This window comes from Saccostrea cucullata, unplaced genomic scaffold, assembly GCF_032062105.1.
Source record: "Saccostrea cucullata isolate Sc308-1 unplaced genomic scaffold, CSIRO_AGI_Scuc_v1 ctg3108, whole genome shotgun sequence".
NCBI classification, from domain to species: domain Eukaryota; kingdom Metazoa; phylum Mollusca; class Bivalvia; order Ostreida; family Ostreidae; genus Saccostrea; species Saccostrea cuccullata.
Window position 1 is genome coordinate 1 of NW_026933544.1, and position 56,647 is coordinate 56,647.

The 56,647-nt window shown below is 33.5% G+C and overlaps 1 protein-coding gene and 2 pseudogenes across 1 annotated transcript; 1 reads left to right on the plus strand and 2 right to left on the minus strand.

The window, feature by feature from the left end:
- Positions 1 to 25,551: 25,551 nt before the first annotated feature.
- Positions 25,552 to 28,615, plus strand: LOC134238573 (ATP-dependent DNA helicase RecQ-like). The gene is made up of 3 exons (XM_062720683.1): positions 25,552 to 25,557; positions 26,098 to 26,600; positions 27,799 to 28,615. Exons 1-3 carry the CDS (start codon positions 25,552 to 25,554, stop codon positions 28,613 to 28,615), a joined length of 1,326 nt encoding a protein of 441 aa, XP_062576667.1.
- Positions 28,616 to 28,978: 363 nt separating this feature from the next.
- On the minus strand, positions 28,979 to 34,093 carry LOC134238572 (uncharacterized; annotated as a pseudogene).
- On the minus strand, positions 33,439 to 37,833 carry LOC134238571 (uncharacterized; annotated as a pseudogene).
- Positions 37,834 to 56,647: the final 18,814 nt, after the last annotated feature.

Below are 56,647 nucleotides of genomic sequence, written 5' to 3' on the forward strand. Positions count from 1 at the left end.
AGTTCCGGGAAGACGGAGCTTTTTGCTTAAAAAACATGATTTTTCGACCCCCATTTGACCCCCTGGGGCAAAATCAAAATTCTGAAAGCTTACTGCACATCTACATGACCCCACAAACCATCTCCCAAAAGCTGGTTAGGCTACTGAGTAAAATGTAAGAGGAGTTCAGGGAAGACGGAGCTTTTTGCTTAAAAAACATGATTTTTCGACCCCCATTTGACCCCCCGGGGCAAAATCAAAATTCCAAAACCTTACTGCACATCTACATGACCCCACCAACCATCTCCCAAAAGCTGGTTAGGCTACTGAGTAAAATGTAGAAGGAGTTCAGGGAAGACGGGGCTTTTTGGACAAAAAACGTCATTTTTCGACCCCCATTTGACCCCCCGGGGCAAAATCGAAATTCCAAAACCTTACTGCACATCTACATGACCCCACAAACCATCTCCCAAAAGATGATTAAGCTACTGTGTAAAATGTAGGAGGAGTTCAGGGAAGAAAAGTGTGACAGACGGACGGACGGACGGACGGACGGACATGAGTAACAACAATATACCCGAACTTTCTTTAGAAAGTGCGGGTATAATCAACTAAAATTAAAATCTTTCACAAATACATGTAGTTTATTTTAAAATTGTTTACATTTATAATCTTTTAATTTTTTTCTGTATTTTGATTTTAAAAAGGAGAAAAAAATTTTATATTTAAATTATTATTTCATGGATATCAAGGAGATATATCTATCACTGTAACATTGTTTCTTTTTCCCTGTTCTTGACAAATATTTATGACAGTGTTATGTCATTTTGCAGAATTTGCCTTTTCTCTGAAATCAGAAGTACTCTGTAAACTCATTAAAGTATGAATTGATGTCACTTAGAATTCATCTTTATTTTGTTCTGTCTGATATTTCAATTTAGATTCTCAGACTACCTAATCCAATGATTGAGCTAATGTCCATGAAGTGTAGAAATAGGCCATCTTTTAGATATGTTTGGTTGTCGGCCTCTCCAGACCGACTGACTAAAATGACCAGACTGAAATTTTTTTTCAATGCAGGGCCGTATTTTTTTCTTTTTATTCCTCTTATTCCCCGTAAAGAAATGTTGTTGAAGATTTTCTCACCTACCGACCCAATAATTTTACCCACAGTCAAGAGAGGGCAAACAAACATTACTTTCAAGATAGCATTTCTACTCTTCGAAGTAAAGAAATCATTTAATTATAAAAACAGCAGCTTCGTGGATGCAATGCTTACAACATTTCACTCAAAAGATGGCATACATGTATAATGATAGTCACGAGACATAACTGAATAAAGATATTTTGCTACGAAGATGTCTAGAAATTACTACATGTTGGAATAACTAAATCAGCATGAGGTCAGATTCAGAGGCTTTTAATTGGGTTAGTTGCAACATGTTCTGAAGTATGTTTATAAACATATACATGTACTTCTAAAGGTGTTGCAGTATAATTCATGGACAATTTCATCAGAATAATCAGATGTAAAGTTTGCCATAAATTCTAGATTTCTTCCATGGAATAAATTTTTAGACCATCTTGTAGCACAGGAGGAGTTTTATTTTAAATATTTTTGGCCAAGTTTTGCTTAAAAACAATATCAATAATACATTTAGTCTTTAACATTCACCATGACAAGGTGATATCAATGTTGTCTTTATAAGTGTAGAAAAAGCCTGATTTTTGTGTTCCGAACCCATAATATAGCCCCTGTTTCCATGGAAATAATATTGGGGACATACATATTTTTTTGGTTCAAATTATTTAAAATGATCAAATTAATAACTTCATGGAATTTGATGGAATCGGTAGATATGTAAAACGTTGATTTTTATATTTTTGTTGCCATGGCAACGGTTTCACTTTATCAAGGAAAATTGAAAAATCTTCTTTTTTACCCAATTTTTCACATTTTTGATAACGGAAAATTAATATTTTAAATAATAAAAGCATGAATTATACTAATTCAGGTCATTTTAATTATAAAAGTTTGATAATTAATAAAATAAATCAATTTTTTCAATGAAAATAATATTCGAGGTGAAATATGAAATACGTTAAATTTGGCGTCTTTTACTAAAAAAATGGGACGGGCAATATCTTTGAAAATCATATTAAATGATGAAGCTAATCTCCCTGAATAAATTGATATATGGCATGTGTGCATATTAAAAAAAATAAAAGTTGGAGGGAGATGCAAACCTTACCTTAAGCCTGTAGGAATGCACTAGGTGGAGCCTGTAGGAATGCACTAGGTGGATGATGTCCGTTCAGATTTCACATGCACAGTAATTATCGTAAATTTAATAAAATTTCGGTTAACAGCCTCGAAATAGCACTAAAGAGAGTAAAGTGGTGGCGGATCTAAGTAACTGGCATTTTAAAAAAAACTGACGACAAAGAAGCGCTTATTCATTTCACAAGACGTCATTAATGAATTATTCAATCAAAACTGAATTTAAATGATAATGTAACAGGAAAGGAGAAAATGTATGGCTGGACCGGGAATCGAACCCGGGACCCCTGTATCTCTAGTCAGGTGCTCTAACCACTGAGCTATCCAGGCCGATATCCACGGCCCGAACCATTACATTCCTCCCTCCTTAAATGGTCTTCGCCCTCGAAGACACAACCCAAGTTCTTATTGCCCCTGGCAGGACTTTCACCTGCAATTTCAGGGGTGGTCAACGGCACCAAATCTGTAACAGGAAGGGAGAAAATGTATGGCTGGACCGGGAATCGAACCCGGGACCCCTGTATCTCTAGTCAGGTGCTCTAACCACTGAGCTATCCAGGCCGATATCCACGGCCCGAACCATTACAGAAAGAAACTAGTAAACTAATTGTTCAGAGAACAATAAGACGTCTTTCCACCTTTTTAAGTGTTTCAATATCATTTGGGCTGAAAAAAGTAGAAAAAAAGCAAGAAAATAAATAAAACAGCAAAATTCTCATTTCTGTACTAGGATTTTAGATCGGGCTCGCAGTTGTTATAAATATACCGTAAACAGACGAGTCGACTCGGGGATAACCACGGATTCATTGACTACGAAAGAGAGCACGTTAAAAACACTGTAACACGCTCCTAGGTGTATATATGAGCTTGAATGAGATTGTTTTCGAGTTAAGATGTAAGGGGTAGGGTCTGATTAAAATTATGATATACCTATTAATATGAATAACATGTATTTGATCTGCGCATCAAGACGGAAGCGTAAGTGAACACGTCGTGAAATGTCCCATGTGTACCTGCATCATATGTGCATTATACATGTATTAAAGAAATGTTTGAAAATATCCGATTTGAGTTGTTTTATGTTTGAAATGGATGGCGATAAATTATTTAAGAGCATGTGAAAAACATAAGCGAGAGATGCAAGGCAGTTTGTATTTATGGAAAAGGAGAACAGAGAATCGGGTTCGGGTTTTAACATTCCTTACCGAAATAGGCAAGAAATTCAATGTAAGTAGCATAAATAAAATTCCAAACATGTAATTCTAGATGGGAAACACAGGGAAGAAACGTGTATTTCTTTTTACTAGGCTGAAAGTCGCTATTTCTTGTGATTATGTTATTCTAGAAAAAAAAAATCAAATTTCAAATGAAATCAAGATTCATTCAATTAATATTAAATCCAAATAAAATTGAAATAAATTCCATACACTAAAGAAAGCAAGAATACTTGGTATTAAAATGTCGTAATAGAGCAGGAGAATCGAATGATATTAACAAAAATTGCAGAAATAGCCAATACGGGCTTTAATTAATTTTTATGCTCAGCAATAACTAAATTTCAGACAGAAAAAAAATGCAGATTTTGCCGATTTTCACTAGTATTTCATTATATTTCAGAGACTCACCTTAAAATTCTCAGGACACTTTCTTTAAGGTCTCTTCTTGCTTTTACTCCGAATCTTATGTCGATATATCGTATCGTTAGACTTTTAGACATTTTTTCTATGCTGCTGTTGATTTTTTTTTTTTTAAGAAAGGAAGGGGGGGGGGTTATAAGCATTTGTAAGAGTAAGGGTTGCAAATACCTCAACGACCTTAAGCTTGATTGTGACCTTTGGGTCAATAGGGGGTCAAAGGTCAAGGTCATTTATCAAGGTCAAAGGTCAAGGTCATCCATAAAAAAAAGAAAGAGTGAAAGATAAACTTGAGATTAACACTTGAAGATGAATCTAGATAAAGGTAATGAATATTTCTTTATTACTTTTTGAGTTAGGGGTCAAGGTCAAAGGTCAAGGTCATTTGGATTTTTTTTAAAATAGCTTAATCGACAATTTCTCTAGTATTCCAATGACCCTGACCTTTGACCTTGACCTATTCTTCAAGGTCAAAGGTCAAAAGATCTCATGCAGTTGGGCCCATGTCTTTACGACTTGTCGTTAAGAAGTTTTTAGTTCTTCGTAAACATCATCAACTAGCAGGGGCAATAACTACTTAAAATGGTTTACGAATTCTTTTGCACTAATGGAATGAGAAGTGTTCTAAATAAGTAGCAGACATTGTTGAAGGTTTTGTACCTCTACGGTTTACGGTTTCGGAGGAGTAGCGATAACAAGGGTTTACACTGAAGGGGGCACTAACTTTTAGAGGGGTCAATCTTAGGGGACAAGAATGAAATCTCTGAAATGGTTTTAAGAGTACATATTGAAGATGCAAAGATGTTTAGAATTTGGTTAAGAACAAAAGAGCTATTAAAAATGCTTAATTTTACATATTTTGAATGACCTTGACCTTTGACCTTGACCTAGATTTTAAGGTCAAAGGTCAATGAATCTTTTGCAGTTGGTCCCATGTCTATACGCCTTGTCGTTTTAGAAAAGTTCTTGATATTCGTAAACATTGCAAACATTCAGGGGCAATAATTTGTTATAAGAGCTTACGAATCCTTTCGCAATGTTTGATTGGAGAGTCTACTAAATTAGTCGTAAACATTAATTTAGGTTTGGAATCTCTGCGGTTTACGGTTTTGGAGGAGTAGCGATAACAAGGGTTTACACTGAAGGGGGCACTAACTTTTAGAGGGGTCAGTCTTAGGGGACAAGAATGAAATCTCTGAAATGGTTTTAAGAGTACATATTGAAGATGCAAAGATGTTTAGAATTTGGTTAAGAACAAAAGAGCTATTAAAAATGCTTAATTTTACATATTTTGAATGACCTTGACCTTTGACCTTGACCTAGATTTTAAGGTCAAAGGTCAATGAATCTTTTGCAGTTGGTCCCATGTCTATACGCCTTGTCGTTTTAGAAAAGTTCTTGATATTCGTAAACATTGCAAACATTCAGGGGCAATAATTTGTTATAAGAGCTTACGAATCCTTTCGCAATGTTTGATTGGAGAGTCTACTAAATTAGTCGTAAACATTAATTTAGGTTTGGAATCTCTGCGGTTTACGGTTTTGGAGAAGTAGCGATAACAGACATTTCTTGCGAAAGGGGCAATAACTTCGAAAGGGGTCAAAGTTCTAACATAGGGGGTCGTTTTTCGGAATAACTTTTAATATCCAGTATCATGAACTATCAAGTTTTTCGATAAGTCTTACGGTGTCAAAACATAAGGTGAGAAATAAAATAAAAAACAGAAGCATTTCAAGAGGTCTTTCCACAGAAAGGTGGAAAGACCTAATTAGCTCTGATCATTCATTAAAAAACAAAATGTGCAAATCCTTTCCTTTTATGTCCGATCTCGCTATTTGTTGAAAGTTCTAGAAAGTCAGTTGACATCGATCCTGATTTAAAAAAGAAAATCGAGGCGATTGTTTATCATGAATGGACATGGAAATAAATGTAATAGAAATTGGTAACACAGTGAGTTTATGAATTTATCTTAGTAAGCTGTGCAAATGTTTTATTTAAAAAATGTCGATGAATGGCCATGTTTATTTGACTCAGGGTTTAAAATTAACGCTCGCCCACTCGCAAATTGCGAGTAAAATTTGGTGTGGGCTCATAAAATTCATAACTTGCTCGCCCACATGGCGAATGAAAATTCTGCAGGGGCCGAATTCATTCGACCAGTCCCCTTACTGAAAAACAGACATTTCCACAGGTTTTTCATTCAAAACTCCCAACCAATGAAATAAATCACAGCAGCATGGTCCTATTGTTCGTAAATATCCTTCATCTTTTCCATTTAACAGTACTACATGATTTGTGAAAGCCCTAAAACGATCGTTTTTTCCTAATCCGAATTTCCTCCATTCTTCTGTACATGGTTGATACGTGAAAGATATACAATTTTAATAACTCCAAACTACCTATTCATATAAATTATAAGTGTTTTTACTTATTACTGTTTCAGATATGTTACAGTTAAAATATTTAACATTGAAAATCTTATTTATGTACCATTGTCACTTCATCAGTTGAACTTGAAGGAGCAAATACATGTATACGTATTCCACCATGTAAAAAAGGATAGTAAAATTGATGCTTGAATTCAATTTTATTTCCTTTGATTAAATATTCATATGACATTTGATTTTTATAAAGTAAGAACTCCAATTTTAAACAAATGTAGTTATATACAACCATATTTTATTTGTATCTACTTTTGTCCCAGTATCCAAAAAAAGGAACATTTTTTTAAATCACAGAAACTGACTGTGGGCTAACAAATTGAGCTGTGGGCTCCTAAATTTGAAATGTTAGGAGCCCACATGGCTAGTGGAAATTTCAGTTAATTTTAAACCCTGTTTGTTTAGACATTTAAAATGGTACAATTTTGACTTTTAAATATTTTAATGTGTTCTTTGATGGGTATTCTACAGTTTTTTTTAAAATTATTTATACCTTTTATGCCCATATGTACATATGGGATGAAAACAAAGCTTTTTTCAATATTTTAAAATGCTGACAAACATATGAAAATTATAGTTTGTTGTGTACATTCATTCTCTTATCCTTGACGTAAATGGAAGCAAATCATCTGAAGTATAATAAGCAATAATATAGCTCAAACTATATTAAAATAAAGTTTCTAACTTATAAAGAGATTATGCCAATGAGCACCTGTAGCACATAATGTATAAGATAGTACAACAAAGCGCGGGTCCAGATTTTTTTTCCAAAAGGGGGGGGGGCATCCCAGTAAAAAAAATTCCATTCCAGAAATTTCTTGACAAGCAAATAAAAAGAACCTATTTCGTGTGGTAGGGTATAGGGTGTAGTGAATGACTTTCAATGATTCTAATGACTTTCATACCAATAGAGATTGTTCTATCTGACGTATTCGTATCCGTATCCGTATCGAGATATGAAAGGCAACTCGATCCCGATGTCTAAACAATCTGGTTACATTTCCATCTTTCATGTTTGATTTTTAACCTCATTCACTAAAAAATGATATGTAGTGTGATATTTTTAATTAAAAAACATATCAGTTGCTGTACACGCCTTATGCATCATGTTTTGGGGGAGAAGGGGGGGGGGGTAAAAGTTTAAAAATAAAATTAGAAAAACAAGCATGATTTGAATTATTTAAGTTGTTCAAAAATCTCTCTCTCTTTCTTTTTTTTCTCTCTCTCTCTGTTAGGGTATTCATTCTTCATTCTAAAATTAACATTAATATTTACAAGAATTTTACACGACATATCCCCCAAAATATATAATTATATATACAGTTAAACCTTTTTATCTCAAACTTGTAAATTAATTGTAAAAACATGTAATTGTACATTTACTGGGAAAGATTTCACCATATTGCAAAACAAATGTGTTTGGGGGATTTACTGAAAACGTCCATCCTCTTTTCCTTTTTTTTTTTTATAATTATAACGTATTTGATGGTCATAGTTCTCCAGAAAAAAATTGGATAGCTGGTAATTCTGGGGCGGTTTAAATACACTCCCTAAATTGTAGGTCGATAGCCGTATCATGGGCGGCGCAGGCAAATATTGTGGGGCGTTAATTGAAAAGGGGGGGGCTAAACCAACGAAAAAGCTAAACCCCACTTTTAAATGCCTATATTGGGTCTAATGTCTATCTTTGCAAGAAAGTGTTTCTGACACCTATGCGTATCCAGGGTTTCAAGGAGCTTGAGAATTGATTATGTACAATTTCCGACAGTGTTGCGATTAAACGCAGTATATGTAGTACTCGGTTGATTTAACACTTGTCGATTAAGGGGGAGAAAAGTAAATGTTAGGTTACTCAGGCGCGGATCCAGAAATTTTTCAAAGGGGGGGGTTGAAGTATTTTTCAAAAGGGGGGGTTGAAGGCGAAAAGAGTTAAAACGTACGTTGTACACATATATATAGTTAAATAACTCAATAAAATATCGATACAGGGATACATGGGTTTTGAAAGAGGGACGTTGATCAATCTGGGGAAAAGTACTTGTATACATTACCAGAAAGTTTTTGAAAAAGAAAGGAAAATAAATCTCCGAACCTGAAAATCCTCTTTTGTAAAGGGAGGGGGTTTTATTTTGTTTTTACAACCGAATTTCTTTATATATTACAACATTAGCCTTTCACTTAACATTTTCTATAGTAAAAACACAACAAAAAAATTGGAACTTTCTTATTTCTCTTTCTTTTTTGCAAATCCAAAGGGGGGGGGTTTGCAACCCCCGTACCCCCCCCCCCCTCTGGATCCGCCACTGCGGTTACGATGTATCTTCCTTTCTTAAACTATTCTGTTTGCATATTAACTTCTTTTTATGAAAGTTACATGATCGAGTTTATATTGAACAAAGCAAGCTCTGAAAAACTTTGATACATGTATTTCATCACTGTAATTTTTCTTTTAATGCGTGATTTTTTTCTTGGCTACATTGAAACAGTTCCTTCTCTTCACTGTGCACAATGATCTCGATCTCGGCCAAATTGTATGTATAAAAAAAGGAAGTCGGATAAAAAAGAGAAGAAAATTAGCACGATGGACAAGTAGACTTAGCAAAATAAGATGTATTATTTTGAAAATTTTGAGCCATATTTATTTTGATCTTAGCATAAAAAAAGATTTGAAATTATATTTTTTGAATACCATATTCTGAATTAGTTATTATATCAAACCACAAATGATGTTAATGAATGATAGAAAAAGTTCGACCCCCTCCCCCCCCCCCCCCGCCCACACACAAACACAAAATAGTGTTTACGTACTTTTTTTTTTGTATGTCAGGGTTTTTCAGGACTTATATTTTTCTCTTTCAATTACCCCCCCCCCTCGCTACTTTCAATTTGCTTCTGCCAATGTGAGGGGAGTGGAAAGGAGGGAGTTGAACAGGCTCTTCAATGTATATACTCAATACTTGTAACGGTCCTGAAGCGAATTATGAAATCAGTTTGAATAGTCTCTTTAAAAACGGCTACAGTGTTTTATCAATCGCGTTGATGATAACGTACTTTGTATTTCAGTGTGTGTGAGGGGGGGGGGGTATACAGTTATACCGTTATACCGTGTAAAGGTATATGACAAATTCAGAATATATCAATAAAATATCCTGATATTAAGGGAGAGGAAAAAGAAACAAATATTTTGAAACAAAATGAATTTAATTTTAAAACAAAATAATTAAAATGAAATATTTTATACTTGAATTTATTTATTCATTTTCTTTTTTTTGATCAATATTTTTCTACGAAATGATAGAGGTTTGCAGCAGTTTAGTATTTCTAATAGAAAAATTGCCATTTGCTATTTTCCAATGCATGACTGTGGCTTATTTAACCACAGACAGAAACGAAAATTGTATTAAATGGTTGAGACATCGGGATCGAGATGCCTTTCATATCGATACGGATACGGATACGTCAGATAGAACAATCTCTAATACCACATAGATCCGTGTTTTCGAGGAAGGGTTTTTTTTCTGGGAGGGGTGTCCAAGGTCACTTTTACTTGATTTAGTTTTTACATAAAATAATTCTGCAAATTTCAAAGGGGGGGGGGGGGTCCGGAGGACACCCTCTCTAGATCCGTGCATGTAAAACGTACAGAATAAAGTTGCTTTATAACATGTACGAAGAAAAGGCCTTTAATGATAATAATATTTGTAGAAGTAAAAAAAAAAAAAAAAAGAAAAAGGTGTGTATTTCTCATAATCATCATTTATTTCTGCTCCTATACTAATTGTAGAATTTTGAAGCATTTCGTCATGCTGTAGGACTATTCCCCATTTTCAAAAGGTGAGTTATTTCCCCTGAAGAGAACTCTTTTACTGTGTTTAATACGCATGCGCTATAAATAAAGTCACTTCCGCGGACGTTCTTGATGTAAACATGTTCATGGTGTATGCCTCTGTCATATGGAAAAATGTTATTGTGTTTGTGAATAAAAAGAAATCTTAACTGATTCGTATTTTTTTTTAAATTGCCCACTCATAGTCTCTTTCTGGATTTGTATTAATCTGTGTAGTACTATAATAAGGTGCTGTGTGACCCCCCCCCCCCCCCCCTTACAAAAAACTAGAGGTACTGTGAGCGCTGAGCTCACTAAATGATACCCCCCGCCTCCCATATGGTTACAACTGGTGAAAAACTCAATGTTTTCCTGTGGCCGGGAAACCCAAAATATGTGTCGGATCAAAAAGTAAAATAGGAGGTGCACAATGGCAATATGTAATAAAGATTCTGTGAAAGTTTCATCAAATTTCATTCAGTGGTATGAGAGGAGTTGCGGATAAGAGATGGGTACCCCAAAGCGTAACAGACGGACGGACGGACGGCTGGACGTACAGACGGACGGAATTAACGATTACTATATACCCTCCCGCTTTTCAAGCGGGGGGTATAAAAAAAGAAACAAATTGCTGATAAAATGCTGATACATATTCGAATAGGCCTATTTAAAAAAACAAAACAAAACCAAAAAAGCTAATTTTCGGTAGTTGATGTTCTGCAGACGGATCATCATTATTTACAAAATGTGCGGAACAAATTTTTAGTTATAAAGTTTTAATGAATAGTAATCTAGCCTGCTGCAGCCATATTTTCATTGTATCTCTAGGAATTTTTTGAAGACTGATGACATGTCCATCTACAGTTTTACCTTTGAAATTGCTGCATATATATACAGCAGTAGTTCGTGTCCCGCGACCGATACCAAGAAACTGCGTTTTTGCTCGATTGTATGTCATAACATAGAACTTTTACTTACAAGAACACATTTGGTGACAATTAAAGGCCTATTTCATTTGAATTAACCGTGTTTCTAGAATTTTTTATTTGTAAAATAATTGATTCACTATATAGTATTAAAACTTTGAATGGAATTCTAAATGAATAATTTAATCTCATGTGCTCATGTAACGAAGAAAGACTAATTAAAATAGCATCGTCCTGAATTCGTGTTACATTAGTCGTATAAAGTCTGCGCTGTAGGATCTAAGCATATGTACATGTATATTCCCGAGTAAAATACACATTTTGTTTTAGATCAGAGAATTGAGAGCAGAAACACGAAATTGATACAATAATTTCCTAGCGTATTTCTCGTTAATTAACTGAAAACAATCTTTTCTCAAGTGTTATTTATTTTTAAATCCTTTCAGTGTAAGTACATGTATTTATTTTTATAAGTTATTCTTTTTTTTTGCAACATGTGTAAAAAACAATCAGAGAGAGAGAGAGAGAGAGAGAGACTCCGTGTAACTGACATACATGTACATCTGTGAAAAAATATATGTACCGTAATTTTATTGAACGGAGGGGGGGGGGGCGGGGTCAAGGGGTTTACCCCCACCCCCACTTTTTAAAAATATTACTTTTTCTATTGAAAATGTTCATTGATAGACAGGTTGCCACCCCCCCCCCCCCCCCCCCCCCCACACACACACACACAGTTTATACTACGGTAAAGTTATATAAGGGAAATGTAGTATTGTATGCCAAGGAACTGGTACTGAAATAAGTAGCTTTTTCAACTTTGGGCAAGGTTTTTCTTTGCTTGCCAACTTTTCCAGGTAAGAAAAAAATATTTCTTTGGCTACCCCCCCCCCCCCCCCCCCCCGACTTTTAAAGACGATGCTACGTGCCTGGCTAATTCGTATAGCTTTCTAGAAAGGGGGGGGGGGCTAACAGACCCTTTATAAAATAATTTATTATCTAAAAAATATGCACACCGTTTCCTTCTTTTAAAATTTTTAAATGCAGCATGTAAGTTGATCACTATTTTGCTGGATTATCGTAACATGTAGTCCGCGGAAGTTATGCTAGTGTTGAAGAGTTCCGATTTTGAGGGGAGATAACTCACTTTTGAAAATGGGGAATTCCTGTGTAATAAAGCTCAGATAGCTGTTGGAAAATAGTTCTAGCTGTAATCTGTTAGCAGTGAAAAAAAATGAATTTTCCCCGCGCTTGCGCGGGATTTCAGCTAGTTTTTATAAAAGAAAATATTTTTACGATTTTTTTTTCTCAGAAAAGGTATATCTCTGATAATTTCATAAATTTCGTTAATGAGAAGTTAATTTAAATACTCAATTCTCATATTGAATATGATTTCCTCATATCTGACGCTATGGACATTCTGTCCGCCTTGTTCAACCAACCAGGCGCGTAGCCAGGCGTACGTTTGTACGCACAAACGTCCACATTATTTAAAAAAAAAAAAAAAAAAAAAACCAGAGGAGAGCGAAATAGGCGTAATTATTTCAAGCCTACTCATCATTTTTGCAAATTATTAGTAAATGATTTTAAAAATACTTTTAAAAAAATTAGAATAAAAAAATAAATGAAAACCAACAGAATCAGTTTTAAGGGAAATACGATAGTATACACCTTACTGAAATCAAAAGATTTTCCCGGATTTTGGTTTACTATCGAATAATGACAAGATTTTTCAAAGTGTAATTACGATTTCGTACAATAAAACGCCAGCCGGCTCCCTTACAACAAACGATAATTTTATTTAATGCCAAGAATTTCAATGTCTATAACTTGAAATTAACTCCCAACTGTAATGCTTAACTTTTGTAACGATATTCCCCCAAAACTTTTAACCTATATCGGCTTTATGCGATACTTCAAAAGTCATAATTCAGCTTTATACATATGAAGCCATAAAAATTCGAAAAAATGTTAAAATTCAGTTTAACCTTAAAAAATAATAGTGAGGCCTGTTCAAGTATTGACTTCCGTAACACTACCTTAAAATCAAAAGTATATTAAATATACGTACATGTTATTTTAATAGTTGCAAGAAGTTAAATATACCAGAGTTAAGCCTGACTATCTGTCAATTACGTGGTCTGTCTAAACCAGTCATCCATTCTGTAAGGGTTAATGTACGAGTAGCGCTCCATTCCTTAAAAGTAATGGAGCCGAGGCCCCGAAGGGGCCGAGGCCCATTACTCTTAAGGAATGGAGCGCTACGAGTATATTAACCTGCGTAAAATCCGCCTTTCTGAATGCTTGTTTTTATTGTTAGTTAATAAATAATAAAGAATATTTATATGATACATTGTAAATACTTTTTACATATAAGTAGCATTATTTATATATAATATAGAAAGAAAAACTAAAAATAGTGTACTGAAGTTAATCTAAACCCATGACTCTCAACAGGTTCGTTAGTTCAGTGAAATGAGCTGCGGACTGCCGTGGTGAGGGTACCGGGTTCGATTCTCATCATGGGTGATCTTATTTTCTTACTGTGAAACTAACCTTTACAATTTTCTTAACTCTTCTCTAAAATTTCTAAGTTCTTTCCTTGGTAGAGGCACGGAAAGGAGAAAAAGACCATAACAAATTCCGTTTTCAATGTAATTTGCAACTCTCCATTCCTTAAAAGTAATGGAGCGCTCAAACAAAAGAATGACGTCACAGGTGGATTTTACAACCAACTACCGTATGTTACCATACGTATTTTGTCGAGCTTCAAGTCTAAATTGTTTAAGTGGGTTTGTTAAACAACGCTATTGGATATATACCTTCTCATTTTTGATTGTTTATTTTGTACAAGGAAAGAACTGACCTCAAATGTGGCTGTATGCATGCGTAACAAACTGAAAAAAGTGTCAGAAAATGCTATCAGGAGGGTCAAATATGCACATCAAAATCGTTGAAAATTCCTCAGCTTCCGGGGGCTTCGCCCCCTGGACCCATTGGGAGTCTTAAGGCGGCCCCAAACTCCCCACCTATCCTGGCTTCCACATCGAAAGTGCCCTGGCTACGCCCCTGCCAACCAACCAACCCCCCCCCCCGATAATTTCAGTGCGTCTATTGCAAGAATGAGGTAATTTACTTTTTGTAGTATAACCATCATAAATGCTGCCTCCTGTTGTGGTTCTACTAAGTTCATTCAAAATCAGTCTGCAAGTATCTCTCGGCATAGTGCAGTCTTATTTAGGCATTGTATACTATTTATATCATTGACTATTTTTCATGTTCTCACATATTTAAAAACTTTTATGCAAAGTTCATTCAACATTTTATGTCAAATCTAAAATAAGCTGCGAGTTGCAAGTAATTTTTTCCACTATAAAGACTGCAAAATCTGATAAATTAAGGCACGTGCATAATATTTATTTATCAAGAGACAATTGATTGGTGTCATACTGGTAGCATATTCTGATAATATCAATTAAATCAAATTTAAAAAAATCCTTTCCTTGGTTTGAGAAAAAAAAACCATAAAATCAATAATACTTGATATCGCGATTACTGAACTTAGCGGAACTCTTCCGCGATGGAGGTAGGAAAGGTCTGTTGGCTGGGGGCAATTATGCTATTCAATACTATGCAAGATCGATCATTGTAGAATTTATAAGGACAGCTAAGTAAAAAATCCTGGTGGAATGCCTTGCTAAACAATCGCTGAACCAGCCTAATGGTTTTTTGAGAGGAGCCAATCCTAAATTATTACATTTTTGACGATATTTTAACTAAGTGGACTCTTCTAGTTAAATTTTCATTGAAAATCGTCAAATGTTTAAGCAGATAAAATATTCTAAACTTTCCTTTTTTTGACAATCTACTATCTGGAGTTCAACATCTGGCAAAATATTGTGCTTTCGGCATTAAATTGTTCGAATCATTCGTGTCACTACTGTAAACAATGTCATGTGCCCCAGAAATTTAGACCTTTCTCGACGCCACCGCAAAAGAGCGGTAGTAAGTTAGAAAACTGCGAGGTACTCATTGGTACTTGCGATATTACGTATTAGATACCTTTCAATGATTTTGTGGCATCATATAAATTAAATATTTCCTCATGTACATCCAATCCCTCAGTAGATTTAACTTCCTTAATCTCTTTTCACTACAACCGAGCAAACGTTAAAGTAGCGTGGTTTTCCCGGCCCCAGCACATCCTACAATCATCCCCCGGGCGTGGTGGACTGTCTGTGTTCCTCTCTTAGCGTACTCCACATACCGCTCTCTGGCCTCCTGGTCCCAACGTAGTAATTCTTTTGGGACTCCCACTGTACCATGTGAAAGAAGAATTTTTTTTACAACATGAAAAATTCATGTTTTAAACGTCAGTTTAAGAGCGAAAATAGTTGAAATAATGTAGGAGCCCCTCCCCACTTTTTAGGGGGAAAGTGGTGTCTTCAACATACAAGGGTCTCCGTAATAGTGCAAGTGCTGGAGCGATTCAATCCAGCACAAATTTCGGCTCAAATTGACAGTTAACGAGGCCAGATCTACTTGATCTGCGCATACGTTTTTACGCAGCGTCGACTCAGGCACGTCACAATACCATTGACTGCCGTCACAATTGAACACAATAACGTCACAGATAAAATGACGTCAAATTGCGCTAAAATGTTTCGTTGATCTTCCTTACCTGGTTTTATGCATTGAAAGCTGGCATTTCTATTATTTTTTGTAAAATATTTAAATTAATAAACAACTTTGGAACCTAATCAATTTTGAGGGATTAATTGTGTGGTACATATTCACTAATTTTATCCTGTTTTATTTCAATTTGTGAGTTTAAAAAAGCAAACAATGCAACTAAAAGTAAACGATTTTAGTCTTTCTCTATGAACATGTTAAAGTGTTTATACACACTCTTTTTATTGCGGACTTGAATATGCATGGATTATTTCCAGTTTAAAAAAAAAATAAAATAAGTCTCTATGTCATTTATATTGAACCCCCGATATAATTTATTTTTCTATATATTACATGATATTAGTAAAAATCGCAATTTTGACGCCTTTACCCCGTCCCCCTTTTTTCCGCGTAAAACAACGTCGCGTGTTAAGAGAAATATAAAGCATCATCCATGGCGAGAAAAATTAATTATCTTATAATGATAAATCTAAGAATTATTTTTTTTTAAAGAAACTAAAACAGTTTTACAATCGTCTGTTGGCTTCATGTAAACCCAATATTTTAAGGTAAATGCAATGATTCAGAATCTAAAAGAGTAAAAGATTTATCAAGCCTTAAGGGTTAGGTAAACATTGTTTTTTGATGGTGGAAATCGAACTGACAGAAAAAATCAGCAGTATTATATACCTTTATATCCTCCGCTTGAAAAGCGGGAGGGTATATAGTGATTGGGATGTCCGTCCGTCCGTCTGTTACGCTTTGAGGTACCCATCTCTTATCCACAAATCCTCATATATAAAAAGATGTGTTTGTGAAACAGGTATGCCCCTGTCTGGCAACATAGCGAAGATTAAACTTTTCTTAAATGCAATTTAAATATATTGTTACCCAAAGTAGTAGGGTCTTCTAACATGAAATACAACTGCAAAATAGGAAAGCTTTAGCACCACTTGTTCAAAAGTAATATATAAGGAAAAAATTTGAAAGGTAGGTCAAACTCAAAGGTCAAAGTTGATGATTTCTTAAGAAAATGTTTAATGTAACAAGGATTACATATGTGAAGTATGAATACCCTAGCCCTTACCGTTCAAAAGTTATGGTCAATATAAAAAAATCATAAGTACGGAAAACTCCAAGGTCAAGGTCATAAGGTCAAGGTTTTTAGTATCCAATGAAAGGTAATGCCAAAAACCCACATATTTGAAGTATAAGAGTACTAGTATTTACCGTTTAAAAGTTATGGCCAAAGTAAAAATTTGGCATTTTTGTATAAAATGGGATAAACTCCAAGGTAAAGGTCAAAAGGTCAAATTTGGTGGTACCCAAAGTAAGGAATATACATATTAAATATGAAAGTCATAGCTCAAATAAATGAAAAGTTATGGTAAAGGTTAAGGTTTTTGCGGACAAACAAACCGCCAGATAGACAGACGGACATACAGACGAACACGATAAAACTATATACCCCCGAATCTTCGACTACGGGGGCATAAAAAGAAATTGTCTTCAATTAACTTTTCATATTAATATACATTATAAAGAAGACGTTACCACAATGAAAATGTTTGCTCTGATTTTCATATTACAGTGAAAACTGTCTAATCCGACACCTGAATAATCCTGAATTCTCTGAATTCTGAATTCCGACGTTAAATTTCTTTAACATTTAAGTATTTTCCATGTTTTTAACACTCTGCAATCCGACACCCTGTCTATTCCGACACAAAATTTGTCTCCCAGTGCATGTCGGATTAGACAGGTTTCACTGTAAATTCTCTGAAAAATATACTCAGAACTGAGTGAAAGGGTGGAGTAAAACAAGAATTAAGGTAGAACCTATGTCGGAAAAGTCTTTGTCACAAGATTTTCAAACTTTTCAAAATGATAAATTAGTACTTGCTTATCAATCAGTTAAGATATCATGATATGTTTCCTTGTTTTTTAATCTAGAACTGGCTGTGAAACTTGGTAGGGTATTTACATACTGCGACTTCACATTTTCAAATATTTTTAGGGGTACTTGTCATAAAGGGAATATGAAAAATCACAAAAATACTTCTTCAAACATCGTCGTTTATAAAAAATTTTAACTGAATAATATTAAACAATATTTTATCAAGAATAATTTCTTTTTTATTCAATTAACATAAAAGATAAGTCCACTATTAAAAAAAATAGTCAAATGAACTCTATTATTTTTAGTCAATTATTCACCCTATATTTGTAAATATTTTTTAGACGTCTTTGTCACAATGTTTTCCATCTTCAATGTGATGAAGAACATAGCCAAATGATTACAAAAAATGATTAAAATATATACTTTCCCCCTCTAACTAATGAAAGATAGGCTTTTTACCTATACTCATATTCTTGACCTTTTTGCACTTATACGGGATTTAATAATTAAATGACTGTTTGGGGTTACTTTCAGATTAAATATTTATCAGAAATTGTACTTTTTCTTTAAAAAGATCATATTTAATAGAAAAAAATTGTAATCAAACACCAAAAATACGAATAGGTAACAAATAATTTTTAAAAGGAATGCACATCATTTCATTATAGATATCACAAAAATGTACACACGATCAAACGATCTACAACACGTACATCTTTGACTTAGACACATTTCATCAAGATATTACACTATATAGCTTGCAACTAAAGATTTCTTACGATTTATGCATTCTATGGAACGCCATCACTGCCTTATAGCATACAACTATGCATTTATTATGTCAATTTATCATTACGTGATGTGAACATATCTTTACGTTATGTCATTTTTTATGATATGATGTGAAAATATCATAACATCATGTCAATGCTGCATTACATGAAGTAAATACATTCTTTTATTATGTTAGCACTTCATAACTTGAAGTAAAAAATCCATTTTGTTAAGTGATTATGTGTTTACATTGTGTTAAAACTTTATTACTTGAAATGAATGTTTCTTTACATCATTTCATTTCTTTAATATGCAAGGTCAAAATCGCATTGCGTCAAGCAAATTGTGTTTTATAATTAAACTTATCATTACATGAAGTCAAAAATCTATTCCTTTTTGAGAGTGTATATTTCTATTATATCAAATCATTATTACGTGAAATGGATTTATCTTTATTATACGTCGGGAGCATCATGATGTGAGGTGAACACATCTTACCTTCATGTCAGTGCTTTATTACGTGGTGTAAAAAGTGTATAACATAATGTGAACATATCTTTATATTATAGCAACACTTTATTACATTATGTCAAAACTCCATTCCGTGATGTGGATATATAATTACGTTATGTCAACCTTTTCAAATTTGATTTAAAAACATCTTTCTGTTGTGTTAACTCTTCATCATGTTGTTCATTACCTGATGTAAAAATACATTTTCATTATCTCAAAGCTGTATAATGAATGTTGACGACCGTGTTTTAATGACTGGTAAGAGAAGGGGGGGGGCTCTTTATTGATTAGGATGAATTTCAGGCATATGATATCAGCCCCCCCCCCCCTCTTTTCCCATATATAACTTTACTATAGAAAATGTTATATTCATGGAAAGCACAGCCCCATCCCCACTTTTTCTTGAAGTATAGTCCACTACGGGTAATGTAGTATACTTAAAAAAAAAAATTAGGACTTTTTTTTGTTTCGAGTAGAATTATTTTTTCTGGCTGACCTCGGCTCCCCTTTCAAAGAAGATGCTACGTCACTGGAATTAGCATCTTTTTCAACAATTCCAGTGCCAGAATTCTATTACAAAAATCTATATATCAGTCTAAATCAGTTGAATATGCCTTAGCAAGCATGCATGTGCACATATCAGTGGCGGATATGGGAATCTTGAACAAGGAAGGGGGCGGTATATGGTTGGAGACCAAGGGGGGGGGGGGGAGAGAAGCTCTTAGGCTTTATAGTTTTATAGAAAAAAGTTTTCAACTTAATTCAGCTAATCTTAAGCAATGTCCTACAAAGTAAACCAATAAATTAATTAATCTTATGTATATTTTGGTCACTAAAGATGGAAGGACGGGATTCCTGCCCCCAACCCCCAACCCACCGTTGCACGTTTGTTATACTGTGTGTTAACACTTTTTAAAATAGAAAGGAGAGGTAGAGACTGATAAAAAAAAACATATGACAATGTTCTTTATAAGATAAGAAGTTTAAGACTTCTATAAATGAATTAAAAAAAAAAAATCAATATGAAAATTTAAAAAAAAATGCTGCTCGACTCATAATATTTGAATTATTTAATTATCAGATTAAAGTAAACGCCATTTAAATTAATTCATAGTCGCAGTGTGAAGGCCTTGCGCTGCACGTTTCAAGATTGTCAATCACTTGTCGCTTTACGTTTTCATTTAAATATGCCATTCCCAAATCGCCGAGAATTTCTTCTACGACTGTTTTCTTTCCCGCCATTTTTAGTGCCTGCGGAACGCGTAAAATACGTTATGCTCATATAAAGGCCGAGGATACCCGTGTTCGCATAACGTAATAGTGAATCGACATAATGTAGAAGAGTGCGCACAGTATAACATGAGCTTTCCACATCTGATCAATATGAAATAGCCTAAGATACACGTATGCTGACAAGAGGCTGAGAACTTTTGACACAATGTAAAGACACAATGACATAATGTAATACCGATTTGTTAAAAAGTAAGGGCAAATTCACATCATGAAATTGATTCACGTCGTCATGTAGCATATTGATGACATAATGTAGTAAAAGAATTGACCACATGTGACATTTTTTTTACATCATGTAATGAAATTCTGACATCGTATTATAGCGACTTGATATAAAATTAAGATAAATTCACATTAGGTAATAAACTACTTAGACCAAATAGAAGAGAGTGCACATAATGTAATACTGAGTTGAAATTATATAAATGTATCTTAACACCACGTAAAAATCTTTTGACATAATGTCACAAAGAGCTGATATAATGCTATGAAAGTTTGACGCAATATAATTGAAGTGTTAGTAAATGTCATAAAAAGTTAACATAATGTAAAAGAAAATTGTCGCAATGTAATAGTAGTGTGTGTAAATGTCATAAAGAGTTGACCTAATGTAAAGGAAAGTTGAGATAATGCAATAGTAGTGCTAATAAATGTCACAAAGAGATGACATAATGTAATGGAATGTTTAGACAATGCAATAGTAGCGTGGATTAATGTCATAAAGAGTTGACATAATGTAATGGAAGGTTGACACAATGCAATAGTTGTGTGGGTTAATGTCATAAAGAGTTGATATAATATAATGGAAGGTTGACACATTGCAATACTAGTGTGGGTTAATGTCATAAAGAGTTGACATAATGTAGAGGAAAGTTGACACAATGCAATACCAGTGTGAGTAAATGTCATGAAGAGTTGACATAATGTAATGGAAGGTTGACGCAATGCAATCGCAGTGTTCTGCTATAAGGCAGTGACGGCGTTCCATACATTCCTTCAAAATGGTTACATACCATTCAAATTATTACGAAAGTTGTATGTACATTGTAATTTCATTACACTAGATAGTCTTGGGTTTGTCAACTTCAGGTCTAGATCTAGTAAATAAAAGGTGCCTACATATTTTCTCTTATTCCAGAAATATATTGCCATTAAGCATTATAAACCAAAAATATATGAATTGAATCAAGATTATGTTGGCATGATTGAATTCTGTGAATTTCAAAATGCAGTATTTTCTACCATTTTTATTGAAGCTGTCAAGTACGGGAAAAAGTGGCATTGAATTAATTATGACGTCTTAATGGGTTAGCACAGGTTTAACACATTTACAATTTATGATGTTATACGAAGTAGGTTCTACGTTAAAAGAAATGTAATGAATACTGTGTGCTAAATCAAAAGTTTATGTCTGCATGTATAGTTTTTGCATTAGAATGACTGTGTATTTTACACTAGCCCATAGTTTACAGAGCATATTTTAGGTCTTATACTTACCCCACCCCCTTTCTTATTTAGGAGGAAGTCGATATTGAACAAAAGCAAAAAAAAAAAAAAACCACCCTACGTTTATTTTTCTATAAGAAAGGAATTAAAAATAAGCTAAATATAATCTACTATTCTACTAATTTTTAACTGTTACTTTGCCACAATACTTTCAAGTATACCTCCACCAACATTTAAACTATGCTTTAATCATGGCAAAGTAAATTATGATATGATAGTACTTGTGTGAAGGCTTAACTTCATTTCAATATTTTATCCAGAGCCTCTTTCAGAATTATTGAAAGGTATAGAGTTTTACTTATATTTCTGCTTTTCATTTATTATTATTTTTTTGTTTTGATTTAAGTAATGTTCTTTTTTTGGGGGGGGGGGGATAAAAATTTCTTCCTCTTTCATTGTCAAATAGGATTTGCCAAACTTAAACAAACTAAAAGTTGAAATGCCGGAAAAATTAATTTTTCCTATTAAAGAGTATTTAAACCTGATTTTTGCATGGTTTGATTTCTAAAAACAAGTGGAATATCATTCTTTAAGCAAACTTTATAAGGAGGAATATTAAAAAGAAATTTTATTTACTTGACAATGAAAGAATCTTTTTTCAAACACAATTTTAGCATTGAAAGACTACGTGAATCTCTTAATTATTTTATACGACTTTTTGTATTTTTCTGGTTACAGAAAATGTGAAAATTAGTTTCCCTGTAAAAAAGATATCAAAGAGTGTATGTTTTGTATCACTTTAAAGGGTGTCATTTTTCAATGGGGGTCATTATCTTATAGGACTAACATATAAAATAATGACCCCCTAGGACCCTTTTTCTACAAAAAAATTTTTTTTTTCTACGGGTGGGGGTCATTTTTTGTCGTTGAAAAATGACCCCCCGGTCATTATTCGATGGGGGTCATTATTCGTCTTACACCGGCTGGACTTACAAGGGCTCAGCGATGCATTGCTAATCATTAAACGATGTTCAAGGATAATCGGCCGATGTATATTACATCGCTAATATATTGGTGAACATCGTTCGTACATTGGTCGACTTCGGTCCAATGTTTGATCGAACATCGACCGATGATCGGCCGTTGTCTGTTGCCCTCCACTCAACCCCCCGATGACCTCAGATTCAACGGAAATTGGACGATGCTCGGCCAAACATCGGCCGTTCCTTGAAAGATTTGTTAATGATGGATTGCCGATGAGGAGCGATGTGAGGCATCGTTGGAGACATCGCAGAATTTTAACTACGAGTTATTTCCTACCGATGACCCGAACGATTCGCAAAATTGCCTCAGACACCGTCCGATCACTAGTGGCGTCCGGCCGGCAATCACGCCATTTTTATCAAAAAACGCATCGGTTTCCCATCGTATACCCCATCGCTGGATAATGTGACTTATACTTTACACAACTTTGTGTCTGCCCATTTAAGTCAAAAAATGCCTCGGCTTGCATCGGTACCGGTCGATTCCCTACTACACGTACAATTTATCTCATCTGAAGTGTTTTATTGTTCGATGATAATGAAGAATTATCTGAGGTTTGTCGAATGTTACATAAACTGGTGAAAAAGAGAAAATATAACTGTACGGTGACCTACAAGTTTTATAAATATGTGATCTTTTGCTCTTGTAATGTTCCTGCTTTTTTTGGGAAATGTGCAGTTTTTTTCTTATATTTTTCACATTAAATCCATGATCTGTTTGCGAACCACTATGTGCCATAAAGCTATCAAGTTTGAGGAAAGATTTTTAGCATAAAGGTCACAGTCAAGGTCACAAGGTCATTGACCTTGGTGTCATTTAATAGAAATTGATTAGTGAAGTATGCATACCAAATATGCAGACTCTCTCCTATGATTCAAAATTATGGCAAAGGTACCCCCAAAAAGCTATTTTTAGCATATGGGTCACAGTCAAGGTCACAAGATCATAGACTTTGGTGACATTTAAAAGAACTGAATGTGTGGGGTATGCATACCAATTATGAAGTCTCTATCTTTCATGGTTCAAAAGTTATGGCGAATGTTAAACTTTGCAGAAAAGAAATCTATTTTTATGCCCCGTAAACGAAGTTTCAGGGGGGGTATATAGTTTTTGTCTTGTCCTCCGTCTATCTGTCTGCCTGTCTGTCTGTTTGTCTGTTTGTCTGCAAAAACTTTAACCTTGCCCATAACTTTTGATTTGGTTGAGCTATGACTTTCATATTTCATATGTATATTCCTTGTGACAAGACCTTACTTTGGGTACCACCAACTCTGACCTTTTTACCTTAACTTTGGAGTTTGACCCACTTTTACATAAAAAAATTTAAACATTTACTTTTACTGGCCATATCTTTTGAACAGTAGATATCAGGACATTTATAATTCACATATGTAATGTTTGCTAAAAAAACTTACATCAGATACCAACAACCTTGACCCTTTGCCCTTGTAGATTTCCGTACTTGTGAAAAAAACTTTAACCTTGGCCATAACTTTTGAACAGTAAGAAATAGGGCTTTCATACTTCATATATGTAATCCTTGTAAAAAGACCCTTCATTGGTTACCAAGAACTTTGACCCTCTGACCTTGACCTTTGATATTGACCTACTTTAAAAAAGCAAACCTTGACCATAACTTTTAAAGAGTTAGGGCTAGTGCTTTCATACTTTACATATTTGATTCTTATGACAAGACCTTTCATATGATAACAAGGACTTTTTCAATTTGACCTTGACCTTGGAGTTTAACCTACTTTTAAAAAAAATTAATATTGGCCATAACTTCTGAATGGTTAGGGCTAGGGCTTTCATGCTCAACATAAGTATCCATTCTATGCGACAAGACCTTTCATTTGACACTAATTACATTGACCTTTTGACCTTGGCCTTGGAGATTTTTGTACTTATTAAAAAACTTTAACATTTGGCTGCTTTTAAATTTCACAATTGTTTTCCAGTGAGAATACCCTACTTTTGGTGCTATTTAATTAAATTTGTATTTAATAAAAGCTTAATCTTTGCTATGTTGCCATACGGGGGCATCAGTGTTTCACAAACACGTTTTGTTTTTTTATACAGTTCAAAGTCAATGTCAAAATGTCATTGACTTAAATGTTGTTTGAAAGAGCGGAATTAGTTGAGTATGCATTTGAAATATGGAGTCTATCTTTCATAGTTCAAAAGTAATGGCGAAAGTTAGTTTGCAGACAAACAGATAAACAGACAGACAGACAGGATAAAATCAATTTACGCCCGAGATCTTTCGATCCAGACGCACAAAAATGAACAAGATTAAAGGTGACCCAAAACATTTTTTTCTGACTTTAGAAAGTGTTTCTGATATATATTTTGTGAAAACAAAGCTTCATATTATAAAGTATGTTTAGATTCTGGAATTTTTGGCATTTTTTTTTTCTAACTTAAGGAATTGTTTTTTAAAAGTTTGGCTGTGAATTTTAAGTTAATTATCATCATAATTTACAAATACATATTCAATACAGATATATTTATATGCTTATTTCCGTAACACGATAAGTATTTTATAATCAAATTCCGGTTTACAGAAAGTCACTGATCCGTACCCCCCCCCCTCACTTTAGGAACCTAACTTTCAAGCTACCCGTCCAAATGAATTTTTATTCGGTAGGATAGATATTTGTGTAAAGGTGTACATATAAAGATAATAGCATTAGAATAACAAACATTAACTCGTCATTCTGTTTAAAAAAAACCGACCCGGGGTGTTGGTGTGAGGGGTCAACTGCTGGGGATCGATTCCATGTTTATAAATCTTACTTCAGATGGTAGATTGTGGGGATAGAGATGGGGGTAACCATAAAATAAAGCTGTTCATTCTCTATACACAATTTCATTCTGATAGAGACTGCGTGATCGATACAACTAGAGATGAAGACTACACTGACTTAAATTACTATGTCAAGGTTCCCTGTGCATGCAGCGTACGCTTTGTGTAGTTATTGAACAATAAAAGAAATACACATACTCAATACCGTTAAGAAATTGTTTTCAACACTGTGCAGAATACGGTTAAGTTTCATGTATTGTGTGCACTGTTTTATTAATAGAAAAAACGTAGCCTCTCTCTCTCTCTCTCTCTCTCTCTCGTGCATATTGTAAAAATTTACTGTAAAAATCCAACGTTATAAGCAGTTTCATGTATAAACCTGAATAAAACATTTCAAATATATTAATTTTTTACTTTGTTTTCTGTAAGCTTTGTTGTCGATGATGTAAATGTCGTTGTGTGGATGTAGACCTATACAGGATATCACGACGTCAGGTCTCCTGTATCTCCAGAGCCACGTCACGTGATCAACACTGCCCTGTGATCTTCCAATCTCTCACCAGAGGGTGTTGTATACGCTCCGCTCCAACGATGCCAACATCCGATTACGGGAGGAGCAAGAAAGTGCTTTGTTATATTTGATAGAAAAAAAGGGTGATTTATTAGTCAATTTACCTGTAGGTTTTGGAAAGAGTTTAATTTTTCATCTCTTGCCGCAGGCCTTAGGAGCCAATAAGTCTTCCCCTGTTGTGATTGTCATTTCCCCACTTAACATCATTCATAAAGATCAAATAGAACAACTTAAAAGTCATGGTATTTCAGCATGTAGGCTGAATATTTGCTCCAAAGTGGAGGAGACAACAGACGAAAGTCATGAAATGGGTCAATTTGACCTCGAAACAAACGTCGACTTAAAAAACGTAGCAAACGGTCAGTTCTCTGTGGTGTTGTGTCACCCAGAGGCCCTCCTAAATACTAGGAAAGGATATTCCTTATTGATTGATCCAGTTTTCAGGGATAATGTAGTTTCTGTTGTGATCGATGAGTGTCACATAATTGAAAAATGGTACGTATCTCATTCATCTTGACAAAACACTATCATGACTATGCATGAAAAAATTAAAACATCTGGCGAGATTGGGAATTTGCAGCTTACGTCATTTAATAATTCGACACGGACGTCTGAGAAAACATTGGATTGAAAATCTAGTTTGAGAATCATTTTCAATCCACCTGAGCTGTTTTAAAAGCAAAGTGTGATTGTATGATCCAAAAGACATATAATTTCAATATCCAATTAAATGCATGTTGTTTGAAATTCATATTTATAATATCAGTTGATCCCTTTTAGCCTATAATTTTAAGGACACATAAGAAAACATAGATTTTTTATCAGGGGATGGCCATTGATTCTAGAAAGGGGGCTGTCAAAAATTATTGAGTTAGAACATGCCTTCACATTTTCTAGGATGACAAGAGCCTTTCTTTAGTTTAAAATTTTGTCTTTGAACTGAAAAATGTTTGTCAACTTTCTAATTTTGGTTCCAGCATCATGCATTCAAACCCCCCCTCCCCCCCCCCCCCCAACACACACATACATGTACCAAACAGAAATCAGATATTTTTCCTTTTAGGCAGTTATAGGCATGAATTATGTGTGATTTCAAGAAAATTGTCCTTTCCTGAGAATGTAATTTGTTATGTATATACTAACAGAAATCAGATATTTTTCCTTTTATATCATGTATATTTCATTAAATCATTGGACAGAAACTTATTGTCTTATACAAATTTCAAACTACATGTATACCGAAATTGATATTATTTGTCTTTTGGGTCAATAAGTAACACAACCAATGGGAGTTAGCATTCTCCATCTCAAATATTGTATTAATGCAATGTGAAGAAGTACACTTGGATATAAAATTGGTTGGCTTATAGACTGAAAATTTTGACTTGAAGTCTCTTCCGAAGAGATGTCAGGTAAAAATTTTCAGTCTCGACGGATCTCAATGAGATTATAATAATCTGATCTCAATGAGATTATAATTATTAGATCAAAGCCTGTGAATCCCTAAATATTCAAGAGATTTGATCACGTACTTGCCAAGTTCACATCCCTATGAACTTTTTAACATTGTTATTAATTTCTTATACTTATAATAATACAGAAATTCACATTATTTTAAATTATGAATGTAGCTGTGTTTTATTTATGTACATTAAGTGCATTTTAAAGTAAAATTTTGTTTATTTCTCACAAGGGGAGATGAATTTAGAACTGCCTACAAAAAACTGGGAACCCTCAAGGTATTCTTCCCCGATGTTCCCTTTGTGGGGCTTAGTGGAACCCTGACTAAAGAACAAAAACAAGCTATTCCAAAACAACTCTGTTTAGAGAACTTTAAAGTCATTGAAACATCACCAGATAGACCTAACATTTTTCTTGAGAAAGAGCAAAAACAGTCTGGTACAGATGTTCTTTGTCAGTATGAACTAATTATTCATAAAGTGTGTGATGAGCTTTATGAGAAGCAAGAATCATATCCTGTCACGTTACTTTTTGTGCCCATATTTTATATGAGTGAAGCACTGAGATACCTAAACAGTATTTTTGGAGTGCAAAACATTTACAGTTCCATTTACAGTGCCTTATGTACTGGACAAGATAAGGAGGTCATTGATGCAACAATTGATGAATTAAAAAAAGAACATCCAAGAATCCGTCTAGTGTCGAGCACCTCCATATCGGGAATGGGTTTTGACCCAAGTAATGTCACTCAAGTGATCCACACCTGTCCCCCTAGAGATCTCTCTCAATACTTCCAGGAGGTGGGAAGAGCTGGCCGCCGAGGACAGCCAGCACGAGCAATCTTATACTACAGTAAACGTGACATTGCTCGCAATTTACCTGGAATTCATGAAAATATAATCGGTTACTGCAGAAATAACTCAAATTGTTTAAGAAATCAGCTTTTGTCTGCTTTTGGTTTTACAAAAGATGAAACAATCACTGGTTGTAAATGTTGTTCTCACTGCAAGTTACAATGCAAATGTACAATGTGTAACACTGATGTCTGATGGTGATATTTGTGCAAATTAAACAAGCAGTCCAATTCATTTGATTTTTATTTGCATTGTCATACCATACCAAGATCAAATTAAATCTATTCATCTTTGGATGCACATTCAATGAATTAAAAATTAATTATTTAAAAACGTGAATAGGCCTTCTCTAGATAGCATTTACACATGATACTGTAACAAGTACATACTACAATCCACAAGAATAAATCGTATCATTTACATGCTCTGGTCCGAAAAAGTCCATAATATTTGAAATGTAAATATAGTTCTTTGACAACATGTGAATTTAGTGCGGTTTTAACATCATTAATAAATGTATTAGTACTTCATAATAATTTAACCAGGATTTTTTTGTAAACACATTCTCTATTAACAATAAATCTGAGGAGGTAAATGGTGCATCATATGGTGTGTTTACCATAATTTCTAAAGATGGTCATCTTCACAGTCATCCTGATCGACTTCATCCTCTGCTTCCTCAACAGCTACTGCCTGTCCCCGTGTCAGTCTCCTGATAATGTGATCCATCCACTCCTTCATGTCTGGAATCTTCTCAGTGGCAACAGGTGTTGGATGGAGAGACGAGAAACCTTGACACTTGCGTCCAGGTGTGAATCAGAATGGTCGTATTCTTCGAAGTTCCCTACACATAATAGTCTGATCATTAATTGAGACTGTCTGAGAATGAAGACCACTTTTGGGCTTGATTTGCAAGCAACTGTCAAGCTGGGAACAAATCTCTGCAATGGCATCTGCTGATGTTGTGGCTCTTGATATTGATTTTTCAGTTTTGTTAGCACCAAGACTTTTGATTAGGCTTTTTTGGTTGCATACAGAATGTTCCTGAACTAAATCACTTTCAACACATCTTCCCTTTCCTCCAATGGTGTTCACAAATGATCCCTCCAATACTCGCAAACTTTGCAAAGGAGATAGCAGGTATTCTGTTTGGAGGACATAGTTCATATTTTCCACCAAGTACTTGCTTAGTTTCGAATGTGAATAAAAAAATGGAATGGCATACTTGCAGTTAAGTACTGCCCTATGAATATCCCCCACTTTAGCAGTGTCGTGCATTTCCAAAACATGCAGATACCAGTGACACAGAAGTATGCAGTAATTGTATACCTCATCCTCTTCTCTGTAGCATGTTTTTTCTTCAAAATGTTGAATGATAATCTGTTGTCCATTCAAATTAATGATACTATTTTTCTCCACTCTTTCTTGATATTCGTTTTTCTTGGGAATCAAATGAGGTGTTCCCACCATTCCATAGCCATAAGATTTCATGAATCTCTGAATCATATCAAAAAGATAATATTTCTGCTGATCTGTATCTTGATGACTCAGTTTAACAAAGTCTGGATGTTGTGGCTTACTGTCTGTTTCCTCCATGTCAAAATATTCCATAAATTGTTCCGTGATCATTCCCTCGCCAACTGTCATCATAAGGTCAAAATGAGGCTGAAACCGTCCTTTAACCTTCCCATTGACATTCGAGCGCTGCAGCAAGGTCTTGAAATACGCTAGAGTTGGTGGAGTGTTGCCATCTTTGTACAGTGCTTTGTAGGATTTCTAAAATATGTGACACATAATACTTATTATGCCCCCCTTCAAAGAAGGGAGGGCATATTACTTTGCTGCTGTCTGTCGGTACGTCGGTCTGTCGGTCAACTTAGTTTTCATTTATTTTCTTCGCAACTGTTGTACATACTGAAATGAAATTTGGTATACAGATATATCACATGAAAATCTAGGACAAATTCTGTTTCGGGTACCATCGCACGATTTTTGACAGAGTTATGCCCCTTGGACTTAGAAAAATTCCAATTATTTGCAGTTTCCTTTCATCTTCTTCACAAACGTTGTACATACTGAAATGAAATTTAGTATACAGATTTATAATATAAATATCTAGGTCAAGTTCTGCTTTGGGTATGATCTTACCATTTTTAACAGAGTTATGCCTCTTGGACTTGGAAAAAATTCCAATTATTTGCAGTTTCCTTTCATTTTCTTTGCAGGGGTTGCACATACTGTCATGAAATTTGTTATACTTATTTATCAGATAAATATTTTGGTCAAATTCTGTTTTGGGTACAATCGCACCATTTTACTTTGGTAATTTAATTGAAATTTAATTACTCTAATTACCTCAAGAAAATCTTGTTTGTTGTGCCACATTTCACATACAATAGGTTGCAAGTCATCTAGTCTCTTCTCAGGAGTTACAGACAAGCATCTGATAGGCTTCCTGTAGCCTAACTCTGGTCAGCTGGTCCCCACCGACTGGAACGCCAAATTTCCTCAAGACATCTGTGTTACCTGATGACATAATCAAATCCTTATTAAATAGATATATGTACATACATCTGCAACTCCACATGTATATTAATATCTGCATTTACAGATTGGTTGAACAAGAGTTGACATTTCTTCCTGACATTTGTTCCTTACCAAAAGCTTCTGTGAAAGTCTTTATTAGATGTTCTTCGTATGTGTCCATTATACACAGACAGTCCTCATGTTTGGCCTCGTTCCTAAACTGAATAGGTAGTGGATAAACTAGCGACTTTGTTTCCATTTTCTTGGAATATTCATGGGGCATATGGTCTGGAATAAGTTTCTTGTAGCACTGAAAGGCAGGCAGCTTACACAAGATCCTTGCTAGTAAAATGCTATATGCATACATGAGTCTCTCTTGTTGCAGACTTCCTGGTGTCAACAACACATCATCAGCTGTTAGCTTGTTTACATCAACATTTGGCTTTGTGATGGACATGTCCACTGTAGCAATCCGACTGAATATAATATTTGATGTAAAAAGGTGCAGATCTTGGTTTCTTTTTTCTGATGTAAGATGTGATGTTTTCACATATATATCAAGGTTATCACCTACAGAGAGCATTTTTTTAAATTTTAAAACATTGATGAATTTTATATCAATTAGGGATGTCAACGAATAGTCGACTATTCAACTGTCAGTCGAATGGGCCGACGATAGAATAATGAAACAACATTCGAATATTAAATAAATGCAAGAAAAGGGGATGAAAATGAAATTTTCATCTCAAAATTTAAAAATGGTCCTTCCTCAAACTTTACAATTGTATATTGTACGTCCTCAGACGAATAAGAGCTCTAACACAGTCACATTATATGAATTCCACATTGTACATATGGAAAATACAGAAATTACATACCGCGATAATTATTTTTCAATCACTGACTTTCTTTGTTATTGTACGTAGTAAATAATGCAACGCTACACTGGACTATGAAATTTAATTGACTTGTACCAATTATATTTATAAACTCTAGTAATTTGAAATGCTTAGGAATAAACAGTATTTGCATAGCTGTGAAGTTTTAAATTCTATAATTATTAAAACAATAATCTTACATAAAAGACATTTTAATTGATACTCAGTATATAGCTTGGGCAATCATTAATTGAACAAACAATATCTAACATTTTTATCGGAGGTGTGGATAGTCTGTGTTTACAATTCACCATTTCCAATTTATTTCAATTTTCCATTTTTATTTTAATTAATAAGCTCTCAAAAACACTGTGCTATAAACAAAAATAAATGCTCCGAATAGTCAACTATCGTTCGAATAATGCAATCGAATGTTCGACTAAGGAAAATTAATATTTTGACATCCCTAATATTAATGTAATTTTTTTTTGTTTCTACACTCTTATATTTTAATTAGACTGTATTTGATGAATACAGTATTATTACTTATTCTGTACTATACAATAATTTATAATTATGAGTGAAGCAAAAAATATCATCACAATCTACAAAACAGGTTGAAGTAGACAAAATATTTTTAAATATGAATTTTATAATTCCCCCCCCCCCCAAAAGTATCAGATTTCTAGTTCAGCTATTTATAATACATAAGAATAACAAGAGGCCCAGGGGCCACAGCACTCACCTGAGCACATCAGCTAGGAAAATGCACATATCAGATCAGAATTGAAAGTTTACTGGGTGGGGGGGCTTGAATTTTAACCCCCCCCCCCCAGGGGGTCATGATTTGAACAAACTAGAATCTACACTACCTGAGGATGATTCCATTTAAATAGAAAAATATCACTAATCATGGCTTTGAAGTAACTGAAAAGAAGATTTTAAAAGGTTTCCCTATATATCCATATGTAAAATTTTGGTCGGCCATTTTGGCCCCATCCTAGCCCCAGGGGTCAAGATTTGAACAAACTTGAATCTACACTACCTGAGGATGATTCCACATGAGTTTCATCTTTTCTGGCCCAGTGGTTCTTGAGAAGAAGATTTTTAAAGATTTTTCCTATATATTCCTATGTAAAACTTTGGTCGGCCATTTTGGCCCCACCCTAGCCCCAGGGGTCATGATTTGAACAAACTTGAATCTACACTACCTGAGGATAATTCCACATGAGCTTCATCTTTTCTTGCCCAGTGGTTCTTGAGAAGAAGATTTTTTTTAAAAATGCCATTAATTTTTCTCTAATTCATAATTATCTCCCCTTGGAAAAGGGTGAAGACCCTTGATTTGAACAAACTTAAATCCCCTTCAACCAAGGATACTTTGTAGCAAGTTTAGTTGAAATTGGCCCAGTGGTTCTAGATGAAAATGTGAAAAGTTTACGACAACGACTACGACTACGACGACAACGACGACTACGACGACAGACAACGGACAAATTTTGATCAGAAAAGCTCACTTGAGCCTTCGGCTCAGGTGAGCTAATTACTAAGTATTGTATTGTTTAAAACTATTCCCCTCTTTAAAATTGTTTCCTTTGTTATATCTGTAAAATTTCATTTTTCTTGTTTGGCGGTCTTTGCTAGTATTAATCATGATAATTACTAATACAAACAGTGCATTTCATTAAAACATTTTAAATCAGAAAGAAAACTCAATCTATTGTGTCAGATATAGGACTGAGACAAATTATAGTCCCAGGCACAAATTCCAACTTACAGTTTGCAGAATGGGTCATAAAAATTTAAATTGTTGACCAAAAAATCAATACCTGTTATTTTGATCAATGGATTTGATTTCAGACTCTCTGTTATCAGCTTCAAGGAACATTCATGTACACTCTCCTGAAACCTTATTCTGTTTGAAGTTGACAATGTCAGTCCAAGATGGTTCAGCCTTGTCTGTGCCTAAAAGGTACATGTAAGTAGATATACACAATCAGATATTGCATGGTGTAAGTGAAAGTTTTAAAAATTTTAAAAGATTTTTAAATTTGACATATCATTTAATAAATCAATTAAGATCAGAAACACTAATGAATGTATTTAAGTTTGCATATTTAAGTTTACGTAATAAATTTTAAGTTAAGTTCTTACAATAAATTTAGTAACTTTTCAGTTCTTACCGGGTCTAGACAATGCAAAACTCAACCATGTCAACTCAAACAAACTTCAAATGGAACTTTCTCAAGGAACTATTCTAAAATATAACTACAAAATAAAACGAATTGCATACAAACTAAATGTAAGAATGAACATGAAAGCAATGAGTTTGTTTTATTCCATTCAACGCAATAAACAGTTTAATATTCATGGTAAATTAATACCATAAATAAGGAAGTTAAAGTATATACTGGATGAAGCTGAATCCTTAGTATATACATTTGGAGATCCACCTTTCTTTTCTTTTTATATGTGTTGAATGAAACTGAACATACTCATAAGACAAATAAGGAACAGCTATATAAAATGCATATGAAAAGCATAATTTGGAGAAGTCTCCAAAGATATAGATGGTACAAATTTTTGTACATTCCCTCAATTATCAACTAATAGAATAAAGTGCCACCCAGAACATGATACGCCCGTCAAAAAATTACTATTATCTTAAACAGTTTAATGTGCAAGAAAATCATGTCAACCTTGATTTGAAGATTTCCATGATTTTTCCACTCCTTAAATTATTTGTTTATCCATCTCCTGTGGTGTGGGCATAAATTATTACAAATATTGCAACATTCATAGATTTCTATACTGGTTGTGTTATACCTTGCCAAATGTCCATCATATTAAACAATATCAAATTAGTCTTAAAAACTTAATCTATACCTAATTAAATTTGAAAATAAAAGACTGGCCATCAAATATAAACTGACCAACAGTTCTTCTGTCTAATTCTCAAAGGATACAGATAAGACGATGCTCTGAAGAAATGATTGAGACAGCTGACCTTCCTACATTGAACACATTAATACATCTTGAACTGGATGCTTGTCTACTCATTACTCCCCTTAAGAGATTATTGGATCTGCACTATCTACATGTACCATAAACATTTTTAAAACATAAATTAACATCAATGATTTTTTTTAGATTTAATGTCTAACAGGTTTTAATATGCAATTCATAAGGACATGCTGATTCCACCCCCACCCCCATAAAATTAGTTTTTAAGTTCATAATATATATAATATCAAAATAGTTTAATATGCAGTATCAAATTAGTTTTAATTACTTTTCATCAAAATCATTTTAAAACTTAGGCTAGCAAACGAGAGCTATTTTAATCCAAAACAGACTTCATTCGGATACAGATAGCACAGATGCTCTACCAGATACTCCTCACACTAAAGTCATTAATTTCTATCTCTAATTTGACATGCAAATTTATTTTCTGTTATCAAAATTCTTCTTGACCAGTGCTTGATAATTACAAGTATGGGAGTGGTGGAATTTCTTTAAACATACATTATATTTGTTATAGATTGCTGTCAAGTTGTGCTAAAAAAATAAGTATTTTCTTGATTTAACATTTTTTAAAATAAGGATAGTGCAATACTCTTACATTTTTTTTTGGAGTGTGTAAATGAATAGAAAAAAAGACACTTTATTTAAATAAAAAATTTACTTAAATTAAAGGTCACAGTGACCTTGAAATAGGTTGTGACTCATCTTCTACGTAAGATGCATACACTGGCCAAGTTTGATGATTCTAAGTCTAATAGTTTTCAAGTTATGGACCGGAAAGGATTTTTCCATATTTGGCTATAACTTTTTAATTATAAGTCAGAGCGACCTACTTTTTGTGTGCGACACACCTTCTACCCAAGATGTATCAGCTGACACAAAGTTTGATAACTCTAGGCCTTATAGTATTAAAGTTATGAGCCGGACACAAGAAAAGCTAACAGATGGACAGACACGAAGCCTATAACATAATACAGGACGGGACGTCTTAAGACAGGTGTATAAAAATCAAATGACATCAATAACAATGTAAGTTATTGAAACTGAACTTTGACATGATGTAATTGAGAGATGCACGAGGCAGTAAAATCTGCATGTAACAAAAACTTCAATAAAATGTTAGTTTTTTAACAGAATCATTATTAACATGATTAACTTGACTATTATGTATACCCTATCATCCAATCCTCCTTTTTTAGCAATGGCAGTGGTAAGCCTCTGAAAAACTGACAAGTTATGAAACCTGTGTTTCATTAATATTTCATAGCAACCTGCTAGGATAGGGATTAATGAAGGTGTCACTTTTCCATTGGCAGGAACTGCAGCACAACAAAGGACCTCGAGCAACAAAGGAACTCTATAATAAAATATAGTCATGTTAAAGGATGTGTAATAAAAAAATTTCAATTTGTTCATGAGCACTAGAAGATAATGTAGATATTGAGTATTTTCATGTATAAAAAGGGATTTGTTTAGAACATGCACATACTCAATATTTACAATAACCAGTGCCCTTGAATAACTTGTTCAATATGTTTGAAATCATTATTTGAGTATTTTAAAAAAAATTATAGAATCAATTCTATAGTTATATTGTTTGTAAGCGATGTAAATTTGTGAAGAATGGTTACCAATCAACAATGAGCCATGACATACAATGATGATTCTAGCTGCAGAACTTTAACTCTCCAAAAAATATATTGACAGACAATGGAGAGCTACAGTGCCACCCATTGAAAAAAGTATATTAATAAATTGTGCACAATAAAAAGTCGCCGTTTCTCGATTCATTTCTCTGTGTTTTTCGAACTGCCAAACGAACTTATAACTAACCGTATGTTCCTAACATATCCTTTTTCTATTTCCACAACAAAACACTTTTTATAACCGTTCTGAATAGCCCTACTGAGCCTGAAATTTAGACCATTGAGATTTCTGCTTATTAATTATACTGCCATTTTGGGTGGCAAGAAAATACAATCCATTATGCACTTCATGCAGATGTCAGCTATGAGAGTAATTGATAGAGGTCAAAGGATTTTTTTGAAATCGAGATTTTGTGCAGTTAGTGAAAGAATTTGAAAAATTAATTCAGAACCGAGTGCAACATTTTGTGCTCAATAAATATACAGATTTTTCTCTGTGTGGCACTGTAGCTCTCTGGTAGTCCATCCAAACATTTTTCCAGACCAGCAAGCTACAGATCTGCAGCTTTGAAGATTCATGGTTTCGATGACCATGCAAAGTTCATGAAGTACTGAATTACTAACCATTTTAATTTATTAATTATTTATATTAACATTGACTTCCATACCTTTTTCTCATTTCTAAAATGAAGTCTTGTAGCAAATTTTAAGTGTTTTCAATCAAATCTGTCATTCCTCTATATTTGAGTAAAACAGAGGAAAACATTGCAGCTCTTGAGGTCAAACTCTGGCACTGACTCCTCAAATCACACACTGCCTCTCCACCTTTCTGTTTCAGTCCACTGTATACATCACAGAGGACCTCAAGAACTTCATTGTTTTTTGTGTCCGTCTGGGCAGATATGCACTTAGAAACATAATCATGTTCGTCAATAGTTGACTTTTTCTCAGAAATGGTTGCATTGTTTTCAGGTTTCAACATTTTTCTGGATTTACAAACCGGGAGTACAGGGAGCTGAACTCTTGAAGACGAACGAGGTGTCAATGGAGAAAGTGCACCTCGTTTGCATATAGTAGTGTTCAAATATGATTGAGTAGAATGTTCACATTTTTGTATGAAATCGCAAACATTAATCAAACGTGAATAGCAATTCCTGCACACCATGGCGTCTCTTTTGAACAATTCTTGACACAAATGATTACCAATAATGCGATTTAAATTGTCCATAAACTTTTCTTTCATACATTTCCGACCAGAGAGCTTAAAACTTGTCACATCTTTTGCAAAACATATAAAACAGTCAATGGTTACATTTTTTGTTGGCGTCGAGACCGCCATTTTGTCCGATGTAAAATCATGTGACAAGCCGAACTACTTTTAGACGACAACAGAGGTGTAAGCGGAGTGCGCCCTCTGGTGAGAGATTGGAGTGCGCCCTCTGGTGAGAGATTGTGTGATCTTCCTCTGTAATGTACAGACTCCCCTTCTCTCCGATCCGATAGAAATTCTTTTCTTTTATTTTCTCTCTCCTTTAATATTTGGTTTGGAACATTCACTGTAAAAGAAGATGATCAAATATTGTGACATTGTTAAACATATAATTTCAACCAAAATATTTTTTATGGAAGTAAAGTTATACAAAAGTTTATTGATAATCCAATTTAAAAAAGTATATAGATAATCCAACAGAGTCAGTTATCGGAATGAAAAAAAAATTATAAAGCTTCCAGAGATTAAATGAAAGCTTCAGCAACAATGTACAGGCCTCATGAAATAGTAAACATCTCAGGAATCATACATTGTAACATGAAATTTTTAAAGGAACGTTTATAAATATATCAAATGAATCTTTGGTATTCATTTAACTTTTTTTTTTGAAAATTTACATTATTTTACACCGACATACATGCCCGGTGTATCTCATCATATATACTCGTGTCCTCCATGGTGACGTGAGTCGGTATGTTCATTTGTATACAGAGTATCAGCAGTAAGAGATCAATTCGTGTTCTAGTAACAAAACACTTCTGACCAGGTTTTCTGTTGTATTCCATTGATCTCAGGTACACACTGGCTGTGTTATAACTTATACTGTAAAAGAATTGCATATCACCGTCTGTTGACACTATCTTATATATTGTCTCATGCTTTGTGTCCTCCGATATCTTGTCTTGATCTACCTAAAGGTACTCACATGACTTCAGTCTGTCAAGAATCTGTCCCGCTTCCCCATGTGTTACAGGATTCTCCTTACTGAACGCAAAACTGTCGTATCTCATTAAGCATATCCAGCCACTCTGTGTCAGTGAAGTCAGGAGGATGTAAACCTATAGGGTTTAGCACAGACATATTGTTTGAACATTTTAAACTTAGACAATATTAATATCATAATCATTTTTAGTTATTAGCAGTGAAGGTAAAATGATATAAAAGTTTATTAAATCAGAATGTATATTATTAGTGACGCAAGTTCGGTGACTTTATAATTGGAAAGAGGACTTCTATTTTGTAAACAATTATTATCTTGTCAAAACAAACTGGATTTTGTTGTTGTTCAAATGCACTATAATTTGGTAGATCATTTTGTAATGAAATTGATCCGAATAGACTAATCAAGCCCATCGATAGTAAGTAATAAAATTTGAACGGAAATACAATGGTATTATTAAGAGTTTTGACTAAGAGCAATAAAATTGGGAACTTTGAAGTAAGTAAGTAAAAGAGCTTAAGGCTAGAACTCCTGTGGTGCAGAGATGGGGACTGAGCCCATAAATATTAGTAACAGGTATTTACCTGCATTTGAGGGTGGTGCCATGTTGGGGTTCATAGGTCAACGGACAGACCTACGGACAAAGCATAGGTGGTTTTTGATGGTAAATTATCCAATGAAATGCATTTTCATATCCGGGACCATGGATACCCACTGAGCACAAAATACCCTGTTTTGGTCAGAAAAGAGTATTCCCGCTTTTATTCCTATTCCCGGTCTTATTCTGAAATTACCAACTCTCTCTTATTCTATTTTTGGGAATCATTCTTTTGGACTTTTGTTTATCTATTTAGTTGGAGTTCGGTCTTAAACTCTTTATATTTTGGACGGACCCTTTGAACAGTTGTATAAAAAGTGTATTGGTCTTTTCTGATCATATTTCAGGAACAAATATTTCTAAAACTATACGATCACGGAAAATTGTAAATTGGATTAATTTAATAAACTTTTGAAAACGAAGACAAGTTTTCGTCATTGGCTTACATCGTACAAGTCAATTTGGTGCTCGTTGACCAGGATTTGCGAAGTACTGTGAATTGAATTAAAGCTCGGAACCAGGAATGGAAAAAGATTGCAAAGTCAATTCGCTACTTACTACCAAGGCGATGCGAAGTATTATTATTAAAATGTCGAACGCGGAGGGAAAATGTGGCAAGGTAGGACGTAACTTTCTGATCCAGAAGTATCTGTAGCCTGACCATTTTTTGTTTTCTTTTTTAAATTGATATTTCGGAAATATATTTTTGGCTTATTGTTTTGGTTTGTTTTAAAGAATGTTTATGACTTATTCGGCAACAGTTTTAAAAATGAAGTAAAAATCTAAAAATTTAAATGAAGAAAAACGTTTATCATGTAGTGTTGATTCCTTGTTGTCATTATAAAAAGTAAATGATATTGAAATTGTTTTTTGAAAATAATCATTCCGAAATTGAATTTCTAAACACAAGTAATGCGTTAAATCATATTGTGCATATGTAGTTATGGTAGTTCGCTTGTAATCAATGTTATTTAAAAAAGTAAACTAAGATTTTTGGTAATGGACAGGCAAGAGAAAATGGTAATGAAGTTCACGTCAGATTTGTTGTCACATTTTTAAATAATTGACTAGATTTGATTTGAAGTTTTGAAATCTCGAGAAAAGTGCAACACTGAATCAAACAATACGTTGGAATTTATCATGGACTAAATTTGAGGCATTTATTTTTAAATATGGCGTTGGTCTGATACCAAGGACGGTGATTACGTCTGACCCAGTGTTAATGGGCCGTCATAAGTGTTTGTACTAATCCTGAGTTAAATTCGCTGTGAGGATGCGATTGTGAAAAGGATAGTACCGTGTTTATGTTTTTGAGTATACCGACTGTGGATATCACAAGAAGTCGTGAAAGTGGGGAATACGACAGGTGATAGCAGTCATTTGGAGATGCTGACAGAAGAAGGAAACGTTGGAGACTAATTATATTAACTGATTTTTGTTGTACTTTTGAACGGATGCACGAACAATTAATAAGTCAATAACAAATTCTGACGTTGGAGAACAAGAACTTCTTTTTATTCGGACTTAACTTTTGGACTCAAATTTAAATTTAAAGGTACGGGATACACTGATGGCTTCTAATTTGAAGGACGATGCTACCGTCTGGAGTGGTGATAATTGCACTCCGTCATCTACTAAATCACCAGGACTGTATCCGCTGCGTGAACTTCAAAAGTAACACGGTGACCTATGTTACTTATATTAGTGTGGAATATAACTAAATTTCGATCTATACCTAAGTGTGGAATGAGAACATTGATTCCAAAGCGAACAAGTTTAGTGAAGCGTAGTGAAGGCGCCAGTAGTGAACAGTAGTAAAACCGTATATTCACGTAGAGTTGTTAAGTAAACGTATATTGGACACATATAATGGACCCATATAATCAATGTAACCGTATATATTGGACTTTATTTCGGGAACAAGAAGATGACGTCCGCGAACTTCCTATGCTGTGCGACTACTGTACGCAATATGAACAATAAAAAAAATCGTGACTAAATTATCTTCGAGGACTGTGGATTTTGTTTTATAAAAAGTGAACGGTGTCGCGGGATAACTTCTTACCTTGTGAACGAAATAAACTGTGACTAAGTTTAAAATTATGTTCCGGATTTAATGGAGAAATTTCCAGTGTACAGGGAAATTTCTTTGTGTGTGGGGACGAATGTAAACCTATAGGGTTTAGCACAGACATATTGTTTGAACATTTTAAACTTAGACAATATTAATATCATAATCATTTTTAGTTATTAGCAGTGAAGGTAAAATGATATAAAAGTTTATTAAACATGTTAAATCAGAATGTATATTATTAGTGACGCAAATTCGGTGACTTTATAATTGGAAAGAGGACTTCTATTTTGTAAACAATTATTATCTTGTCAAAACAAACTGGATTTTGTTGTTGTTCAAATGCACTATAATTTGGTAGATCATTTTGTAATGAAATTGATCCGAATAGACTAATCAAGCCCATCGATAGTAAGTAATAAAATTTGAACGGAAATACAATGGTATTATTAAGAGTTTTGACTAAGAGCAATAAAATTGGGAACTTTGAAGTAAGTAAGTAAAAGAGCTTAAGGCTAGAACTCCTGTGGTGCAGAGATGGGGACTGAGCCCATAAATATTAGTAACAGGTATTTACCTGCATTTGAGGGTGGTGCCATGTTGGGGTTCATAGGTCAACGGACAGACCTACGGACAAAGCATAGGTGGTTTTTGATGGTAAATTATCCAATGAAATGCATTTTCATATCCGGGACCATGGATACCCACTGAGCACAAAATACCCTGTTTTGGTCAGAAAAGAGTATTCCCGCTTTTATTCCTATTCCCGGTCTTATTCTGAAATTACCAACTCTCTCTTATTCTATTTTTGGGAATCATTCTTTTGGACTTTTGTTTATCTATTTAGTTGGAGTTCGGTCTTAAACTCTTTATATTTTGGACGGACCCTTTGAACAGTTGTATAAAAAGTGTATTGGTCTTTTCTGATCATATTTCAGGAACAAATATTTCTAAAACTATACGATCACGGAAAATTGTAAATTGGATTAATTTAATAAACTTTTGAAAACGAAGACAAGTTTTCGTCATTGGCTTACAAGGACCGGAATCAGAACACAGAAAACAAAATAACACATACACATTGTAATTAGTCAGTATGGAGAACTGATCTAGAAATTGAATTTATTATGATCAACTCAATGAATTGAGACATGTACATAACATATTGTCTACAGGCCCTTCACTATTCTATTGAAATAGCTGTTTGAGATTTTTTTGTCGGAGAGGGTTGTATAATTCACTCTATACATGTTTACATAGTATAATAGCAGCAAAAATTGACTTATTTTTTTTAATCTTGTGATCAAAAGGTTGTCATACTATTGTAAAGGCCATAATAAGGTCAAAAGTATGTGAAGGCCAGCACATCTCGTTGATTAGGCTGTTTAGAACTCTCTCAATAAGTTGAATTGTTCAGAATTTGCGATCCCGAGCCTGTACTCGTACAAAGATTTTAAACGTATCTTTGATCAGGGGTGCATGTTAAAATAATTTTCATGCTGAATGGATTTTTCTCGTAGACCCGTACGAAGCAATTTCGGGGGGGGGGGGCAAAAAAAAATCTTTGACAATCAAAAAAGTTATTAGAGTTTTATTACCGTGGGGATACAAGCAAACAATGATTCAATAATTCAGATGTTATTATTTCAATTGAAATATTATTCTGTATTAGACATGACAGCTGTACAATTCTGGCACGTAAACATTGATCGTAAACTTTTTTCACTGGAGTGTTTGAGAATATAAATACTCTCTCTCTCTCTCTCTCTCTCTCTCTCTCTCTTGATCCATGGAGTGGTAGATAATTTTGTATGTATTTGGTTGTAATAACATGATGCTGCAATAAAAAAATAAAAATATCAAATAAACTTTGATTTCCTTTATAAGTGTACTTTTGCAAATTCTCTTAAAAGTTCTCTTTTAATCTATGTTTCTAGGAAGGGGGGGGGGGGGCAAAGATAAATCTTGAGAATTTTTTTATACAGTACGACTGATCTTATCCATGTATCTTAAACAAGCTTATTAAGAGAATATGTGTCTCCCGCTTTCAGAGAAAGGGGGGGGGGGTCTCAGAAGGGCGAGGGAGGTTGGATACTTTAAGAATGGTTTGCGGGCCACAGGGAGCTATGGTATAAATGGTAACTGCAAGAGTTCACAAGCTTCTTGAGATTTAGCCGGGAAAATTTTTAACACAGAAAGAAAATATAAATTAAAGCCGCTTATCCCGAAACAGGCACATATTATATTATACAATAAAAGTACGTCATTACATAGATAATATATAAAAATAAATTATAAGATTGATTTAATAGTTTATTACAACAATCCTTACATAGAAAATGCAGATCAAAATCCTTATTGACAAACAGTAGTAGTTCCTGGGGGAAGTTAAGATCTGTTGTGAAGTCAATTTTGAAAACAATAAGTTTATCGGATTTATCTAATAATGAAGATAATTCAAACCCAAGTATTTTTTTTCTCTATTAATAGAAGCCTTAGTCATAATACATCTTTTCAAAATTAAGAAATTAATTGAATATAATCCATAGTAATTTTTATATTAATATATGCATATTTAAAGAATAAAGGAAAATCATATATTTTAAATGATTTCTTTTAAGGAGCTAAATATATTGTCCGTGTACAGGTAATATATGTACTATGTTGTGAAAAAATAGCCGAGTCTGTTCTTCATGAGATAAACATGTAAGCGATAAATTTAATTTTTCGAAGGTGATTTCACGCAATATCAACAATGATCAACATAGGATTATTTTTTGTGTGACCTAACAAAAATTATTTTTTTAACTTTTGAATTTTGATATCTTTTAAAGGAAAAAGACTTTGGGGATATAATTTGACGAAAGTTGAAACAATTTATGGACAATTATTTTTCAACAAGAAAAACGAATATATATTTTTAGCGATTAGAATCGGACCAAACGGCTTTAACAATCTTGCCTTTGACCTATTGACTTCCTAGTCAATTGCAATATAGGGGTATTTCTTGGGTCATTGTGAGTTCTGCTGTAAAATTTCATTGCAAAAATTCAAAGGCTTCTCGAGATACAGTGTGGCTTTTTAGGTCACCTGAGTAAATTCAGGTGACCTATTGCTATCTGTTTTCGTCCCTCGTCGTGCGTCGTTCGTCGTGCGTCGTGTTATAATTTGAACATTTTCAGCTTCTACTCTGAAACCATTGAACCAATTTCAACCAAATTTTGTATATAGCATCTATGGGTGCATGAGGGGGAACAAAAATTGTGAATTTCATGGTCCCTGCCCCCCTTGGGCCTGGGGGTGGGGCAAAAACCACTAAAATTAGTGCAATCTTTAAAAATCTTCTTCTTTACTCCTGGACATCAAGCAGTCAAACTATTGGTATGATTGTATTCAGCGTTGAGTCCTCTACCAAAATTGTGAAATTCACGGCCCCAGGGTCAGGGGTTCTAGTGCTAGGACGGGGCTTAAGAGCGTGTCTCAGAGAAAAACATGCAAAATCTGAAAAATCGTCCGGGAGGGTCTACAAAACTTTTCATCATATATTTTTAAGGTCTAGGTTGTCTGGGGATCTTAAATTTAAATTTAGAAAGTGTGCCACGTGTTTCTATTTTTAGTAACTGCAATGTGATTTCAGCAATTTTTTGAAACATTTCAAACAGTGATGGCCCCATCAATTCATTTATAAGAATATACTAAGGATCTGTCAAACCATTTGCATTTACTCCAATCTCTGAACATACCCAAGCTGGGTTGTATAGAAAATTTCTGACGTACCAGAGGCAATCGTTTGCTGCATGTCGAAAGCCCTATTTCATCTCATTCAAAAGTTATGACCAAGGTTTTAAGTTTTTGTGACAGATGAACAGACCAACAGATGTCAGATGATAAGATTCAATTAATGAAATCTTGCATTCACTAAAGTGGAGGACAAAAATCGAAAGAACTATACACTAAAAGGGATTGACTGACCTTGACATGTTGATGCATATACCCGGTGGATGCTTTCTATAAAAATTAGGTCTTCTTTTAAATAATGAACAATAATTCATATTTAGGAAGTTTAAGTATCTGACATAAGAAAAAAGATATCAAGTTTGACATACATTTTATAGATCTATTTCAATGAAAAAAGCGATATTGATCAATATCGCCTGACTGCACCATGCAGGATGAAAATTCAGTTTTCTTAAGGTCATACGCAACATAGTTTGATCTTTATTACCGGGGGTAGGTTTTTTTTCCTGGAGTTTAAGAGTTTCACTATAAATGAAGGACCTGTGTACAATACTTTTATTGTCTATAAATATATATATGGATTTGTACACCTCTTCTAAAACAATGTTTGATGAAAAAAAATATCTGAAAATTATGTTTTTTAATTTTTGTATATTTCTTTGAATAATGCAAACATTTTCACAATTTGAAATCTTTTCAAAACCCCTGGTAACAATAAATTAGAAACATAAAGAATTTTTGTTCACTTCCAATATATAAATTCTAATATTAATTATAATGAACATAATGTATGTAAAAACTTTATTGATTTGTTATCCAATGTACATGTAGTTTTAATAGTCGAGCTGGTGGATGTTATCATGGTGATAAGGATAAATTTCAAAAACTTACTAGTAGTAAATAAAGTACCGTAGTATAGCTATGAATGCATTTATAAAGATGTTGTCTTATTTCATCATGTTCATTGTACCGGTGGTTTTTTTTTTTTTGCTGGTAGGTGGTTATTTCAGTTAGGTTTATTAAGAGAAACATATGGGATGCAATTAAAATTCATTGTTATATATTCATTCATAAAACACGATGAAGATACCCAACCTAATGATTAAAAGATAAAGAGAATAAATCAGATCGGTGATCAATATCCAAAGACAGGATGGTGGATCTAAAGGGAATGGGTTCCAATATTTTCCTTTGTTTATTGCATGGTTTTCACATTTACCTCAGACAAATCAAAATGAGTTATTTGTAGGTGGATCTAATTAAAAGGCTTTATCTTTTTGATTATGGCTAATTGATTTCAAACAGTTAGCTTATTACTCTTGTGTTATCATGGTCTAAAGTTATGAGTGGTGGATCCAAGGGGGAGTTGATATTGAATTTTTAATTACTTATCATGCGTATTGTGGATCATCATAGGATAAATAATTATTGCAAACATTTAGGTAATCTTTCTTTGTGTGATAAGTGATGGATCAGAGGCATGTATATTTTACCAGTAATTGTTTTGATAGTTGTGGTGGATCCAAGGGGGTGGATATATATATTTTTAAATATTTGTAATGATTTCAAAGGAATCAATAATGATCATGTGATGTTTATGGTTAATTGATTTTAAACATTTAACTTATATATCATGTGTGATCAAAATCTAAACTTATTAGTGGTGGATCCAAGGGGGTGGATATTAATCTCTTTTAAATATTTGTGGTGGGTGCAGGATCAAAGAATATTAATGATCAATGATTATGGTTAATTTATTTCAGACATTTAACTTATATGTCATGTTTGATCATCATCTTAATTTCAAAGTGGTGGGTCCAAGGGGCAGTGGATATATAGTAGTTGTGGTTGATCCAAGGGGTTGGATATTGATTTTAAATATTTGTGGTGGGTAAAAGGATATTAATGATAATAGCTAATTGATGTCAAACATGAAGCTTATATGTCACGTGTGATCGAGATCTAAACTCATAAGTGGTGGATCCATGGGGAGTGGATATTAATTTTATTTTGATTAAATATTTGTTGTGGATCAAAGGATATAAATGATTAGGGCTAATTGATTTCAACATTAAGCTTATATGTCCATGTGTGATCAAGATCTAAACTTATTAGTGGTGGATCCATGGGGAGTGGATATTAATTTTATTTTGTTAAAATATTTGTTGTGGATCAAAGGATATTAATGAGTATGGTGGATCCATGGGGAGTGGATATTAATTTTATTTTGTTAAAATATTTGTTGTGGATCAAAGGATATTAATGAGTATGGCTAATTGATTTCAAAGATTTAGCTTATATGCCATGTGTGATCATGGTCTAAACTTACAAGTGGTGGAGCCTAGAGAAGTAAATTTTTTATTTTAAAATATTTGTGGTTGATCAAAGGATTTTTATAGTTTTCCTTTGTGATATATGACTGAATGATTTCACCTACATGTAATTAAATACTTTGCTTTATTGTGCCTGAATTAATTAAATCCAATCTTATAAATGGTAAATGATAGGGGGAATGGAGATTAAAAAATCCACAAACTAGACACGATAATCCTAAAAAATACATATTTTCCCATCAGTTAATGGAAGAGAACCTCTTTGGACACTGTGAATTAATTTCTATTGTATATATTGTGTTTGTATGAAATTTTTAATGTTTTATTTCCCTTTTTAAAGACTATCCTATATACATACATGTATATTCAGATTAATTGTCATTGATCAAATAATCTGTGAAAAGTTTTATGATAAATGTTTCATTATAGGAGGCAGCTGCCTTAGAAACCTATTTTCATATAAATCTTCTTTTACATAAGCATAAATTTGAAGAATGAATACTTGAACATTTGAAAAATGATAGATATTTGTAATAACTATCCACTTTTATAGAACGACAAACAGAGAAGATACTAATGATCAATTAGTTTAAGAAAAAACCCAAGTTTTTAAGAATTATCTTCAGTAAAAATGTCAATATGTGGGATTTTAAACCCCATGATAAAGAAACGTGGGAGAAAAAACCCCACATGACAATATAAGCAACAAATGGGTTTTAAAACCCCACATTGATTTTTATGGGTATAAAAACCCCATTGGGTTTTTGTGGGGTTTTTCATGGGGTAATTTTAAGTACATGTTTCCCCATGGGGTTTTTATTTTTGACACTAAATATCTCAAAAACTAGCAGAAAATGTTGCATTTTTTATTTCAAAAATTTAGGTAGAAAAATCCCACCATTTAAAAAAAATTTCAGGAGGCTAGCTTTAAAGGAAAAGGGTGCGCAAGTTCGGAAAAATGTCCATTCCGAAGTTGTCCGTCCCACTGTTCTAGAATAATGATCCTTGATAAAGCCTCTTTTGTGGCAAGCTTGCAATAAAACCACAACTGTAGGAGCAGCTTTTAATTTTCAATTTTAGTTACTTTGACAAAATCATTCATCTATATATAAAAAAAACAAAATTAACAATTATGTTTCTCTGTGTAGTCTATTTACATGCCACGTTATATTATAATCAGACTAAAATTGTATTTGGAATAGTCTTTTGAAAGTATTTCATAGAAATTTCTATTTTTATTAAACACTGAACACCGTTCATCAAAATAAAAAAACCATACATTTATCTGATAATTTGCAATTTAACCGTTTATAAAAGTCACATGTCATGATATATTGGGATTGTGGTGGGTAAACATGGTTAAGTCAAAGTAAAAGTTCTTTCAAAAGAGGTCAGTTATCAAATTTATTCTAAAAGCACTGGGGCACTTTTTTCACGATTCAGTACGAGATCAATGAAGTACTGAAAGTGGTTTGTTGTCAAACACCATATTTATTCATCCTTTCTCTTCTGGTCTTTGAATATATCACCACCTTCATCTACGGTAAATTGTTTACGGTGCATTTTAATTCATATTACATTTAATACAGGATTTTCTAAGAGAAGAGGATCACAGGAGTGGAACTGTTTTATTTACCCAACACCTTGAGCTGACTGATCAAGGGAAAGATGGAGCAGGTTACAAATGAAAGTTCGGCTGGAAGCATAGAGATTAATACTGGACAATACATGTATTACCTCTGTCCGGTCTCATCAATAACAGAAAGAATTTGCAAAATTTTGCAATCTCGAAAATCTTCTGGCAGTTGGAAATCACTCTTACTGTTACAGAAATTCAAGATCAAGTATGAACACTGCAGCAAATATGTATGCTACAAAATGTGAAAGCATTAGAGAGTCTCAAAAATTATTGATACAAAGAGTCAAATCAGGTAGAGTTGATGATGGAGTCCAGAGAGAGCCAACAGGAGAAAGCAGGGGCTTGGCATTAGAGTGCAGAAGATATAGAAATACAATTCTCCCAAAAAGAAAAGGACTGCTTGCGCATGATATGTGAAGAATGTGAAAGAGCAGGAAAATGCCCAGATAGTATCTCATTGGCAGATGAACTGAAGAAAGTAACTGATAAAAATGGTGATAGACTTTTTAAGAAAGACAAATGGCTAAATATTTCACAAGTAAGAGGATACATTGCCTCATATTTGTCAATAAAATCTAAGAGTGTCTCTGTAGCTCCCTCTATCAAAAATCAATTGTTGTCAAAAAAATGTTTTGAAGATGTTTGTATTGATGAAGATGAAAACCTTGCAGAGATTGTTTCTGCTTTTGGCTCAAATGAATATGTTGTTCAAATGATTGGGTTGGTAATTGATGTGTTTACTTCTGTAAATATTCAATAAGTTTATATATGTATAAATGTTTTGAAATGAAAGGTCCCAATATACTGAACCATAGAATTAATTTTGACATTCTGACATTATGATCAAAATGTACATGTACATTAAAATGTTATAATTTAATTCTGGTTGTAACAGATTTGCAATTTGATGGAACAGAGAATTTTTTTAATATATACAAACATTGTTACTTAACTTGTCTACGTCACAATATGATGTGTATCAAAGAAAGTATCAATCATATTAAAAGAATTAGTTCTTAATACATGTGTAGTTCCTAATATGTTTTGGAATTAACAGGGAATGAAATTACTACAAGAAGCATGAATTCATTATAAGTGTGTTCACTGTAAAACCCCCGTCACATTTCCAAAAACGACCAACGGCCGACGGGTTTTGAAGCAAAAACGGGATTCTTCGGGTGACAGTCGTCAGTTCATCGGCCGTTGTCTTGGCCGATTTTGACCTCTTTTTTTGTCGGCCGACTAATTTTGTGGCCATCGGTCCAAGTTATAATTTTTCCTACGTCGGTGGCCGATTTCCTCAATTGAAGTTATCCGTCGACTGACCTTCGATCATCGTCCGACCTTCGGCGGTCAGTTTAATAAGTCGGTCGTCCGTCGTTAGGCAATAAGGGTGTTGAAAATTTCGGCCGACTGTTAAAATCAAACTGTAGCTCAGAGCTAGATGATCCGGCGACGATTGGCCGACTTATGAATATCTAACCTATTAGGGATACATAACACAAACAAAATTTGGTTCATGGATTGATATATATTTTATGAACGGAAATAACAAAAATAATTAATCCGTAAGATATGAAGAAATCTTAAGTATTCTTCGCTGCTTAGATATGCACCATTTGTCGTTTTTATGCCATTCCATACAAAATTTTGCACACATTTTCAACATTGAGTCACAATTTTATAAGATTCTGCCACTTTGCCTTGCAAACATTACTCACATCACCTATCTGAATATAGATATATGAAAAAATATTGCTGATTTCTAGAGAAAAAGATTTTTTGTGTTATCTATACAAGTCATCGGTGTCCCTAGGAAATAATGTGACTGCTCCGTGTTGCCCGATACTGAGTCGGCCGATCATGTTCTTTCAGCCGACAAGACCAAAAAAATTTTGTCGTCCGACCATCGGCTTAAATGTGACCTAGGCATAACTAACATTATGTACATGATATACCGGTACATGTAGTATTTACCGTACCTTGTGGAATTAGAGATCACAATTCTGATTTTGACCTTTTTGCACTTGCTTATTGAATTCAATGGAGAGCTATCATATAATATTTAAGAGAATGTTGAAAAAAAATTTAACATATTGATTTTTTCTCGAGTTTCGGTTTTGATAACTGAAAACATTTACGATTAGGTTTTCTCCTATGTTTTAAGTTTAATAAGAGGGGACTTATAATATTGCGTGTAACCCCCCCCCCCCCTTTTTGATGGATTATTATGAATTAAAGAGGTTTTATCTATTAAACTGTGATTATTATGTTTGATTTCTAAAATACAGATATGAATAATACCATAGAAACATTTTAAAAATATTTTTGGAAAACTTTTAAAGTATTTCATACACAACACTTATTGGTTTTTTTTTTTTTTTGATATCTTGGATGTGAAAATATAACTTAGTTTGTCATTCAATATAAACTAAAGTTTAAATTTGAGGTCAGCAGTTTTTTAATATTTTGTTCAGATTAACATCCTTAACAATAAGCAGTACAATTTTCTAGATTAAAATCACCATTTTGGTTGTTATTCTGATATCAATTATGCAGAAAATTGACATTTTTTCAAAAAATTGGAACAGTGCCAATTTTATGACCCTTTTGCACTAAAACATGATCGATGTCGATCATTTTTACTATGCATTTAAAAAGTACCAACCATTGTTCTTTAACTTCAAAATAAAATATCTTAATAATTTTGGAAGTTGCAGTTTTATTTCTTATCCTAATATGACTAAAAACAATTTGTAGTTTCTTTTCCATACTGATCTAATATTTTGTATAGTCCGTAGCCCCATATTTCATGATAGCTTATGTTCAACATGAGAATGTATAATTAATATTTCTCTTGTTAAATATTTTCACTGTTACTATTAAAGTATAAAAACAGAAATGAATTTGTTTTATGACAACACCAAAAGAAGTTATAGAAGAATGATTGTTGTCCGTAGCCCTGTATAGTACGTAGCCCCTGTATTACAACTATCAGAAAAAGCCAGATACATTATTGATACAATAACTACAATTTAATTATATGTTAATTATATGTTTATTTGAACAAATACAATGTTTTAAATACATAATCGACCTTAATTAAAAACATAGTGTGTGAATATTAACATTTTTCAACTAAAGTCTGTCCTGTTCTGTTTGTGGTCACAACACTTTTCTAAAGGTATACTGATAAAGTTTTCCTTCTTAGGCTTCACACTATCAATCCATTTAGAATAATTAGCATTGGAACTTTTTTTACAGAATATTTAACCGCACAAATCCTACCTACAGAAGAGCTACAGACTCTTCAAATAAATTTAGCAAATTTACAGGACATATAACGATATACTTCTTTATCAGCAAGAGATTTTTTTTCCTGGCTGCATCACTGCAAAATGTGTTTCAATGATTTATTAGTTTTCACCAACCAGTTATCACATCACATCCCAAACATTATTATTTATTAATCATTATTATTATTATTAAGGATTTGATCCCAAAACATAAGGATCAACTCCTTACTTTGCGATTTAGAAAAAAGTGAGACCTTCACTCTAAGTACATGTAATAGCACCACCCAATCTACTTGTCACTCGTTAATTCAAAATAAAGAAGCATTGACTCTAATCTTTATGGATAAATATTGTAATATCATGGCTTTTTTTTAATTCAAACGGTCAATCTTATTTTGTAATCTTTTTTTATGAAATACACACTATGATCATGATCATAATCATAAATTATATACTAATACACCTTTTGAATGACCATCTTGAGCTATATGTAAAACAATAAAATTAGATCGAAAAAAGTATGAAGCAATATAGTCCGCAACCCCCTCCCTAAAAATATCAATACTTGAATTAATTACTCCTCATGTTGCTTAATTGAATTATAGTTTGAACACCAATTATGCTTTAATTATTTGTTGAATTGGATTTTTTTTTTTGGCATTGATCATGAGAGTACACAGTACATTTAACAATTTATTTTTAAGCATGAAAATAGAAATACTCAATCAAAATGCTGTGAACTATTGTAGAAAACCAATTCATAATAAAAATTGCCAAAGAATTATTATAATATACTTTTATATTTTCTTTAAGATTGTCCTCAGTGAACTGTTAGATGGAGTAGTCCGTAGCCCAAATGCTCTCATGAAATTCATTTATCTTATATGTTTAATCAAAGTTCTTTCTAGGTCTCTAGATAGTTTTAGACAATATTTTGTTCTCAAAAAACCAATTTACGTAATACATGTAGTTCTGGCATGTATTATTTTGTTCTGACAATTCACATTTTACTCGTATTGGAACTTAAATGAAATTTTAATTTATTTGTTAAATTTCAGAGGATTTTTGTATAAGTTTATATTAAATATCCAACTGATAGGATCTTTCAAACACATGTTAACTCCAAGATGATATTTTTAACAAATATATACTGATACAAGCAACTATTTTTTTCTATGGTCACTCTTTAATTGAAAAATACTCTATGTATAGTCTGTAGTCCAGGGTCTCAAAATAGTCAATAAAAAGTTCCCCGACATAGTTTTTCTTTAAGTATTACAAAATAAGTTTGAAATTCGCATTCCCATATACAGTTTCTTTAGAAAAATTGAATTACCTCAATTAATTTTTTCTTCAAATGTCCAAATATCAAGTGTAGATAAACACTCAAAAATTAAGAGATTAACCCATGTCTTTTATATACTGTAACAATTTCAATGGAAATGACTTACTATAGTATGTGATTTTTTTTTGCTCAGGCAATATTTTGTGAAGAGTTTGTATTTGAATAACACATTTTTGTTCAGCTGAATATGATAAAGATTAATGTTATGCCTGATTATGTATAGTCCGTAGCCCATTTGGGTCTCTGTTATAGTAAGAGTGATATCTTTTAAACCGCTTGACAGAATTAGACAGAAATTATAGAAAATGTGCCAAAGGGATGTAGTGTTACATAGAACATACTTGAAATAATATTCATTTGACTTCATTTTTTGGTTAATCTGCAACAAACATGGGCATCTAATCTCGGCCAAGCCGAGTAATCATATAAATTTATCTTTTTTTCGTTTTAATAACAATTTATACGACTGCTTAAAAAAATTACTTGTACTATTTGAGATATGAAGCGGGTCTGCAATGATAGCTAAGGTTGAGATATACGGACGCTAGCAGAGACACTGCAAGAATTTTAACAGAAAATTACTAGCAGTAAATGCAGAATTAATGTTGACCATGTTCTTGGTGAAATAAATCGCGTCGTCTGTACCTTAGGGAGGAATGCCACACCAACTTTTTATTTTATAGATCTCTGAGTCAACAATTTTAAACAATGGTTCCAGCATTGAAAGGCCGACACTAGCTCTTATTTATTTCATATGAATTTTTTAGTATTTTTTCAAAGAAAATGACTGCATCACATGAATATCTAATAAAAATGTAAAGAAAAGCCCTATTGATATTTAAAAAATCAAATAAAAAATATTTATGAAAATAAAAAATATAATTTGTGAATATTTTTTTAAACTTGTGGTTAAAATCTTCCTAAGACCAATCACAAATGGGGAGAACATGTTCGTTTATCTTATTTATAAAGGAAATTGAAACGAAACGGCCAAATTTTAGAGAAATTACTTTTTTTAAATATTGGCCAATCCCGATCACATTTAACCGTTCTCCTCCATATCTGTACAATAATATGAAATAAATATATTTCCCCAAGAATAATAGCCTAATTAGGTGTAATAAGGGTTAAAACATTATTGAACCTGACAATAAAATAGATCTCTACATTGTAAATGCATGAAGAGGCAGTAAATTAGCATTTTATTCATTTTGTGTTAATTATGTTCCCCAAACGAAGTTGGGGAACATATTGTTTTTACTCTGTTTCTTATTATTATGTTCCCCAAACGGAGTTTGGGAACATATTGTTTTTACTCGGTTTCTTATTATTATTATTATGTTCCCCAAACGAAGTTGGGGAACATATTGTTTTTACTCTGTTTCTTATTATTATTATTCTTATTATTTTTCTTCCTGGGAAAATTTTGTCCGCGAGTGATCTTGTAAACTACACATCCGACTTAGGTAAAACCTTTTTAGGGTCAGTAGGGATGTTATGTAGATTTGCCGAACGAAGGTCATTTTGCGCGCACGTGCTTGCAAGAGCGAGCACGTGCAACACGTTAAATGGCCAATATAATGTATATTGCCTTAACTTTTCTATTTTTTGATGAAATGCTTTGAAACTCATAATGTAAGGATATATTAGTAGTATAGACAAGATGACATGGTCAAAATAGCAAGATCTCACGCGCATGCATGTGCGCTTTGCTCTGATTGGCTAAAACTAAAGTCTCAAAATCTTTCTTGTTTTTCGACGAAATCCTTTGAAATTTTGAACATAGCCATGTATTACGATATCCTACAACATGATATATAGCAATAGTCATGAAAACACGTGTATGCACGTGCGCTGTAATCTGATTGGCTGAAACTTTAAATAGCTATAACTCCCTTGGTTTTCAACCAAACAGGATGGGATTTGGAACATAGATATATATTATGGACTTCTACAAGAAGGTATGGTCACAATGCACATGCATACACGTGCTTGTACGTGCGCTGCAATCTGATTGGCTGAAACTTTAAACAGCTATAACCCCCTTGGTTTTCAACCAAACAGGATGGGATTTGGAGCAGATATATATATATATATAATGGACTTCTACAAGAAGGTATGGTCACTATGCACATGCATACATGTGCGTTTACTTGCGCTGCAATCTGATTGGCTGAAACTTTAAACAGCTATAATAACTCCCTTGGTTTTCAACCAAACGGGATGAGATTTAGAACATAGATAGATATGATAGACTTCTACAAGAAGGTATGGTCACCATGCTCATGTATGCACGTGCATGCACATGAAATGGGTAAAATAAAAGATACACTTGAATGAGCGTTTTTTCTTTTACTTTTGGATTAAATAATTTAATATTTAGCATATCAAAATATATAGATTGTGTAGACAATATGATATGGTCATTACGCACATGCATTCACATGTGCAAGTGTGCAATGATAAAATTTGAATGAACATAATACACTTTTGGGTATATGTTGTTAAAGTCTCAAATGCATAGAGTTTGTTTTATTTAATTACGCTTACAGGGAATATGACTATAAAAGGGAGTTGGGGAGTGTTTGGGGAACATCTGTAACGGTTCCCGTTACAATTAGCACTAGTTATTATTATTTTTTTTCTTATTTGTTCTCCGGTACTTTTTTGTCCGCGAGTGTTCTCAGAAACTGTTCACCCAACTGAGCTAAAACCTTTTTAGGGTTAATAAGTGTGTAGTGTAGGTGTGCGGAACGAAGGTCATTTTGCCCGCATACGCATGCACGTGCGTGCGCGTGAAATGAGTGAATTGACTGATATACTTAATATAGCTATAACTTTTACATTTTTTGATGAAATGATTTGAAACTCATTATATAAGGATAGATTAGTAGTGTAGATAATGTGATACTGTCAAATTCGC

What these genes read in the sequence shown, in the direction of transcription:
- LOC134238573 (XM_062720683.1), top strand. An exon ending in TGTCACATAATTGAAAAATG is followed by an intron (nt 26,601 to 27,798) that starts GTACGTATCTCA and finishes ATTTCTCACAAG; the next exon opens with GGGAGATGAATTTAGAACTG.